The 72,089-nt window shown below is 45.0% G+C and overlaps 1 protein-coding gene across 2 annotated transcripts; it reads left to right on the plus strand.

Annotated features, from left to right (window-relative positions):
- Window positions 1-20,627: 20,627 nt before the first annotated feature.
- On the plus strand, window positions 20,628-55,720 carry PLPPR4 (phospholipid phosphatase related 4). 2 transcript variants are annotated; one of them, XM_060277517.1, is made up of 8 exons: window positions 20,628-20,649; window positions 20,707-20,786; window positions 39,498-39,683; window positions 43,970-44,099; window positions 47,254-47,449; window positions 50,589-50,646; window positions 51,265-51,438; window positions 54,383-55,720. In XM_060277517.1, the coding sequence occupies exons 2-8, from the start codon at window positions 20,709-20,711 to the stop codon at window positions 55,718-55,720; spliced, it is 2,160 nt and encodes a 719-aa protein (XP_060133500.1). In that variant the 5' UTR covers window positions 20,628-20,649; window positions 20,707-20,708. The 2 variants fall into 2 exon arrangements, with proteins under 2 accessions (XP_060133500.1, XP_060133499.1); XM_060277516.1 differs by lacking the exons at window positions 20,628-20,649; window positions 51,265-51,438 and having other exon boundaries at window positions 20,709-20,786.
- The last annotated feature ends 16,369 nt before the right edge of the window (window positions 55,721-72,089 follow it).

The raw sequence follows: 72,089 nt of genomic DNA on the forward strand, positions 1-72,089 counted from the left end.
AGCTTTATGGCCAAATGGAAGCCCCCCAAAAAGAGAAAAACAGAAAAAGAAAAAAGGCCACTATAAAAATAAAAAGGCTTTAGAAGAAAACAGGAGCACACAAAATGAATTGCAATGCATTGGTTCGTTACAGATAGTGAATGTCATTGTGGGAGCCTTTAAGTGTTCTGGGATTTGTGTCTTTTAAAAAATTAATTTTAAAAAAATCACTCCCCGCAAATTGTAATTTTAAATTAGGGAGCAAATTGGATGAAGCAAGTGTTAGGAGATGATGCAAGTCAACACAGCAGTGTGGGAGCTCTGGAGTTCAAATGTATGTTTATTCAATAATCAGAGATTAACAATTACTGGCATAATTATATCTGCATAAAGCATTGCCTGCTTCCTTCTGTAATGTCTTGGATTCTGTTAGAGATGAGCTCAGCCCAGTCTGTGAACCAGGACTGCTTTTAAATATTTCCTGTGTCTACTCTTTCCAGAGTACAGAAGGCAAGGAGTGCAGGTCCTGTTGAGCCTGCAAAGACTTTTCACCACCCACGCTGCCAGCAGGTGCCCAAAGCTTTGGTGAGGACTCTCAGGGGCTTTTAATGTGCCCTCACAGACTGGGCTTCCTCTCTTCCATTCCACGTTGAGAAGCAGATGCCTGAAATAACTAACATCATGACCAATTAATGGATAGATACAACAGTGTATCGGGCTGATGGGACATCTGAATGGACCCCAGGTTGCTCCTCCTCCATGTCATTTGTGCCACAGCCTATTTTTGTCCTCTTCTCTATCAGTACTTGGCTGGCGGAGACTTCCATCCTGCAGAGCCTTCTGCCAATGCTCCAAGGTGGGCATCCCATTTCGCCCTTATACCTCCTTTCTCCTCCAGTCAACCAGCGCCTTCACCACTTTCAAGGGCTGCTCAGTGGGTGGGTTTATTTATTACCTTCATTTATATCTCACATTTCCTCCAAAGAGAACCAGGCAGCATACAAGGGAAGTAGCCTAGGCTGATAAACGGTGACTGGCCAAAGATCACCCAACAAGCTTCATAACTGCATAGAGATTTGAAGGCCCCTGGTTCCAGTCTTAACACTATAACCACTCTAACTACTACCCCACACTGCCTCAGGGAAAAGATTGCATCCTAAATCAAATAATCTTTAAGGAGCAATAAGATTTGTTTGTTTGTTTGTTTGTTTGTTTGTTGCAGTGCCACCCCCTCCCACTCCTCCCTTTTCCTGTGCTCTATTTTTCCGTTACAGCTTCCCCCACCCCACCCCACCCCCAAAAACACATTTGCTGACAGATTGCATTGTATTTTCTGTTCTCTCACCCTGTTCTCCAAATGTAGCTAAATTGCTCCTAATCATCCTTGAGAGATAATCCTGTCCTTCAAGCTGCCAGTTTGTTGTGGCTGGAGTTTTAGTAGCATTGTGAGGGCCAAATGACAGGAAATACATGATTGAATCTCCTGACATTCCCACCCCTGATAATGCAGCCACCAAGAGAGGGTGGCTGCCAATTTCTTCAGAAGCAATAAGAGTATAAGAACATATGGTGATCCCTGCTGGATCAGGCCCAAGACTCATCTTATTCTCACCAGATGGCTATGGGATGCCCCCACTTACACTTTGCAGTGGAATAATGCTAGAGGTAGAACTTAACTCTCTTGGCTAGTTGTCAAGGCTATCCATAGTTGTCAAGGCTACTCCATAACCTAAGTGTACAGGTATAACCCTTTCTCTTTTTTTAACCTTCCCCACTTGTAGGGATGGGGAAGAGTTATCCTATGCATCATCCTGCTCATGCAAATTGCCCTATTTTAAGACATACCCATAAAATAAGCCATAGCAGGATTTTTAAGCATTCAAGGAATATAAGCCATACCCCGAAAATAAGACATAGTGATAGGTGCAGCAGCAATGCCGGCCGTGGCAGGAGGAGGAGGAGGAGGAGGAGGAAAAAATAAGACATCCCCTGAAAATAAGCCATAGTGTGTGTTTTTTAGGGGAAAAAATATATAAGACGGTGTCTTATTTTTTGAGAAACGGTACAATAGGACCATGCAATTTGCATGAGCAGGTCAATTTGCAAGTGACGGAAAGTGTGTGTGTATGAGTGTGTGTGTGTGTGTGTGAGAGAGAGAGAGAGAGAGAGAGAGAGAGAGAGAGAGAGAGAGAGAGAGAGAGAGAGGGGGGGGGAGGGAGGGAGGGAGGGAGGGAGGGAGGGAGGGAGGGAGGGAGTACAATTCAGTTTAATATGGCACCAAAGGCTGCTATTTCCCCCCGGAACCAAAAATGTACATGCAGCACAACTAAATATAGTATGTTTAAGTCTTAAATATTGCAGATGAGTAAGGTAAAGGTTTAGGACCCCTGGACGGTTAAGTCCAGTCAAAGGTGACTATGGGGCTCATCTCGCTTTCAGGCCAAGGGAGCCAGCGTTTGTCCAAAGACAGCTTTCCAGGTCATGTGGCCAGCATGACTAAAGCGCTTCTGGTGCAACGGAACACTGTGGTAGATGAGTACCACAGAATTTGTTAGATATCACTTAGGAACTTCGGATTGTTTTTCTGCATTTTTCAAGTTTGCAAAGAGGTGGGGTGATATCCAACAGTGGAGAGCCATTGGGATATGTATATAGACTTCAGCAACTTACATCCATTGCTTTCAGTGAGTCTGTTCAGAGTATGTCTTAGTTGGACATCACCCACTGATTTCTCAAAACGTGCCAGGAAAATAACTACTTGAACAGGGAAATGAAGAGAATAACTACTCTTCTTTTCCCTGGGAAAAGTTTTTGGCCACTCCATTAACTCGACTTCTTCTCTCTAATGAGGTGGTCCTCTCTTGGACCATCCTGGGTTCCCAAGGAGATGTGGTCATCTCCTGCTGCATGACAAACTCCATCGGCAAAGCTACTGATTCTTAGGAGAATAGCTTAGGACCTCCTCCCCCCCCCCCCAAAAAAACCCCGACACATTTTGTATGGAAGTCTCTCAAGCAGAATGTATATGGTGTTTCTGAGCCTGGTCTCCATCCAGTCAGTACTTGGCTTAGAAGTGCACTTGGAACTGATGGGCTTGTTTAACAATGGTTCTGATCATCTAAAGTGCTGTCTTATATTGGAGGTTATTCGTGCTGGTGTTGATTTCTTTCCTTTTTAACCATTCCTCTGATGCCCAAGGCACAGATGGCTGCAGAGAACAGTCTGCCAGGAGGAATGCATTTGGGCAATGGTTATCAAAATATGAGGCAATGGTGATGGTGCTGGGGAGGTCTATCAGAGCTGCAGGCAGTTGCTAAGGGCAGTGCAAGCATCTCTCTCACTGTTCCCCATTGCAAGCATCTCTCTCACTTTTCCCCATTGTATGCTTGGGTGGTAACAGGCATGGTGTTCTGATCACAGAGTTGCTGCTGAAACCGGAAATCCAGGGTCAAGTTCACCCATCTTTCCAAGTCAGGCAGACTACATGGACTACAATTCCCATCATCCCTGAATATCTGGAGGTTCCTCAACCTGATGCAAGGCTGAGTTAAGGAGGTGTGTGGTGTGACATATCAGAGATCAGGGCTGCACCTTATATCTAAGGCAACGTTTGCTGCAAGCATACCCTAAAACAGGTACCCCCAAATTGCGGCCCTCCGGATGTTTTGGCATACAACTCCCATGATCCCTAGCTAACAGGGCCAGTGGTCAGGGATGATGGGAATTGTAGTCCAAAACATCTGGAGGGCCAAAGTTTGGGGATGCCTGCTGTAAAACAACAGAAGAAATGGCCTTTCAGGGCACAAGACCCTCCCATGGTGGCTCACATCAATATCATCATATTCGTCTTACATCAATAAGTCCACTATCCAAAACAAAGAACATTAAACATTAAAACAGCAGCTGTTAAAACAATACAGCGCACAACTTACAATAAGCAAGCAGATAGGTTAAATGAATAGATAATAGACAGGTTTGCTTGAAAGCCAGCAAAGTAGAAGTCGTGCCTTCTTCCTTAGAGACAACCACCAGGAAGATACGATCTATAGGAATCTATGCAACTCTGCAGGAAAACTGTTCCTATTACTTAGTGTACCCAACTAAGTAAGTGTATCTACGGTAGGATTGTATCTCCATGCTAGCACAGGTAAGGGGCCAGAATCAAGCCTGGGGGCGAAACCAGTTTAGGATCCATCAGGTTCATGGTCAGCACAGCTCTAACTCTCCGTGGCCACTATGCTTTCTGCTGTAGGGGGGGAGCACACTCTGCAGTACAGAATGTCTGCTGGATCCTAACACCACCACCCTGGGTGCATATATCGAAGATTAGGGCTGCACCTTATATCTAAGGCAACTTTTGCTGCATGCATACTGTAAAGCAACAGCAGGAGTGTCTGTAAAATCCTTCTCCTCTTGTTGCTTCTCATAGCAAGAGGGGGAAGCCAAGAGTATTCTTGGTATTCCTAGCCCCAAGGAGGGGTTAGCAGAGAAAGGAGGAGGAGGAGGAGGAGGAGGAGGAGGAGTTTGGATTTGATAATCCACTTTATCACTACCCGAAGGAGTCTCAAAGGGGCTAACATTCTCCTTTCCCTTCCTCCCCCACAACAAACACTCTGTGAGGTGAGTGAGGCTGAGAGACTTCAGAGAAGTGTGACTAGCCCAAGGTCACCCAGCAGCTGCTTGTGGAGGAGCGGCAACACGAACCTGGTTCACCAGATTACGAGTCTACCACTCTTAACCACTAGGATAAGGTGGTTAATGATCCACCTTTGGTTTTTGCTTCCCCAACCATGGGATTGCACCCTATTGGAATCAATTTTTAAAAGAGCTTTTCTGAATTCAGCAAAAAAAAAAAAATGGCACCATCAAGAATATCTGGGGAGACCCGACTTTATTTTCAGTTCTCAAAAAGGGGTAAAACACCTAGTCCATGGAACTGTGCGTCCAACAATTCATTTGTAATTCCTACTCCTTGCAGAAACAGCACAAGTGGTACGACTTAAAGCACATTCTCCCTCTAAGAATCCCAAGAAATGTCCCTCACAGAGCTGAAATTCCCAGCGACTCTTAACAAACTACAGACCCAGGATTATATTCAAGGGTGGTGGGAGATATGCTTGAAATGTGCTTTAAACTTAGGGTATCTATGCAGCCCTAGCTCCGAAAGCAGAACCATCTGACCTTGCCCTATTTGTATCTGATCTTGCCCTATTTGTATCCTTACACTATTAGTATTCCTACGCTGATCTCGTATAGTTCTCATTGATTCCATCAACAGGTCACCGCTCAGCCACCCGCACCCACAAAGAGTCAAGGAAGCTCAGCAGGAGGAAAGAGTTTGCTCTGCCTTCCCTTGAGAGTTTGAATGAAATAACTTGGAAGCAGCAGGAGGAAAAGAGACAGAAATCAAAGGATAGGAGCCTCTTGCACACTCCTACCTTGGACAGCTCCTGAAGCCGCACTTGCCCTCTATTGCAAAGTGCAAAGCAGTGTTAAGATAGTCAGGGACATCCATGACATGGTGAATATTTAAAGGGTAAGATGAGAGCAGCAAGAGTCTCAGGTGGTGATGTGGAGCAGGGGTGTTGGGGGTGGGATGGCAACATGACATTATTCCTCCTTGTTTCCAAACTGGGTCACCTGGTTTCTCCTTACCATTTCCAATTAGCAAATGGTTTTAAACAAGAGCATCTGTCAGCAGCAGGCAGTCAACACACAGGGAGGGAGGTGGCAGGGAGAGGTGAAGCCGAGACGGAACAGAGATGGGACAATAGGAGACAAAAGTCCATGTGGAAGGAGGGCAAAGGGAATACCGAGAAAAGGGTGGAAGTCAATGAACTACTGGTGCAGAAGAGGCTGGGAGGGGGGAATGTGGCCCAAAGAAGAGAGTAAGAAGATTCCTCCCCTTGTTCCTGGTGTAGATCTTCACTCACCCCTTCTACCCTGTGGTGGTGTTGAGGGGAACATTTTGTTGTTAGCCTCAGGTACCAAAACATATTGGGCTGTACCTGTGCAGAAGCAAAGCACCCGTACCTCATCATTGGCAAATGTAACCCATAGTGACTCGATATCTTGGAGGAATATGGAGTCTACTGATTAAGAGAGAAAGATGACATCATCTTGGCTTTTGTGTTCGCCTTCCCAGATCTCCATACGCAAATCCGAAATGGTCCTTCAGTTGTTCAGTCAAGGGTTTGACATGTGAGACTTCCCAAGATAGAAATGCTGCGATGATTCACTGTAGAATAAAAACTGCTGCTGAATAGAAAACTTGTTAGCCCGGGATGAGTATTTCATTGGAGATGGAAGGTTTTAGCGGGGTGTTCTGAGAATAAGGAGGAAGAAAGATTGGGACCCATCTTGGGCGGGCTGGCCTTAAGGCTAGCTGGGAGAGATGCCTTGGATTCCATGACTCCTTCTTTCCATATGAACCTATCCGGTTCCTGAGATCATCTTCTGAGGCCCTTCTTCATGTGGCTCCTTCTCAAGAGGTCCGGAGAACGGGCCTTCTCTGCAGTGGACCCCCATCTGAGGAATGCTGTCCCCAGGGAAGTTCGCCTGATGTCTTCACTATACACCTTTAGGCACCAGGCAAAAACATTCCTTTTTAACCACGCCTTTGGTTGATCTGATTGACATCCTATACCCTTTTAAAATGTGGCTCTTTGGGGGGGGAGTGTCATTGGGTTATTGTTTTTATTTTATATATTGTGATCTTTTCTGTGAACCACCCTGAGACCTCCAGGTGTAGGGCGGTATATAAATTCAATCAAAATAAAATAAAATAGTAAAGTAAAGTAAAATAAAATGACTGCACTGCTGTGGAGGACAAGCCCCTCTTGAAGTGACCGTGCTGTTAGATCAAGACTGAAAATGTAAATAGGTGAATAAACCTATTTTTAGGGAAGTTTTTAATGTTTGATGCTGTACTGTTTTTAATATTTGGTTGGAAGCCTCCCAGAGTGGCTGGGGAAACCCAGTCAGATGGGCGGGGTATAAATAAATTATTATTATTATTATTATTATTATTATTATTATTATTATTTTAAAAACCATATATTTCTTAAAGCTACAGCAGACCCTGGGTGCGTGCCTGGAACCCCATGGACTCTTGCTACTGCTCGGCAGATAGTTGGGAGGCACCCAACCTTTGTAAAAGTATCAAATAATGCATGTATTGGGGTTTCCAGCAAAGGATAGGCATGTGAAAATGTGATTCCACACACGCATAGCCACCAGGGGAATGGGAGTGATGGTGTAAAGCAGCCTTCCCCAGCCTGGTGCCCTCCTGTTGTTCTGGACTATAGCTTTCATCCCTCCCCCAAGCTGGCATGGTCAATGGTCAGGGATGATGCGAGTTGTAGTCCAAATTATCTTGAAGGCACCAGGTTAGGGAAGGCCGAGGTGAGCCATACTTGTGGAATGCGCAGTTGGTGTTTAAGCAATTCAAAACTAGTAGGAAGCCCAAGCATTGATAACTGTGTATAGACAAAGCTCCATTCTCACCTGTGGGAATATGAAAAGTTTGTTTCTTACAACACATAGAAGGCTGAAATATTGCAGTCCAAGGCACCCTGATTAACTAGGATGAAATGTTCATTCAAAAGTGGAATGGTGTCATTTTTCTGTAAGTTTATGCTATCCAGGGCAAAGTCTTCCCCATCCAGAGTGGCCTTCATTCTTTTTTTTCTGTTTATGTCTGACAGTGTGTGGCTATTACTTATTACACCATGAAGTCCACCTTTCCTCCTATGCTTTAGGTTGTACTTTAGAACAACTCTATGCTCATTTTACAGCAATCTGATGCTACTGGGGCCATGCAGTAAATCCCAGGAGGTTGTTGACACTTTCCATTTGGAATCCATCGCTTTTCAGCGTTAGCTCAAGGGGTGGGGGGGAGTGTAAGCAAAACTCTGAAGCTCCGACGACAGCAAATCAGAGTCGAGAGCGAGAGCTTAATTTGGTGTTTATGAATCAGGGAGTGTTCACCACTGGTCAGTAGGATGATATCTTTGGATCTTCACACTAAAACTTATTTAAAATTCTAATCAAGGGGGGGGCTGTAGTGCTGAATTTTTCATGAGTGCCCAAAATTTGACTCCTCTGTATTTTGCATTCATAAAGTGTTGCGATATTTTGCAAGCTCAGCCACATCAGCATTCCTGGCATTCCTCTGCTGTATCAGCGTGAATATCAATTGCCACCTCCTGTTTTTCACTGTTCACCATTTTCACAAAACGTGGACTTCCATCTTTTCACTTTTCGGAGTTAGGTTCTAATTTAAAACTTACAGAAATTATAAGTGACTGATCAGGCTTTCGTTTTGTTTAAAAAACAACAACCCAAAGCGAATTGTGGATGCACAGACTTGTTCCTGAATAGATGATCAGTAAGAAGAAAAGGAATGGGTTTAAATCTGTTTTTAGTCTATTGTTATTTTAATTTTTGGAAACTCTTACATTATTGTCATCACCTTTTCTTACTGATAATTTTATTGATTTATATTTTTTTGTAAACTGCTTAGAGAGTTTTTTCCCCAATCAGTGGGGTATAAATTTTATAAAATGAATAAATAGGTATAAATCCTCAAATTTAGGGGAATTTGAAACTGGATGATGGCAAGGAGAAGAGATTGTCTTGCACTTTCTCGTTTCCTTTTAAAAGGACTACAGGGGTGCCCCAAATCATTTTGTATTATGATTTAGGACAAGCATCTTAAAATGATGATACATGCAGAGGAGTGCTTGCCTACTCAAAAGTAAGTCTCAAGTCCAATAGGACCTACTTCCATGTAAGTGTAAATCAAATTGCCAATATTCTGCTTTTAGGGAGAGAGCTTCCATGCTGGCATACAATTCCCAGCCTGGCTTGAGCCCAGACACTTGACCTTATAATTTATAAATTAAGGAAGAGATTGCTAGTATGAATCACACATTAGGAAACATTAGGAAAGCTAATGTTAACAGACATGGGATGGTATAATCTAAAGCTGCAGTTCTGAAAGCTCAGATAGTTGCAAGGGAATTGGGAGCTCTTGTCTGGTCCTCAGTTGCCCATTCTTTATGTGTCATGTAGAAGATAAATGATGAGAACCCTGTAACTTCAGTATGGCCAGTGGCAAGGGATGAAGGCAGATGTAGACCAACAACGACTGGAACATCACAACTTCGCCACATTCGAAGCTGAATGATGACTTTACTATGATATTCATATAGGATCTGTTCCACGACTGCATCATCTCTGGAAAAGGGCCTATGATTATGTCATGACTAAGGTCTTTGAGGGCAGAAACTGGAAAGTGCTGGAAGATTCTGGAAGCCTCTAGCAGGTTCACTTCTGATGCAAATATTGACTACCTCATTAACTCAAGTTACAGGTAGGTAGCCGTGTTGGTCTGGATCGAAGTAAAATAAAAAAATTCCTTCAGTAGCACCTTAAAGACCAACTAAGTTTTTATTTTGGTATGAGCTTTCGTGTGTATAGCTGTTGATATACATGATAAGCGATCTTCAGCCATCTCAACCCTTGCTTTTTCATGCAAAACCATTTGCAGTCGTTTGCGGTCATCAACAGCTATCAGTCAGTCAATCACCCATTTCCACCACCCTTCTGAGTGATCCCCCCTCCCCATCCCCACCCCTCCCCACCCCTTCTCTACATAAGTGCCTGGAAACTTCCATTTCACTGTATCTGAAGAAGTGTGCATGCACACGAAAGCTCATACCAAAATAAAAACTTAGTTGGTCTTTAAGGTGCTACTGAAGGAATTTTTTCATTAACTCAAGGTCACACTGAGCCAGGAGAGATAAATTCCTGTGCTCAGCAAGCTTCTCTCTCTCTCTCTCTCTCTCTCTCTCTCTCTCTCTCTCTCTCTCTCTCTCTCTCTCTCTCTCTCTCTCTCTCTCTTACTTTGCCTGTACGTTGCATGTAACTAAGTTTTTGCCTCAGTAAAGCTTTTACTTTTAGTGTGGTTCTTTTGACTGTGTGTGGTGTTTTTCTTTATTTACTGCAAGACACTGTCAGTCAGATTCTTCTATCACAGCTGTTCTCTGGGTGTTTCTCTTGTGGGCCTAGCCATTGGCTGTTGAACTCCGATGTCTACCTGCTTTTTGGTTGAACTGTAGCTGAAGGGTCTTGAGTCGCCATCTTTCTCAATCATCGTGGCCAGCGGATGAGAGAGATTTTCAGCATGGGGAAGGCGGAGCGCTTGCATTGCCCCACTAACCCCACATTCCTCAAATTGGCGGACGCTTGGTTTCACTAGGTCAGAGAGTTTCTCTTTTGGAGCAAACACCACATGCAATGGTTGCTTTAAGACATTGACCTAAATACTGCAGGGTCCACAAGAAGAAGACATGAGAGGACACCACTTTGTATATGAAATGAGAAATTGATGAATAGAGTTGAGACAATTCCTTTGAGCTGTTGCAACTTGAAGGCACTTTTCAACTTTCTTGTACTCTCCGGAGACGTCTCTTGTATATGTGTGTGCGTACACACACTAAACCTGCCCTACTGTGAAACTCCTTCTGTTTTGTACAATTCTATCTTGAGGTCCACAGTGTGGATCAAAACAGAATGCTTCTCCGATAGAAAGAAAACTTTAGGAAGTGGGGGGAAGTGAAGCTGCTAAAAGCTAATGTAAACGTTAATAATTAACAACTGTCTTCCCTCAATTCTATTCAAAAATTCCATTTTCACATATCGTTCACAGTTGTTTTCCCTTGCTCCCCCACCCTTGCTAATATTTCCCAGATTCGCGTCTTATTTTTTTGAACAAGCTGTTTGTGGGAGCAACCAAAATACTTCCACACACACAATTTGAAATCAAAACAGTATCAAGTTTGAACTGAAAAGTTTTTCAAAAGCTTTTTTAAAAAAATATCCCTAAGTCTATATATTATGGATGTAAGCTGTTCCTGCATGAATATACACTTTGGTGTGAATCTGCAATAGAAGTGATTGTCCTGTGTCCAGCTCTGGGATCCAATTCACTTTGCAAGAGTAATATGTGCATTCTGGAGACGAGCTAAAACTGCCAAGTTCAGCCCAAAGGCTGTTCTTACACAGCAGACTTTGACTCCCATAATGCACCTGTCTCCTGGGAGGATTATCATATTAATGTGATAAACTCAGCAGCTGTCAATTTTCCTAAGAACATACTTTGTGGAAAAAGTGGAACTATTTGTTTATTTTACTTAAAAATATGTCTGCATTCAGAAGGATATATTTTATTCAGAAGAAAATTCCAAAGTGGTGTGCAAGATCGATACAAAGCAATTCAGTAAAGCTACGATGAAACAGAACACAGTAGGCAAATACAGCAGGCAGAGAAGTTGCTCTCACTGAGCAGCAGCTACCAGAAAATTCCTCGATGAATCCATACCGTATTTTTCCGTCTATAAGATGCCCCCATGTATAAGACGCCCACTATTTTTGATTTAAGATGGCCCAGAGTATAAGATGCCCCCCCCTAATTTTTGACATTATTTTTTAGGGGAAAAAACCTGGTCTTATACACGGAAAAATACAGTACTTTTTTTAGCAGATGGGAAAAGCTTGAAGTAGGTGCCACTATGGAAAAGGCCCTGCTACAGGTTTCCACAAGCTGGAATCTTGCAAGTTGTGGCACATGCAGGCAGGCCTCCTTCCAAGATCTTAGTGAATAGGCAGGTTCATATAGAGAAGGAGTTGCGTCGGGTGACTAGGTTTCCCCTCCCCCCTTTTTTTTCCTGCTTTATACACTGACGGAAGAACCTTAAACCTGGCTAAGTAGCAAATTGACAACCAGCACATTTCCGATTGTTTCTACTTCCTTCATTTCAAAGACCATTTTGGCCATCCTTTCTGCCTTCGTTATTTCTGTTGCTTCATAAGCCACAGGGAATTTTATTGGCAAGACGGCAGGATCTTTCTAGCTGCATGGGTAGGCTGAAAGTTAATCTAAATGTTGCCAATGCCCAAGTGGCTATGCTATGTTTTCTATAAACAGCACCCATTGCCCTCAATACCCTGACATCATCTCCGCAGCAGTCTTTGCTTACTCGGCCCATCTGAGATTTCAATTACTCCAACTAAGCAGGAGTGGACCAAGTATAATGAGACAACCTTCTTCTCTTGGGTGCTGGTTTCCCCCCCCCCCAATGTAAACCAATGTTCTAAGTACGTAAATTAATAAAAACTGTCTCTGGTGCATGAAACCCTTAAGGAGAATATACAAGTGAAACCCGGAAAATTACAATATCGTCGAAAAGTGCATTTATTTCAGTAATGCAACTTTTTGTTTTTTATTTTTATTTTAATTTTTACAAATGCTTTCTTTTGGAAATTGCACAGTAATAAAACAAATAGTTACAATAATACAAAAATAAACATCGCTATTACATTTCATTAATTACACTCCATTTATCATTGACCCGCCTAACGACAAATAGTTACAATTACAACAAATAAAGGCTTGACATATCTTGCTTTGCATGTCATGCATCTATCTCATTTCACCTTTTAAGTTACGTTACTGAAATGAATGCACTTTTTGACGATATTCTAATTTTCCGAGCTTCACCTGTAGTGTTATAAGGATTCCAAGAAGGAGGAAAATGGGACAAAGAGCAGGGATGTGGATTGTGTGAACCTCCAACCTCTGTAGGCCTGAAAAGGGGCAGATTGAGGCATACTAGGGAGAGAGCTTGGATCTGAAGGAGCCAACAGTTTTCCAGTTCTCGAACCAGGAACGTCTCACCCATAGCTTCCATGCACCAAAATATCACCAGAGCTCGACAGGGCAGCTTGTGCACCTTTAGTTTTCTCCCTTCTTGTTCCTGGAATTTAGGACCGCAGCCTATGGAAATGAATGTGAAACACCATTTATGTAGACTGTAAAAATGCTAAGGAATATTATCATATGAAAATGACACTGTTCTTTCTTTGCAGGCTGCTTCTGTCCCCACCCGTCCTATCGATCCCTCACCTTAATGGGGCAACAGCAAGGATCACTCATCTTTTTTACACGCAGGAGCATTGCCGTCCAGCCGCTGGGGGAGGAGGTGGTGGTGGTGTGAGTGTGAGTGTGAGTGTGTGTGTGTGTGAGAGAGAGAGAGAGAGAGAGAGACAGAGAAACAGAGAAACAGAGAAACAGAAAGTGTGCCCATGAGGGAAGCGCGTCCTCCTGCAAGTTCTTTCCAGCCTGAGGACTCCCCGCGCTCCCAGTGGCAGCTTCGGGAACTAAAGGGCTCTTTCTGAGCTCTGTTCAGCTCGGCTCTTCCCTGGAGTCCCAGACGACACCAAGTCAGCCCGGACTCCCAACCAGGCGCCCTCCGGGGCAGCGGGGGGGGGGGCAGGCTGGCTGGCGAGTGCCCCTCCATTTTGGTGCCCTAGGCAGCTGCCTAGCTCGCCTAAATGGATGCGCCGGCCATGTCTGTGCATTGCCCCCCAAAAAGAGAGGGTAGTATCTCCTGACAGCTACAAATGCAAATATATACATAACAGATAAGCACACAGAGATGCACTGCATTTATGGCAACATTTTCATTAACTTCAATGGCAGCTTAAAGGAGGCTTCCGGTTTCACCCTATAATATTATTCTCCCCAAAATAACACAGCTCACCATGGAAACAATTGCTCATGGTGAAGTCAGCTTCCTTCAGGATCCTGCCAGGAACAATACAGGATGCCTTTGTGGGTGCACAACTCAATGCGTGAGTCATTTTCTCAACTGAAATAATGCTTAGGCTGCTACCTAGAGATCTTACGATGGGCAAGCCAAGCTAGCAGACACCTCATGCCAGTTCTGGACAACACACTAAAAGTCAAAGATTGGCAGGTTCAATGCAAAGGTACCTGCCAAGATGCAACTAGGGCTGCCAAGTTTTACCGTAATCTACAGATTCATACCGATTCAATATATTTCATTCATCATTTTCCCTTCCATCCATTCATCAGTTTCTTTCATGCACCATCGTCCTGCTTTTCATGGTTCTCCAAGCATCATGAATATACAGAGAAAATCCGTCAATTACATTTAGGCTGAAATCCTATACCCACCTGCTTATGGGTAAACACCACTTTACAGAATTTAGCTCTGGATAGACATGTGTAGGACTGTGTTGTTAAGGTGAAACTAAAATCAACCATAAACTATCAAGGAAGAAATGTTACTTTTGGTAAAGCCTCCCAAGTCATTAAAATACTAACACACACACCCCGCCAAAAAGTTTTTACCTCTTTCTAAAAAGATAGAAATGAGATGGGCAGGTGAAAACTCATCGGCAGTGAGTTTTTCAGCAGAGATGCAACAACTTTTGCACCAATTTTAGCCCGACAGGGAATTCTAAGAATGCAGAAGTTATGAAGGAAGCAAAAGTTATTTTGATAAAACTGGGAAAAGTTATGAAGAGGGTCAATTGTCACCAGCTTTTTGCCTAATGCAATTCAGAGGTTCTTATTTTGATAGGTTAATGATATGTGGGGAGAGAAATTTGGTGTCTTTTCTGAGGTTTTTGTTCGTTCATTTTGTTGGCAAAATGTTTGGTCAGCATGATCAGAGGTAAAGTGGGGAATCTACACAATTATAGCCCAATCCCATGCATTAAAAATAAGCGCTATTGAATTCAATAAGCCTTACTCTTATATGCACCCTTAGGCCGCAATCCAATTTTTCCCCCTCCTCCTGCAGGGCTGTGAAGCAGTGGGGCCACAACCACACAGGCAGCCCTGATGCTCATAGCAGCCACTGTGGAAGGTGGGGAGGCAGGCTGGTGTAGCAGGTGGCTCCCGATCAGTCTAAATACATTGGAGCTTGGGCTGGCTGAGCCCCACTTCCGTCTCACTCTTGGAACACCACGTTTCAGGGCTTTCCATTGGCCCTGGAGTCTGGCTTCCTGACTATTCACACATTCAGAAACCAGAAGGTGACTCCTTGAGACGGAGAGCTGGTGGAAGGGACATATTTGCCTAATCCAACCCCCCCCCCAGCGCCACATAAGGGGAGGGTATTGGATTGTTCTGCCCATATGATGTAAGCTTTTGTGGGATCCACCTCATCAGATGCATCTCTCTCTCTCTCTCTCTCTCTCTCTCTCTCTCTCTCACACACACACACACACACACACACACACACATATGGTGTGTGTTGTGGGGATGGAATGAAGGCAAGGGGGGTTTAAATGCATAAAGAACAATGTCAAAAGCACAATAATTCAGTGACAATATATGGGACCATTAAGATACATGTATATATGCTTGTAAGCAGAACATGGGACCCAGGTGGCGCTGTGGGCTAAACCACTGAGCCTAGGGCTTGCTGATCAGAAGGTCGGCGGTTCTAATCCCTGTGACGGGGTGAGCTCCCATTGCTTGGTCCCAGCTCCTGCCAACCTAGCAGTTCGAAAGCACATCAAAAGGCAAGTAGATAAATAGGAACCGCTACAGCGGGAAGGTAAATGGCGTTTCCATGTGCTGCTCTGGTTTGCCAGAAGCGGCTTTGTCATGCTGGCCACATGACCTGGAAGCTATACGCCGGCTCCCTCGGCCAATAATGCAAGATGAGCGCGCAACCCCAGACTCGGTCACAACTGGACCTAATGGTCAGGGGTCCCTTTACCTTTACCTTTAAGCAGAACATAATGTCCAGTTATTTATTTGGACATATAGAGATTACTGAAAAATCTAATGATATGCAAACAAAATTCATCATGTTATCCCTGCTGTCATCTTTGGAAGTGTATTTGCAGCTGTTAGCAGAAATTATCTGTGGTTCTGCGTGCTCTCATTCTCTCCTTTCGACTGAATTTTGCAAAAATCTTTCCTTATATGGCCTGCCTTCCCACTCACTTTTTTCCTTTGCTACAGCTGCATCTATGGGCTGCTTCTTGCATGGCATTGCTACTTGGGTGCCAGTAGGGGGAGGGGACCTCAGCCCTCTAAGGCAAATGTGGCCCTCAAGGCCTCTGCAGATGGCCCTCAAAACTCTGCCTGGGTCACATCCCCTCCCTGGCCCTGCTTTGCATCCTCCTCTAGTGAGTTTACCTGGCTGGAATGTGTCCTTGGATGGTGACCACACACCGTTTGCCTAGATGGAGGATGGAGGGTGACTTTTTTCTGACCACACCCACTTTTGCTACAGCCACTGATGATATGAAGCCCCTGGAAGGTTGCAATAGATCCCTCTTGGGCCTGAAAAAGGTTTCCCACCTCTGCCTGAGTAGGGTAAATATTCATGCTGGTTTCATCAGATATGAAGGGCACATGTGTAAACAATACAGGAAACATAAAGGTTTAAACCAGGAGTTGTTGTTTTTTAATTGGAGTGTAAATGTTTTACATTTTTTTTTCAATTATAGTTTTAAAGAGAGAGGGAGGGAAGCCTGGCTTAAAGGAAATCTGAGTTTAATACAAACTTGTTCAATCCCACACACAATTTCAAACACTGAGTTGAAGGTTGCTTCATGAGAAAATATATCATGCCTCTGTGTAAAATATCTGATATTTGAGCCTAAGCATTTAAAATTTCACAGTGAATTTTGCAATATGCTAATAGTTGTAGACTTCCTACAGGACCAAGAGATCATTACAGATGTAGGAATCCCAGAAATGCTTCTTCTTTTTCTCACCGTGGTCATCCACCGAGTCACTGTGGTTGTTCTTTGAGGTTCTTCAGTTACCTGAGTCCTAGAATGTTTTCAGTTCTCAAATTATGAATGTTTATGACTCTACAAATCAAACACCATGCACATTCACTTTCTATCTCCTTGTTGGAAACTTGATAATCTTCAAGGAAATGATCTTGCTTAGTATCCTTACACGTGTACCAAGTGCCAAATAAAAATCTGCCTCTTATCTTTAAGCAGGTATCATTATCAAGAGGAAAGGGCACATAAGGATGGCATAGCTAAAAGTTTTGGATTATGCTTCTAAATTGCATATTTTAGGTTCTGTTTAGATGCAAACAAATATGATAATTATTACAGCAACCATTTAGTATGAATGCTGATTCAAGAAATATGTGAATTTCAAAATAGGAAACTTGATATAACTTAGTGATTTAAATATCCACACACCCCCCATGGGCTTTTTAGATGGTTTGGTTCTTAAGACTGAACATTGGTGGTTATCTTTCCTTCTCCTCGCCCTTCTCCTACACCTCCTCTTCTCAGTTTAATCTTGAATTACAGTATATTCAGAAAAAAAGCCTTTACATCCCCCTACCTTCCCCGATACCTCTTTGCCCCATCCCTACTGAAATCTAAACTGCCACCTTGATTTTCAACCAGTACAATAACCAGTCATCAATACATGCCATTCTTATTTTACACATCTGCTTTCTTTAGGATTGCCATAGCATTTAAATGCTGCTTCTGAGCATGCACAGAATCCCATTTCTTCAGTAACCTTAGAAGATTTCACTCATCTGGGATTAGAGTGTTGCATGTCTCCTGAGCTCAGCCTCTCCCTTCTAACCATTATTCTAGAAATAGTAAAACATAGTCATAGAATGGTGGAGTTATCCAACTCGTAAAGTCCAACCCCTTACAATGCAGGAACAGAAGCCACAGAAGCCAAGCAAGTTTCACCACCAAGTGCTCACTCAAAAGGAAGCCCTGGTTCATACATTCATGGCCCCCCTTTGATGCGTTGGCTTCTGATATGTTATCACGCCCAAATTGAGGTGTTGACTTCTAACATATGAAGCCCTGAATGACAATGGACCCAGATACATTTTTAAAAAATGGCTTTCTCTGTAAAAACCTTCAGGAGATGCCCTTGTGGGTTTATACCCATATGTGACCTGGGAAAGAGCCTTTTCTGTAGTGTTGCCCCAGCTATGGCGCTCCCTCCTGAAATCTGATAGATGTCATCACTGGCTATGTTCTGACTTGTATTTCTTTATTGAATTTATATACCGCCCTATGCCTGGAAGTCTCAAGGCGGTTCACAGAATAATTAAACATATTTCTGTTCTCCAGTCTTTTATTGGGAGTCAGTCTTGTCTTGTAAGAGATGAAGACTGTTGCTCTAGCATGGCCAGGGATGGCTGCAATGCTGAGTCATACGTTGTCTGCTATGAAACTGCTGTTTCACTGATTGCGATTACTTTAAATATTGATTTAGAAGTGAGGTGTGTGGGATTAGGGGAGGGATTATACCTCTGGTGGCAGACAGGTCATGCTCCTTCTGGGGTAGTTTGTCCACCTTTGGTCCCCACCCCGCACTCAGCTCTCACCTGCGGCTCCTAAAAGCTGTCAGGCACACCCTAAGAATGGCTTTAACTGGTCGGCTACACCAGGTGAGGGTAGCCGATGGGTCTCAAGTCCTCTTCGAGTTAGGGACTTCCCCTGCACGCAAAGACAGGCTCCGACAGATTGAGCAGATGAGACCAACAGTTGGTCCAACAGTTAAGAAAGCAGTTGTAGAGGGAAGTGAGGAGCAGATAGGGCTTGTCAACCTGGTAAGGTAGCCCATCTAGGAGAAGGAAAACTCTGATCCTAAACCTCAGCTGCCTTGTGGGACATCTTTGTGAGAAGAGAAGGCTAAGGAGTAAACCCTTGCACAAATCCGGAGTCCCTAAGATGGTTGGATGGCACCTTGCATGCCTCCTTCTGTCAACTCTTGCAGCCAAGCTGGTGCCAAATGTATTGCTGAGATTTTCTTTGGACCACATCATCAAAGCTGAGAGGGGGTCTTGTTGTCTGGGCATCCCAGGACCACCATACACACTGCCCAGGCTTGTGTCCCAATCCTAAGGACATTACCAGGATTTCAAAGGTGGAATTGACGTCCGGGGGGAATTTCCGAAAGGTGACCTGGATCTTAGGCAAGTCAATCAATAAATCGCCCTTTTTGGCATTTTTGTAAAATAAGCTCAACAATATCGGGGTCTTTCTAAAATCAGCTTAACAACTTTCGGGGGGTCCCTTTTGAAATATTACTTTTCAAAATATGGCAACCCTACAATCCTGATAGTTTCCCCCTACCCCTGAGCACGGAACTTACTCTTTAAGAGGATTATACAAATTCAGGGAGGATAAGGCTAGCAGTGGCCAGCAGCCTCAATGGTTATGTTCTCCCTCTACTACAGGAGGCAATATTTTTTTCCCCTGAATAACAGTTGTTGGGGAATCACAAATAGGGAAAGCACTGCTACTGCCCTTGGCTCCTGCTTGCAAGCTTCCCACAGCCATCTGGTCTGTCACTGTGAGAACTAGGAGTGCTGGAGCACAAGCTTACACAACCAAGAACTAGGTTACACTTTGAGCCTCATATTTTGATAGAATTGTAGAGTTGGAAGGGACCACGAGGATCATCTAGTCCAATCCCCCGCAATGCCTTTTGCCCAACGTGGGGCTCACACCCACAACCCTGATCTTAAGAGTCCCAGGCTCTACCGACTGTTAGGAGGGGCCTCAATGCACAAAAAGCAAAACTAATTCTCACATTATACAGCAAATATATAAAAAATACAGATATACAGACATCATTTATCTGATACAGCAAAAAGATTCTTAAGGGCTACTCCATTATTCTTGGCCCCACTTCTAAATCTGTGCAGAAACAGCTATATGATGATGATGATGATGATGATGATGATTACTATTACATGGCTGTAGCCAAGGGGGAGGGGAAGCTGCCCCCTAAACAATAAATATCAATACAAATCTGAGGTTCTGCCCCAACAAAATCCTGCCCCCTTTAACAAAAATCCTGGCTACGCCCATGTATTTACGCAATCCAAATTCCCTTAGGCCAGGTGTCCAGTCCAGCAGCACCTTAGCCAGGTGAGCTCCCGTCTGGCCTCTGCAACTGGACACCCTCGTGTAATCCTGGACCCGACCGCGACCCCGACCCCCGCGTCCTCGCGGATGGTGCGTTCCGTGTCTCCCGGACGCGTGTGGGCGCCTGTGCGCGCGCCGGAGCGGCCACGTGTTCTGTTCGAGGCGTCCCATAGGAGGCGCCCGCCCGCCCACTCCGCGAACGTGTGAAGGGGGCCTTCCTTCGCTCGCTCGCTCGCTCGCGCGTGCGTCCCCCCACCCACCCCGGGCGACCTACATTCCCGCGCGCAGCTGCCTTCAACCCCGACGCCACGCCACCCTGCCGTCGCCGAGGAGGATGATGATGCGTCGGGGCTCGGCGGCGAAGAGGTTAAGGCGGCCGCCTCCCTGTGCCCGCGCCCCTCCCTCCTCCTGCTCCTCTTCCCGCTCCACCAGCATGTAGGCAAGCGGGGCCCCTTCCCCTTTTCGCATGGAGCAGCTTCCTTGACGTCAGACCTATGAATATTGCACGAAGAAGCCGGCTGGCGAGAGCGACGGCTGGCGGCAGCGCTCGATGTAGGCAAGGCGGGCCCTTCGCCGGAGGGGAGTGCGCCGGGCACGAGGAGGCGCTGATCGCCGCCGCCGCTTTGGAGAAGGAGGCCGCCCGGCGCCTGCTGGCCGACAGGGGCGCCGCGGGAGCCGGAGGACTAGCGGCAGGCCGGCCGGCCAGCGCCGGTGGTGGTTGCGGTGGCGGTGGCGGCGACGGCCAAGCGGGCTTCTTGCTGCTGCTGCCGCCCCAAGAGGAGGAGGTTTTGGGCTGCGCGCTGCTCCCGCACCGGGAGGTGGCCCCGGGGGGATGTGACATCAGCGCCGCCGCCAGGCAGTGGGGCAGGAGAGGGGGACGGCTGCCCGGCAGCGCCGCCGCGGTCGCGCACTCGCTGCCCCCCGCTCCGGCTGCGCGTCTCCTGCCCGCGCCGTCCAGCATGTCTGCGAAGGAGAGGCCGAAAAGCAAAGTGGTCAAGGAGAGCGTCACGCTGTTGCCTTGTTTTTATTTCGTCGAGGTGAGTGGGGCAGACGATGGGGGGGGCTCCATCCTCTCTTTTTTTGGTGGTGGGGGTGATGGTGATGGGGAGAGATGATGTAAGGGGGCAGATCTGTCGCCTGCCCCACCTGGCACGCGCACCATCTCAGTGCCAGCTTCCCAAAAGCAAAGAACAGTTGTGCATTAGTGGTGTGTGTGTGTGTTTGAGGTGGATTGTCTGTCAACATTTCGCACGTATGCTTTACATGGGAGGGTGGGTCCTGCCCAAAAACTGGGTCTCATCTTTAATCAAGGGGTGGTGGTGGGAGGGGAGAGAGGCAATGTATTTCCCTTCCCTTTGGATCACCTTAAAGAGCCGTTTCCTGAAAAGCAAAAAAAAAAAAAGATCAGGATGATGCATCAGGAAGCATCGATCTGTAGGAGTGTAAACCTGGCTTGAAATTGGGGGAGGGGGTGAAACGCATAACAAACAGAGACTTCTTCCACTGTTTGTTTGGGGGAATCATTCCTTTAAAGATTGAAGGAGGGGTGCAAATGAAGGGGAGATCACATCACGTGCGCAGGATCATTCCAATAGGAGAGCAAGGTTGGGGGGAGGAAGGGGGTTGTTCTACACGTACATGTAGTGGGCATGCATTATTTGAGAAAATTAAAATGAGGGCACATTAAGGTTGGGAACAAATGTTTCTAGATGGCTAAACAATTGGTGTTGCATTCTTGTTGGCATGCACTTACATGGTGAATGTTTGGGTACATGGGAGGTGCTTGGATGATTCCGGTTTCCATACGTAGTCCGAGGTGTGCTGTGTGTGTTCATAAAAGCAAAGTGGTTGTGTGAATGCATTTGCCTGCCCCGCTTCCCACACTGATAGCTTCAGAACTGTTATGGCTGTTCTGTGTTGTTCCTTGTTAGTGTTCCACAAGCACTCATAGTGGTTCTTTTCTGACAGTGTGAACTTGTGAACTGTTTCTTTTACAGCTGGGGTGCAAAAAGGGATTTCGTATTTGTATGTTTCGTTGACAGCTCAGGAAGTGAGCAAGCATATCCTTGGAAGACCTGAGGATATGCTGAGGAAAGAAGTGTTGGACTGAGTCAGTCTGTGTTTGCTTTAGAAATGATTGACAAGACAACTTAGAAAAAGTTGTAGAAGTCAGCCACCTCCCACCATCACCTGGAGAAAAGAAGCTCAGCCCATCCCATCTAGACTCCCAGTGATGGGCTCTGTGTTGACATAATAGGAAGACTCTGGTCCAAGATAACCAATAGCCGCTTCACAAAGCCTAGCTGTTGTGTCTCATTTGCAATAATCAGATGGCATATAGCAAGGATAGGAAACCCGTGGGCTCGCCGAGTATATTGTTGGACTCCAAATCCCATCAGCCCCAGCCAATATGGCAAATGGTCAGGAATGATGGGATTTGTAGTCTAACAAATCTGAAGGTCCACAAATTTTACACCTTTGTCATATAGAGCGGTTACGTTTTAGGTATTTGGAATACAAGGACTGTAGAAATGATTACACTAAAGGTGTAAGGTTGCAGATACACTGAAAACTGATGCGGGTAAATGAGTGTTTTTAAAACGTTCCTTGGGTGCATTGTTTTATTGATCACTCAGAAAAGCATTTATTATTTTGTTATGGGAAATGCCCTATATATTCAGGGAAGAGTCTTCAAAGATTCCTCAAGTTCTGAAAGGGGAAGGAGGGAATGTGTGAGTTATCCCATGTAAGAAAAGTTTAAAGTCTTTCCCTAAATGTCCTCCACCTCCTTATTCTCCATAAATAAGAAATAAAAATGGAGTCATTAGCATCTCTGCCAGAGTGCTCAGATGATATAAAGAAAGAAAGCAGAAGCTTGGGGTCTTTCCTCCCTCCTGGGCATGTAGCAGAGTAGGAGGAGATAGGATAATGGATGGAATGTTCTTTGTAGGCCCTTTCTGACTCTTGCAAAGTTTGGCCTATATTGGGAGAGAGCAGCTATGACATCACAGTCACCATACTTTGAAGAGTATGGTCCTCCTGACACCATAGGGTAGAGTAAGGGCTGAAGCTCACTGGTAAAACATCTGCTTTGCATGCAAAGGTTTCAGGTTCAATTCACAGCATCTTCAAGAAGGGCTGGGTATGTCCCCAATCTGAAACGGTCAAGAGCATCTACCAGTCATTATAGACAATGCTGAGCTAGATGAACCAATAGTCCTACTTGGTATGAGTCTGCTTCCTATATTTATTTGAAAATGCTCCATCATTGATAGGTGCTCAAAGAATGAGATGCATAATTTTTGAATTACTAGATCACTGCTTCCAGTTGGGCCTTCTTTCACTCAGCCACCTAAGCATCATCCATGGTCTTGGTTCAATCCAAAATGACAAAGTCAAGGGAGTCGAAGAATGGTTGGCTGCTTTGCCAAAGGAAAGTACTCAGAGTTTTCATATTAGTTTTGCTTAGATAAGTGTAGCTGTTTGCTGATTTCACACCCTCCAAAACAGGCTGCAGAGAGCTGAGCAACATTGATTAGAAGACTCTAATGAACGTGTGGGGAATGGAACATTATTTATTTCATTGGAGCCACTTTGAGCCTGGCCTTTTCAAAATCAATCCTAAAGCAGGTTACAACAGGGAAAATTCATATTACATGCTCAACAAAATCTTAAAACACATCAAAAGTCATTACAGCAAATCAGAATCAACTCTACTGACCAATTTAGCCAAATGCTTGTGTGAATAAATGTCTCTTTAAAGCAGGTGTGGTGGACCTTTGACCTTCCAGGTGTTGCTTGAACTAAAACTTCCATCATCATTGGCCATTGGTCCTGCTTGTTGCGGCTGATGGGAGTTGTAGTTCAGCAACGTCTGGAAGGTCAAAGGTCTCCCACCGCAGCTTTCGAAGGTGCCCACAGGCTGTCAGCATTGGTACCAACTGAGTCTGTGAATGGAGGGCATTCCATAATCAAGGTGGCATGATTGAGAGCATCCTCTCACAGGTTTCTACATACCATTCATTGGCACATGTCACATTGTTAAGGGGGTGTCTCTGCAATGTCTTAAAGTCTGGGTTGGTGTGTAGGGGAGTAACCAATCCAATGAGTATGTGGGTCCCAAACCATTGAGGGCTTTAAATGTCAACCCAAGCACTTTTGAACTTGGCTCAGCAGCCGACTGGTAGCAAATGACGTCATTGCACTTCAAGCCCCCACACATGGCAGCAGGGGAATGGGAAGTACGATGATGTCACGTTAATGCATTTTGTTTCTCTGTACAGGGGAGGGGGGAGGATATGTGGGCTGGCTCTCTTCCTCTTAAATCACAGAGTATGTGGAGGCCGCCATCGCTCCAGTAGAACCCACACCGAATCAGTCTAAAATGGCTTTTGAAAGTCATCACTTCATTTTGTCGCCCAGGGAATAGCTCTCAGAATTGTATACAGGGAAACCAACCATTAAGACTTCACTGCACTGAACAATGAAAGAAATAAAACACACTGCTGGCTGTTATTTCTCCAAAGCCAGCAGGAGAGGGCAAGGCAGCCAGAGGGCGTGGAGAGTGGGAGGGAAAGAAGAAAATGTAAACTTGCCTGGTTTTAGGTAGCCACAGAACATGAGGGCAACAGTGAAGAGCATATAATAGAAATATACTTGCATGCAGAGGAGAGAACACTTTCTCAGGTGGGGCATTTGAGAAGGGGAATAGTTACAGGTAGATAGCCATGTTGGTCTGATGTAGTCGAAACAAAAAAATATCCTTCCAGTAGCACCTTAGAGACCAACTAAGTTTGTCATCGGTATGAGCTTTCGTGGAATGTTACTCATTTTGGAATGTGCTGTGTTTAATGAGGATTCTCATGTTTGGATTTCCATGGTCTGGATGGTTCCAGACACATATCGCCCTCAAAACTGCGCTGAGGTAATTATTAAAAACAGTCTATGAAGTGTAGAGTCTATCGGGGTTCTCACTCATGTGGATGATCTTTGAGTGCATAGGGCTCCCTCACAATAGCACCAAATGTGAGGTCAACAGAGGGCATAGCCCAGGGTGACTATATATCCTACTTTACAGAGGATAGTTCTGTGTTTGATGGTGTCCTCTATTTGAGGGTCGTCCAGTCCAGGGTTGCATTTACAGCATACTGTACATTTAAAGCACTATGATACCGCTTTAAACAATCACCCAAAGAATTATTGGGCCTCCGTAAATATGGCCTAAGACTGGTTTTAAAATAACCATAGAAAGAGAGAGTGAAAGCTTTGAAGATGCCCATCAACAAGTTTTCATTACTTGATCTGCAAACTAAGCAGGCAGACAAATCACCTCTGGTGTCTTCACTACCACAAGTTAGATGTGTTGCATTCTGTTTCAGTTATAGTAAATAATACTGCATGATAATCTCATGAAAACTGATGTCCTCTTTTTGGATCAGGCATACTCTTGAGCCTAAGTCTGTTGCTACCACCCATCTGCACATTCTGTTTCTGAACATCCTGGTGGATGGGGTTTCCTGAGGACCTACAGACAGAAAGAATTTAGCAAGCCTGAGTTATATGTGGAGCCCTTTTTTTTAATAAAAAAAAGCAACTTTCAAGACTCATACATGAATATTAAATCAAACACAACACATTTAAACATCAGGCAAGGCTTTGTGGATTTGTCAGGGCAAACAAAGAACTGTTAGATGGAGGTAAGATTAATTTAGCAAAGCATAGCATCGTTTCAAGTGTGGGAAAAGGAGAGTGACATTTTCTGCTTATCTGCTGGGAATCTTTTTGTACAAAGAAGGCATACATACAGTGATATGAGCCCATGAAGTGGCTCCCAGCTCGAAGAGAGCAAGGCCAAAGTTCCGTATGGTAAGCAGGGAAATTAGACCTGTTTTCCTAAAGGTCATTGATTATTCCTAGAAAGCAAAAGCAAGCCATTCGCCCAGCCTGCCAGAGGTTGTTAACAGCCAGCGTCACAGCCAGGCATGCACTAGAGGTGTTCACATGTGACATTCAATGATTGTATTATCTGTGACCCTGTGTACACCATACCTGACCTGTGCAAAGCAACAGGTGTATACTCTTTCACGCAAACACAACGTAGAACTGGTGCTGTTCTGGGTGCCAAATAATACCACGTTTGTAAGAAATCCATCTTTTAGTGTGGCAGCACCTATACATTGGAACTTCCTTCCTGTTGACAACCTCAGTGTTTAAATACTTAAATGGAGCTAGGCTTGTGTCCCAAAATCAGATTCAGAGAATCCTTAACCTCCAACAGAAGAGCCGGGCCTTCTGGCCCCAGGGTCAGAAAATTAGGTGCTCTGGCAGATATGTGAGTTGCTCGGTGAAAAATCCAAATAGGACCTGAACTTATTCTGAGGTTCTTATTCAGAGCAGAGCTGGGGAAACCCAAAGATCTACCTGGACCAATACTTTGAGATACTTATCCTCTGCTAATGTCATTTGTAGATCCTACAAGGTATACAACACTTAAGTTGAATCCTGACTCCATTTAAGGCTTAAACACTGAGATTGTCCTGGGAAAAGGTAAATAGAATATTAGGAGACTTGCCAGTGTAATTATCCAGTGTCACCACCCACATGGTCTTGACAACAAGGCCCAGAATAAATTCAAAGGGAAGGCAAAGATAAGGGGAGAGAACTGTTCGATTTAAAATCATGGACAAAGGATAGCATAAATTGTCTGGAAGATGCAACTCTTTGCCTCTGTGCAGCTCTTACAGTTGAGATGGTTTCAGAATTAATACATGTTCGTGACATGAATTTAACTATGGATGAATTCAGCCCACCAGCTTTCACTCACACTATAATATTCTGAAGCTGCTACATTTGGAAGACTGTTGGAAGCTCACTTTTATAAGTCTGTCAAAAATGCAACCAACCCAAGGACTGCCTCATTTTATTTTATTTTAAAGCCCAAGAACATGTGACTGGCTGAAAATGTGGTGCTGGAATCAGTTTGCCAGTACTGGGGAAACTGGTGCCTAGATATACGAACATACCTTCTATTGCTTTAGTATACCCATGAGTACCCATGGCTTTTTTCATGGTATTCCCACGAACCTTGGGGAAGAAATATACACACACACACAACCACTTGCCAGGTTGCTTGGGAGAAATGCCTCTGACCTTCTGCCAGCAGTTTCATAGCTCTAGTGTATCCTTGTTCCCAGAGGCAGCTAGCATATTGGCAGCCACTAGAGACAGGGCCTCAAATATGTGGAACATGTACATTTGCCCCCAATTCACTTTCAAACAAGATTTGAAAACCCATTTATTTCAAGCAGCCTTGAGCCGAGGTGTTGCGCTGACCATTTCAAACCATTTACATTGCGGCTGATTTTAAAGAAATGTTTTTTTCTGAATTGCTTGTGTTGATTTTATATGAGTGTTGTCCTGGTGCATTGTGATGTCCAGCACTGAGAAGAGATGATGGCCCATATACCTGAGGATGGATGGATGGCCCAGCACTCTTAAATTGGGTAGAAACAAAAGCAAGTTCAGAACCATGTACAAGGACTATAGCGTTGGTGTAGGATCATAGCTGGAAGTATAGCAGCTGAAGTAGACAGAGAAAATTGCCCTGGATCTACTCACAGATCTTTGTTATCTGGGCTAGGTGGTCAAGATCAAAGATTTGAAATGCATCTGGTCAGTGAAAGGCTCAGTGCAATTTTCTGCAGCCATTGACTTCTAGGGAACAGGATTTCAAATTGCTAAGAGTTCTTTTCAGATCCCCCTGGTAGACCGGGGGTGTATCTCTCTTCTCAGGGCAATGAGAAGTTTTCATTTGCAGACCCTTAATCAATGGCCCTGACAAGTATAAATGGCTCGTGTGAGACATAAATTGCTGCTGGATTCTCTCTGATGTTAGTCATTTTATTATATTGATTTTTGTTCTATTTATATTGTTTGTGTTACGAGGTTTGTAATGATGTATTTTTATGAATTGCCATATACCAGGGGTGGCCAACTCCTAAGAGACTGTGATCTACTCACAGAGTTAAAAACTGGCAGTGATCTAACCCCTTCTTTTTAGGAAGGAGGAAGGCCCATTTTGGGGGGTTGGGGTCAGAGTTGTTGAGTTTTTTTCAGGAAGGAGGTAAAATGTTGAGCTTTCTTTAGGGGAGCCACAGTTGTTCAGCTTCTTGGGGGGGGGAGCCAATGACCTACCAGTGATCTACCACAGATGTCCAGTGATCTACCAGTAGATCACAATCTACCTGTTGGACATACCTGCCATATACCAACCACCCTGGGAACCTTCAGGTTTAAGAGTGGGATATTAAGTAATGAATAAACAAATGTTGTGCTTAGTATGAAATAAGAGCATAAGAATAGCCTGCTGGATCAGGCCACTGGCCTATCTAGTCCAGCATCCTGTTCTCATAGTGGCCAGCCAAATGTGTGTGGGAAATGAGTGCGCAGAAGATGAGCACAAGGGCACTCCCTTTATTTTAAATGCTGCCGTTTTAATTGTTTAGTTTTATTGAAATGAGATGCTTTAGCTTTTATGTCTTGTTTGCAAAGTTGCCTTGGGAGGGTTTAGCCCTGCATACAAACATACTGGTGACCTATATTACAGAGAGCTGGCCTTTATTTGACATGTCCAAGTCTAATCTAAGGACAGATCATCCTAAAAAGGGCTAGCAGAGACCTTAAATTTGTCCATCAGCATTTAGCAACTGATGTCACCTAGTCACAATCTTCCCCCATTATGGTAGTTTGTACTGTGTTTTGTTTTGTTTTTCAAATTGTGGTAATCATTTCTAATTTTTGGATTAATACTACATCAAGCTCTCTCCCACTTGATCCATCCCTATTTTGAGATCATTTGCTCTTTCTGCCTCCACAGCTGCACTTCTTCCTATGGTGCTGAACCAGCACTATAGTCCTTGTCCATGGTGCTGAAATTGCTTTTGATTGCAGCCTAGGTTCATCTAGACTTCTTCTTGTCCTGCCTCTTTCCACTGGGACAACCCAATAATATTTACAGCTGAATTGGAGCAAACTTCTGTCAGGTTTTCTGTGGGTTGATGTTTGCTCCAATTCGACACTAAAAAGCGGATTTTCCCAGTGAAAGCAATGGGGGGAGCGGAAAACCACTCAGACCCATGCTTTCTAGGCAATGGGACAAGTGGAAGCTGCCTGTTTCAGAGCACTGGGTCTGTTATAATTAGCCATTAAATTTGTATACCCAGAAGTTAACAGAAGTTAGGCTATTCTCCAAATTAGGGGCACAGCGGGGCCACCAGCCAAAACTGATGGAAGGCAACACTGCACCACCGAGGCCACCTGAGCCTCAAGAAACAACAAAGGATCCAGGAGTACCCCCAAGCTACATAACCACCACTTCAGAGGGAGGGTAACCCCCTCAAGAGCAGGCAAATTCCCATATATCCAGTCTAGGGAACCACCCACTAACAATGCCTCGATCTTATCTGGATTGAGTTTCAATTTCTTGGCTCCCATCGAATCTGTCACCAAGGCAAGACAACGGTCTAACACATCCACTGCCACACACACAGATGTAAAGTGAACTGAAGGAGGGACCTGATTTTCTATATCCATTTCAATGGGGGTTTAGGCTCAGTTTTGGCACAGAAACTGCTTGGGTCACCCTATATGAGAGAGAGACATGGGAAACATAACCTTGTTAATTCTCCTCAACCTCTTAGTGGCTTTTGATACTATTGACCATGGTATCCTTCTGGAGAGGCTGTCTGAGTTGGGGTTGGTGGCACTGCTTTGTGGTGGCTCCAGTCCTACTTGGATGGTCTCTACCAGAGGGTGATGCTTGGGGGGGTTCATTTCAGCCCCATGGAGCCTTCAATGTGAAGTTCTTCAGAGTTCAATTTTATCCCCTATGCTATTTAACATCTACATGAAACCGCTGAGCAGCATTCGAAACTCCCATTGTTCTAGGTGCATTTTGCGATGGGGAATTTCATTAATGCGAGCAGTTTCTGAGCTCTGGGCGCAGTACTGAGCCTAAGATTTCAGTTTACAAATGCCACTGCTGGAAGAAAAGGAGGACCTTTTCCTGCCTCCCCACTTCCAGCCACTCTCTGAAGACTGGAGAAGTGACCCTCATAAGAATATTAGGGGGGGGCAGGCAGGGGAAGTATGGCTTTGTTTTTTGCAGTCTTCAGATGAGGACTAAGCCATGTGAAAAATGAACATAAGATTTTAGCTGCAGTTCATTCATTTTCTGCTTTGTATTCTTGTTATAAAAAAGCTAAACACTCCATTGTGGTGCCCACAACCTCGGTTTAATGTGCCACTCAGCTCCTAGCTTTCATATCTCAGTTTCTAACACTGCCGCTGAGTGGGGTCATCCGTAGTTTTGAGCACATTGACACACAGTTCTGCTTCTCCTGCACACCAATGTGGACCAATGAAATGTGCTCTCTGAAGGACATGAAGTAACTTTGTTGTGTACATTTTGCAGAAGGAAGACGATAGCTTTGTGTGTGTAGCAATGGATTACAGTGGGCCTGCCACTTAAGTGAGCGTTCAGGTCCATGTATCCACATGCAAAGGCAAAATTGCATTAAGTCAGGAACCCCCAGAGCTGCACACCCCCTTCATAACCATCCCTACCTGTCTGGAGCTGGCCTTGCTCTCTGCTTTGCTTAGAGTTGGGAAGGAGGAATGATGTAACCGAGCAGAGTGGACATCATCAGGATCCACAGTGAGAAACAGTTGGGCTAGATGGGTTTAAGGCGATCTCCCATGTTGTGATCATAAAGTGGAAAAACATGTCACTCGTCAAAGAACAAGCTCAGACAAAATGTGGTTGTCAGTACAATAGTATTTAAAACGAACTGCCCTGTCCAACCGTGTATTGTTTAAGAAGCTGCACTAGCACGTTCTGCAATATATTCCTGGAGAATAAAAGCTGCATTGTCTGGAAAAAGTAGTAGCAGGATTTGGGAAACCCTCGAGCTCATGAAAATAGATTAACATCTCACTTCACGAATTCCAAGGCTGAGTCATGGCAGAGGAAATATATGTGTCTGGACTTATGCCCAACTCAGGCCATGCCCTGCCGCATCACTCTCTGTCTTGCAAATTGAGCATCCAAGCCAGCTTCATTAAATTTCCCGGGAAGCTTCCAATGAAATCAATGGGGAGTGAAGTACACCTAGCCTTGTGCAGGATTGTGCCCATTGATTTTATACCCTTGGCTCGGAAACTCTCAGTAGAGGGTCATGCAGTGCCTCTTGCCACTCTGATACAGTCTTAGGACACCCCCACACTATCGATCTATATTGGTCAGTTTAATGGACATAACAATAATTTTGGGGGTCCTGGGTTACTCACGAGGCAAAGGATTCTGTACCAGACCTCCGGGACCTTTCAGGAAACTATGGTTCGAAGGGTTCCTTGAGAAAAGGGAAATGCTATTCAACCATAAAGACATAAGAAGATGCCTACTGGATCAGACCAAAGGCTAATCTAGCAGAACATCTTGATTCCCACAGTGGGATGTCTCTTGGGAAGACCACAAGCAGGGCATAATGGCAACTGTCCTCTCCTGCTGTAGTTCCATAGGAATTGGGATTCAGAGTCATTCTATCCCTGATAGGATAGCTCAGTTGGTTAGAGCATTGTGCTGATAATGCCAAGGTTGCAGGTTCGATCCCCATATGGGACAGCTGCATATTCCTGCATTGCAGGGAGTTTGGACTAGATGATCCTCAGGCTCCCTTCTGACTCAACCATTCTATGATTATTTGATCTTTGAACCTGGACTAGTACTAGCCCATGATAGCCTTACATACCTTGCCTTTGTCAGACCCCCATTGAAAGCCATCTGACCGAGAGGCTCTCTTCATTAGTCTCTGGTATAGTTATGCCCCTGAGAGTACCATTGCTTCCCTCTGAAATATTTGGCTCAACAATGCATGCACACCCCATTAATGAATGCGGACTGTGCATGCACATATATGCAAAGCAAAGTTGTGGGGACTGTGGTTTGGTGTGCGTGTGTGCATCAAAAAGAAACAGAACGTGATTCCTTTGTTTTAAAATGCCAGCGTGGATACTTAAGGGAACAAACCCTCTTTCGATCATTCATTATCTTGCAAATAGCAAGTTGTTCCTTTGTTATTGCATTATATCATATTAGAAAGGGGGGGGAGATTATGCAAAAGTCTGGTTTTTTTATCCTCCAGATGGAGTGGGATTTAGTCCTCACATGTTGCAGGGAAAGTTACAAGGACACAGATTATTTGATGAGATACAAAGGAGGAGGTGGAAAGCAAGGAGATAAATTATATAATTAACTCTTGCAGTGCCAATATCACATGTGAGCAGCTTTGCATTCCTCTACGCTTAGCACCATAGGACACAGAGGAATTCCAGAAGCAAATCTGGAGGTTGTGGTTGCTACCATACCTGCATCAACTCTACTTGTGGTTTTTAAATTGAAGTGTTTCAAAGCTTCTAAAGCAGTGGACATTTAAATGCCTATCTAAGCAACATCTTCCTGTTTTAAAAGCTGTATGCTGCGGTCCCCCCAAATGCTTGACCAGTGAGTAAGATTGATGGACAGACATGCTGTTTCAGGTGTCTCTGAGCATGCAGAGAGTGCCTTGTTCCCCAAACTGACTTTTCCATAGCATGCTATCCATAATATAAAGCACATAGCTTAAACTTCAGTGTGTGCAATTGGTGTGATGGTGGAATTGTTTCTTATTTTTTATTCATTCCTACCTCCACTTTCCTCTCCTTCTCTTTCTCCTGTGTCAGATGGTAAACTCTAGGGGGCTGGAGTCTGCTCTCTTGTACTGTGTAAAGCACCGTGTCACTATATAAGTAATAAATAAGGATTGTAGCATAGAAGCTCAAAGATGAGTTCTTATCCATCTATGGAATGTACTTGCTCAGAGACACTTTGCATCTGGAGTAGCTGGTGGAAGAGGCAGGGCCATTGCAGTTACACAAAGACAGGGAACAGCTGACAAGGGAAGGAAGCATCTCTGTGTAACTGCAGCTTACGGACCTGTCACTGACTGAATTGGACAGGAGCTGCCTGTCAACTGTTCCGTGCTGATTTTGATTCATTCCATTTCGTTTAGAGAAGATGTGTGTTCAGGAGTGTCACTTAGTGCAGGAAAGGAAAGTTCAAAAACATTCCCTTTATCAGAACAGCATCTGATGGCTGCTGTACAAGATCTGGGCCTAAATTGGCTACATGTTTGGCAGTTACACCCTCTTCTTCTAAGTATGTCTGATGTGAGAGAAGCAGCCACCAGGAATTTTAGTTCGTTGAGGCTTCGGTTAGATCCAGAACACACATAGCACTTACACTCTTTGCTGTTAGACCTTCAGTTTTCTCCCCTCCCTCCCTGGGCAGGTTCCCACCCCTCTGTTGTGTAGAACAATCCAGCAGCGTCGGATCAGATTAGCAGACTCTCCAAGTGTACCTATTTTCCAGGATTTATACAAGCCGCCCCAGTTTCTGATTTGAACTTGGAATGTCCTGCTTTCCCTTAGGACAGGCATAGGCAACCTTGGCTCTCCAGATGTTTTGGAACTACAACTCCCATGATCCCTAGCTAACAGAGCCAGTGGTCAGGGATCATGGGAGTTGTAGTTCCAAAACATCTGGAGAGCCAAGGTTGCCTATGCCTGCCTTAGGAGGTCCCTATTATCATTGGAGAAATGTTGGAGGGTATAGAGTTCTGTGACCTCTGAGTCAAGGAGATAAGCAACTATGCAAACTTTAGAAGACCTCTGAGGGCAACCCTGTACAGGGAAGTTGTTTCATGCATTCCTGCACCATGTGGCAACCCAGCAGAATGATAGCTCTGTTTTGAGCATGCTCAGAGCTCTTTCTCTGAAGGCCAGATTTCCTTGTAGCTTTCAGCATGTTCTAATAACCAGAGAAGCAATAGGTAGTGTTTCCTATATTGGGGAGCTTTTGTTTGTTTCTTTTGCATTTCTTTTATGGCCTTCTGAGAGAGAGAAATAAAGAAACCGGGAGAGAGCACAATTAAGCAATGCAATATAAACGCATGCAGAGACAGAAAAAATAAAGCAACAATACAATGGGGAGGAGAACCTGAAAGCAACTGAGAATACAATATAGCATTCAACTATCTCATATTTAAAAGGGGAGTACTGGTTAGACATTATTTTTACTGTATTTTGTATGTATTTATATCGATAAATTTTTATATTTAAAAAAAGCAGCATGTTTCTGAAATAAATATATTTTACTTAATCATTTTGCATGTATTTTTGTCAATCAAATTGGGAGGAGAAATGGTGGGTGGCTTGTGTATGTGTTGCAAAAAAACTCTGTATTAACTATTAAGAACTGCAGCAGCACCTGGGTAAGACAGGGCAGGCTGAACAGAACCATGAACAATTCCAGAGTATTTTTCAGGGCATTTCCACAAAAGGTGTGCATATTCACTTCCAACAAGTCCTTCCCCTCATGTAACTACAGTACAGGATATTAATTCTTGCTTACTTTTTTTTGTCAGAGAATTTCTACAAGTTTGGGCTCTGTGCCTGTTTGGATATCCCTGGTCCTGAATGGGGTAACTGTGCCCCTGAAGGACCAGGTGCACAGCCTGGGAGTCATTTTGGACTCACAGCTGTCTATGGAGGCGCAGGTCAATTCTGTGTCCAGGGCAGCTGTTTATCAGCTCAATCTGGTACGCAAGCTGAGACCCTACTGTCTCGCCAGAGTGGTGCATACTCTAGTTATCTCTCGCTTGGACTACTGCAATGCGCTCTATGTGGGGCTACCTTTGAAGGTGACCCAGGAACTACAACTAACGCAGAATGCGGCAGCGAGACTGGTGACTGGGAGCAGCCGCCGAGACCACATCCTGAAAGACCTACATTGGCTCCCAGTACGTTTCCGAGCACAATTCAAAGTGTTGGTGCTGACCTTTAAAGCCCTAAACAGCCTCGGTCCAGTATACCTGAAGGAGCATCTCCGCCCCCATCGTTCTGAGGTCCAGCGCGAGGGCTTTCTGGCGGTTCCCTCGCTACGAGAAGCCAAGTTACAGGGAACCAGGCAGAGGGCCTTCTCAGTAGTGGCACCCACCCTATGGAATGCCCTCCCAACAGAGGTCAAAGAGAACAACAATTACCAGACCTTTAGAAGGCATCTCAAGGCAGCCCTGTTTAGGGAAGCTTTTAATTATTATTATTATATCCTAAAGCTCGCCTCTACTTCTCCTGCAAGGGACCCGGGTGGCGCTGTGGTCTAAACCACAGAGCCTAGGGCTTGTCGATCAGAAGGTCGGCGGTTCAAATCCCCGCGACAGAGTAAGCTCCCGTTGCTCGGTCCCTGCTCCTGCCAACCTAGCAGTTCGAAAGCATATCAAAGTGCAAGTAGATAAATACTTACCGGCGGGAAGGTAAACAGCGTTTCCGTGCGCTGCTCTGGTTTGTGAGAAGCGGCTTTGTCATGCTGGCCACATGACCCAGAAGCTGTACGCCAGCTCCCTTGGTCAATAAAGCGAGATGAGTGCCGCAACCCCAGAGATGTCCGCAACTGGACCTAATGGTCAGGGGTCCCTTTACCTTTACCTTACTTCTCCTGCAGTGTGGCTGCTAGGAGATCAAGTAAGCACATTTTTGTGTTGCCCCCAAACACTAATCTAAATTGTGATTTGTTGAAGTAAGGCAGAATCATAAATCACAGTTGGAAGCTGGCTAGTTTAAAACAAACCATAGTTACGCTTAACCACAGTTTGTTGGATTTGAACAATGCAACAAGCTGCAATCAATGAAAAAGCAGAAGCAAATGTTTCTGAATTTCCTGGGCCGGAAGAGGATGGGGAGTGAGATTCAGGACCTTCATGTGAGGCTAGCCTTGTTCCTGTCGTGATGCAAGTAGAAAGTGTGTGCTCTTGATCACATCTGCTTCTGGCCAAACCACATAAATTGCCAGGTTCGCTCCACATCCATGGAGCCTTGAACACTTGTTTCCAACAGCGGACAGACAGATTGGCCAATGAAAGTCAGAAGCACGCAGTAGCAACCCCCCCCCCTGGTGGCCCCAGGTATCGAATAATCAGGTGTGTACTGCTTTAAAACATGGAGCCATCAATCCTCCTTTCAGAACTCACTGCTGTTCATTGACCTGTCCTTGGATTTCTTTAAACCATTTAGAAAGCTACATCTATGTGAGTGGTCATCTTAAATTCCGCAGACAAAAGTATGCATTTTGTGACGTAAATCCTTTTTTCAGTCCTCAATCCATTGCCAATCAATTTCATTGTGTTGGGAGAGTGATTAAATACCTAGCAGAAGCATCTGAAGAGATAGTAGAATAATTCCTCATGTTGAATACTTTTGATTTGGTGGTTATCTTTTCACTCTGCTTTCCTAAGGATTAACATGGCGATGTTTGTCCTTTTTATTATCATGGCACTTGTGCGATACTAAAAAGAACTCAGGCAATTTTGAGGTTAAACAAGCTTATTAATTATACTGATCATCTTCGCCTCCTATTCTCCTGAAATCAAGGGCTACTGTTTCCTGCACAATGCATTTCCAGAAAATCAGGATCCCAAACTTACAGTTTTGTCACTGAATACTTAGAAGCATCTCCCATAAACCCACTGTACAGAAGCTTCACTTGTTTTTTCCCCACCGTAAATTTCAAAGAGGAGCAAGGTTTAATTGCTGAAGCCAGCTCTCCATCAACCAGCTAAAGTGTTCCGATATTAGGCCCCTTCTCTCTTTTGTATCTGTTTGCCTTTAAGATTCCAATTTGAGTCCAGAAGTTAAAGCAATGCCATCTAATTACATCGGACATGCTCAAGGTGTTTGATGTTAATACTTGTAATTGCAATGCTCCTGCTGTTCAAAGCAACACACTCAGTAAATATTCATAAGTTCAAATACCTACCTGCAACTTCTCCTTTGAAAACATACATGGTTTTCCCTTGGCTTTTTTCTTTTTTAAAAAAAGTCTATTACATACAAGTGGTGGCAAAACTCTTTTGGCCTGAGGTCTGAATTCGCACTCGGGTCAAGCCTCTGAGGTCACATGGCAGCAGTGAGTGTGGCACATAGGCATTATGCACCTTTAAGCGCCAGGCAAAAACATTCCTTTCTAACCAGGCCCTTGGCTGATTGTCATCCAATGCCCTTTTAAAATGTGTTGGGGAGGAGAGGGATAATTGGGTTGTCCTTGTTTTTGTTCTTATTATGTATCTTGTGTTTGTATTGGGATTTTATGTTGCGAACCTCCCTGAGGCGTGCGGGTATAGGACAGTATACAGATTTAATAAATAATCAAAATAAGAATAGGCATGCAGCCCCCACCTTCTACAACTGATCTGTGCTGAAGAGCTGGAGGGGGGGGTTATCACCTGGGCTGTGGAAGGTACCCCCAATTCTGTTTGGGGTCCAGTTTGATGATCCAGATCAGGCCACAGTCCAACCTGGACCAATCAGGACCCAACTCAGGACCCAGACCAAATGGAGAGGGACATATATAGCCCCTATTTAAAAATCAAGGTTTTAAACCCCAATTAAATGTGTCCTGGGCATCATTGGGAGACTATACAGGCAGAGACTCTCACCTGCATCATCTCCTCTCTCCCCCTTCTGACCACATTGAATCAGTGCTTTGAACTCTAATTTAAGATGTGGTTGGTGGCGAGGAGAGAAAGGAAGAAAGAGATGGTGCAGGCAACATCTCTGCCTGTATTGTCGTCTCTTCACTACTTGACCACCACTGCCCTCCCTCCACCTTTTGACAGCCCCAGATCACAGCAGGTGGACCTGAACTGCCTCAGTGTGATCTAGTGCTGCTTCAACCCACTCTGGACAAATTTCAGAGTGACCCATATTGGCCCAATTTGGTTTGGGATCTGAGATTTGTATGGACCAGGATGTAGAGACTTAAGTTATCAGCCTCTTCCCAGGCGTCAAATGACCAGCCTGATGAGCAGAGAGGGAACAAATTGCATCTCTACCAGGGCACTGAGCTGAGAGGTGAAGGTTAAACCTCTCTGGCCATCTCAGTGCTGTGTTTACTGGAGAGCTTGGAGGGTTGATGTGACCCGCAGTCTAGGGGTTAGCTGCTCCAGAGGAAGGTGTGAAAAAAGCAATCAGGGTGCTACATCGCAGATTTGTGCAAGAGAAAGTCTGCTAACCCAGCGTGAACTTTCCCACTTCCTCTCCCCCCCGCCGCCCCCCCCCCCAAGATACTGCAGCTCCCTGAAAAGCCTCTCGTCAGGAAAAGGCACATGATGTGGCCCTGGGGGCTGCAGTAGCACATTCAAACACATTTAAGAGATGTAAACCGATTTATGATCAGGTTTCTGTGCTTTTTTAAAAAAATGTTGTTGTTTAGTCGTTTAGTCATGTCCGACTCTTCGTGACCCCATGGACCATAGCACACCACGTGCTACCTTTAAAAAAAAATTAAAGGTGCTTAAATTATCGTTTGTGCTAATGGCAAACTCAGTCTCTGAGTGGCAGTGCTTTTATGTTTCAGAAGTACACAAATATTGTGGAAGCAAACCCTGAGAGAGTTGTTTGCCCCTTGGATGCTTTTGCTGCTAAATATTGGAGATTCATTCTCCGTGTTTGCATTCATGGGATTGTTGTCTATCACATGATGGTATATGTTTTCATTCCACAGGGTGGGACGTGACAGAGACAGGATGTTTGTGTTACTGTGTTTCCTGAAGTGGGACTATTGTCCTTTGTTCATTCTCTTTGCTGTCTGATGCTAGAGAGAGAGGGAGCCATGTTGCAGTGATCTGTGTGTGTTTATATGTAAATAAACGTAGATTAGCCAAATGCTGAGCTACTGAGTTCTGTTACGCAACTGCGCAAACTCTGTGCATCCGTAAGTGTGCTGATGTTTCTTGGCATCAGTCGCTGTGATGTTCGGGCTGAAGAATGCTTATGAAGCTCCTGAACGATCGACCAGGAGGGAGAGAACATGCCAGTCGGGCATGTCCCTCTACCAGGGTCCTACTTGCGAGTAAGAGATCCTAACCAGTTTGCCCCTTGGATGTTTTTGCTCCTAAATATCATGTTTCTGCTTACGCTGACCTTGGGGTTTCACCAAGTGTGCTGCTAAGTCCACTCACCTTCAACAGTGGGCGGTGTTGTGGCCAGGCATCTGGTATCCTTAGTGATCCGGCCAGAGGGTGGAGGGATGCCGCCCGCGTCATGCTGGTGCCTGACTGTCACCCCCCCCCAGCTGGCCAAGCGGTGCAGCTGGGGGCGTGGCCACGGGCGATTTAAATTGTGATGCAGCCGAGGGGGGGGGGGTAGTAAGGGTATTCTGGGATCCGGGGGTGTGGATCCTGCAGATGAGCAGGAGTCAGGTTATAGCCTGGTTTCACTCAATGCCTAAGCCAACCCGCTCACATCTGTAACCAATAAAGTTGTGGCCTAATTTATCCCATAAACCTAAAATATCCAGGTCTGTGTGTTTATTATTGAAGGGAACTGTGGGGCCCAGGGCCTTGGCACGCAACTCTCTCTGATTAGCCCCGTTTCAGCTACAAAGTCATCACAACTCTGTGTCTTCAGTTTGCTTGTGTTGCTATATACATAGCTGTCAAGTTATCCCTTTTTTTTTAAGGGAAATTCCCTTATGCTGAATAGGCTTCCTCGCGAGAAAAGGGAAAACTTGGCAGCTATGGCTATATAGGCTTGCAGATGAGACTCAAAAAAAATGTATGCATTGTTTTTAACAAGTCGTCGTCCTCCTTCCTTCCCAGTTGCCCATACTGGCATCTTCTGTGGTTAGCCTCTATTTCCTTGAGCTGACGGATGTCTTCAAACCAGTTCACTCTGGATTCAGTTGCTATGACAGGAGTCTCAGTATGCCGTACATCGAACCTTCACAAGAGGCTGTTCCTTTCCTGATGTTGCTCAGCTTGGCTTTTGCGGCACCCGCCATTACGGTGAGTTGCAGAACATCCCACTTACCCCTCCTCTTCACACCCTTTCAAACTACTGCCGGCGCATCGGCAGAAGAGCAGAGTTCACGTTTTCATAAGGGAATGTTTGAATAAATCAGCAAATGTTTGAATCGCACAGTTACATCTGCATACAAGAGTGATGTAGTGGTGGGTGGGGAGAGGGGTTATTGTATTGGTTTTGGTTTTACTTTGTGTTTTTGCACAGTATTTTTATGCTGTGCATTGCCCTGAGATCTATGGATGAATGGTGGTATAATAGATGATAGATAGATAGATAGATAGATAGATAGATAGATAGATAGATAGATAGACAGAATTAATATTATTATTATTATTATTATTATTATTATTATTATTATTATTATTATTTTATTTATACCCCGCCCATCCGGCTGGGCTTACCCAGCCACTCTGGGCAGCTTCCAACCAAATATTAAAAACAATACAGCATCATAGATAGATAAATGATTGATAGATGATAGATAGATAGATAAATATAGAGAAGTGTTCCCCTCTTTCTTCAGGAAGAGTGCAACCCCATCCAGATTAGGTGATCCACCTAATTAGAGGAGCAGCATGGTGCAGTAGTTATAGTGTCAGACTAGGACCTGGGAGACCAAGGTTCGAATCCCCACTGGGTGATCTTGAGCAAGTCACTCACACTCAGCTTCCCCTACCTCACAGAGTTGTTGTGGGAATTAAATGAAGAGGACCATGCAAGCCACCTTGAGGCCCATGAAGAAAAAGGGAGGATATAAATCAATCAATAACAGCTGAATAATTCAGAAACAGGGCCGTCTTAAGGGTATAAAACGCTGTGGTGCAAAAATCTATCCGGTGCCCCCCCCCAATATTAAATTGGATTGGGCAGCGTGTGCAAAGGATTTGTCTATTTCTAGCAATCCCCTGTGCTCAGAAATAAAACGGTGCACAAGCTTCAGTTCCATTCATGAATTCGTCTTCTCCTAGTGCCTCAAGGAGAAAAGCGAATCTCCTGCGGGGGGGGGGAGTGCAGGAGCCCTTATCTGTCTCTCCTTCAAGCATCCACACTCTCTGCTGCTGCCCACTTTCACGTCGCCCAGGAGCTTCACGTCCCGTCGGACTTCATGCCTGCTCCGCGCCCGGAGCCGCTGAGGGAAACTTGGCCGGGCCGGCAGGACAGGGGCGGCACGGAAGAGGAAGGGCAGCGCGGAATAAGAAGGGCGCTTGGCAGGGGCTTCACTGGCCACCCCATCCTGTCGGGATCTGGGCGCTCCTCTTCAGGCAGCCTCGCGGAGTGTCAGTGCGCCCTGTGCTTTGGCCCAGATGCGGCTTCAGGCTCTTCTCCTGCCGCTTCGCCCATCCAAAGCTCCGGCGGCGGAGTCGAGGGGCTCCAGGCGGCGCTGGGCTCGCTCGGCTTCAGGCGCCCTTGAGAGCCCTGGTGCCACACGCCAGTAACCCCAAAGGGAAAGACGCCTCTGCTGGCGGGCACAGCGTGGTGCCCCCGGCGGCCCGGCGGCCTGGTGCATTGCGCCACCCAGCCTTGCCTTAGGGCCGGCCCTGTTCAGAAACTACTCACCCAGGGCTTATCCACACTTGCTTTTTGCCTCACTCTTTCCAGGCAGAGACCTTCACTTTAATGTTCTGTGTCTGAGTGTGGTCTGTTTGTTGCCCCAAGCTTTCCCTGTGAAAACCCACTCTTTAAACCGGAATTGGAGGAAAAACACCAATGTGGGCTTCTCACAGATTGCCATTTGCTCTGATGGAGCTTTAAAGAGCAATGTTAAACAAAACGCAAATTTAAGAATCCCCATCAGTTGCTCTTTGTCGAAGCGACACCTTCATAATGACTGTGCAGAGACAGATCATGTTTTCGGAGGCTGTTTTTGACAGTAGCTCTCAGTTTATAGAACCCCCATGGTCCTTTTTGCCATCTACATTCTCGAGGAATTATACCACCTCCGCTGCCCTTATTTTCCTGTAGGCGAAATAAGAAAAGCCCATTAAGATACACAGTGCAGCAGGGAGAAGGTTATTGGGCTAGCAAGAACGTCAGACCACTGAACTCTCCGCTCAGCACACAGCAGGATGTCTGCTGCATCAGCAGTCATGGGTTTCCACAGCTTTTAATTGAAGCTTCAACATGAAATAAATAAATAACATCTCGTCAGCATTGCTTCATACTTAAAATACGTGGAGGTCACCCTGATTATTGGTAATTAGAATCCATTTCTTTATGGTAATTAGAATCCATTTCTTTATGGTTATACCTCCAACAACAACAACAAAAGAGTGAGCATTAAATGTATATTCATGCATATAAATAATAATAATAATAATAATAATAATAATAATAATAATAATAATAATAATAATTTTATTATTTGTACCCCGCCCATCTGGCGGGGTTTCCCCAGCCACTCTGGGCGGCTTCCAACAGAATATTAAAATACAATAGTCTATTAAACGTTAAAAGCTTCCCTAAACAGGGCTGCCTTCAGATGTCTTCTAAAAGTCTGGTATTCCTTGACGACAGGCAAGTAAACGTGTGGAAAGGTTTTGCATTTTGAATGCCACCATGTGTCTGCTAAATCTCTGATAGCTCAATTTACACCTTGGATGAATTTGCTTTCATCAAGGGTTGGACAGGCAAATGTGTGCCAACGCTCAGGTTGTGGGTTTGTGGGTGGTTGTGTTGTTGTTTTTTTAAACAGTCCACGAAGAACTGAAGGAACTATTACGTTCCATTAGGTGCAAGAGAGATTAAAACGAACATAGGTTTCTGTGCATTGATCTTGTGGGCATTTCAGGCTTTGGGTAGGATAAAATCTAAGCGAAAGAGCACTACTGAGTTCTTCCCTCAGCGCATGAACAGCTCGCTGCAATTTTTGCTTAACAGGGACAACTGCGGAGTGTTGTTGATTTTTATACTCACAAGCCATTCAGTCAGCTTAAAGCAGGCATGGCCAAACTCGGCCCTCCAGCTGTTTTGGGACTACAACTCCCATCATCCCTAGCTAACAGGACCAGTGCTCAGGGATGATGGGAGTTGTAGTCCCAAAACAGCTGGCGAGCCAAGTTTGGCCATGCCTGGCTTAAAGGATGTTAAATCTAGAATGGCCCCCAAACTATTGCCAGTGTTTATGTGAGTGCTGTTGCATATATAGACAAAATGGTGCCCCACACACAGCCCCAGTGTTGGGGATAGGGCCAGTGCAGGGTTATTTAGTCCTGGCCTGGCCTGCCTTCAACCTTTTCATTCTACCGATCCTCCCATCCTTTATTCAGTACAGGCATTGCTGGTCACCATTTAGGGCCAGCTTGGGGGGGGGAGTCAACAGTTGATTGGCTTTGGTGGTTTTATTCTTCACTATTCTGTACTGATTTGCTGGCAGGTGTAATGAACAAAGAATGACGGTAAATAGGTTAAACATTGGCAGGCAGGTCTCCAGAGGTTATCAGGCAGTTAAGGTTGTAGTTCTGAGACTCGCCTTCAGGGCTGTGGGACTCACTGGGGACCTTTGGGGCCAACGTGTAACATCGACCTATAATTCTGAGGGCCTCTTTATTCACCTGAAAGGTGGGGCTTAAGGGACAGGTTAGATGAAATGGTACCCCTCACCTTTGGCAGGGTTGGCTCACCCATAGTTGGTTATGAGTAGGGAGCTGGTTGCTTTAAAATAAGTGGCCCAATTCACCCATAGTGTGTTTTTGTCTCCTTCCTTTCATGTTTGGTCACAGAGCGGGGCAAGTTATTTCAGCTCAGTCCTGACGGCAGTGTCAAAACAAGGCATTTCAAAATGTGAAGCATTGGGTTTGGAAATGGCCGGTCTTGAATTCTCCACCCAGCGATGAGTTTAATTTAGTGTCCTTGGGCATTGTATCTTAGTATCTGACTACCTGGGAGGGTTGTTGTGGAAAAAAAAATACTGAACAAGGGGCTCTTTTGAGGAGGACGGCGTGGGTGCAGATGTTCTAATTGTGTTTATTAATACAGTCATATAATCAATCCAAGAAGCGCCAAAGCATGCCACTGTTAGAGAGGTGGAACAGATCCAAGGTCAACCACTGTCCCCATCCCAACAGATCAAAATATCTCCCTTGCAAAACAATGAGTTTTCAAGATAGTGAAAATGCAGTACATCTAACCTTGCCATGTTCTTGAAACAATGTTAACAGGCACAAATGAAGTTTGGTCTCTTATGACTATATATAAGTACTTCTAAACAAATCATGCTCTGGTTACACAACTGCTAGCATTGCCTTGAACCTTTCCTTTGTCATAACAGATCATGGTGGGCGAAGGAATTCTCTACTGCTGCCTTTCAAAACGTCGGAATGGCATAGGAGCCGAGGCCAATATCAATGCGGGAGGCTGCAACTTCAACTCTTTCCTTAGGAGAGCCGTCCGATTTGTTGGTGGGTTTTGGCTCATGCCTTTGTTGAAGAATTTCTGGTTTTGATTTTTAAGAATCTTGCTGCTTTTAGTCTCTTTGAAAAAATAAATTGAAGGGCATGTCAGATTTCAGATCTACAAGAATGAGGGCTGGGTCAAACATCTTCATAAGTGATATACAGAGATTAAAAGAGACCACCATAGAATCATAGAGCTGGAAGAGACCACAAGGGCCATCCAGTTCAACCCCCTGTCAAGCAGGAAACACCATCAAAGCATTCCTGGCAGATGGCTGTCAAGCCTCTGATTAAAGACCTCCAAAGAAGGAGACTCCAACCACACTCCTTGGCAGCAAATTCCACTGTCAAACAGCTCTTACTGTCAGGAAGTTCTTCCTAATGTTTAGGTGGAATCTTCTTTCTTGTAGCTTGAATCCATTGCTCCGTGTCCGCTTCTCTGGAGCAGCAAAAAACAACTTTTCTCCCTCCTCTATATGACATCCTCACAATCTAATAGGCATGACACAAAAGGGAGAAAGGGACGAGAAGGGAAGAGGAAAGTAAGATATTATTTCTGAAGTTATATAATCTCATCAGTATCATCCAATCTGGACAGGTGGGAATCCCTGCCTTTGCTTATGTTCAAAAATGTAAATATTTCTGCAGTATAAAATAGTACAACCTAGGAAGGATATCTGAATTGGCCCTGACATCTGGAAATGTTAGGCTAAAAAATAAATAAGGAGGTTTTTTGATGGGCAGTAAATACAAAACATCATAAGGAAAAGTCAACATTTTACTTGATTGTAAAAAAAAGAAGAAGACTTATTATAGATCCCCTTTTACAAGATTAAATGAGAAATAAAAACACAACTGCCATGGCTCTGTTTGAAATAAAGAATGAAAGTCTACAGCTAAAATCATTTGGGGGGGGGTACACACACATTGAGCAATTTCTTAGCTTCACACCACCAAGGCTCAGTATCCATTTCCCACAGTGCACAATGTGTTCCTTTTCATTATAATATTGAACTATTGCACAGTCAATTTACTAAGCACCTACCCACTTTTCTCAGCACAGCTCATCCCACTGCTACTTAAGTCAGTGTGGTGTAGCAGCACGAGTATAGAACTAGACATGTAGAGCTCCAGGTTCAAATCCCCACTCAGCCAAGATGCTCATTTGATGCCCATCATCATCTCTCAACTTTACCCTCCTCACAGGGTTGTTGTGGAGAAAGGTGGGGGGAAGACCGTGTATCCTGCTGTAAGATGGTTGAAGAGATGTAAATATACTTCATTTTTTTAAAAAAAAAAAAACCACCAACTAATTATGATACAACATCAGTCATGCTATCCTGGGTATATTACTTTTATTACCAATAAAAAGTATAATGCATTCAAAAACAACAAATAGAAAGTAAAAATAATACTTAGTGGAAGCAGGTCCCATTAAAATCATTGCGGCTAGCAACTAAATTACCTGTTTAGAATTAGTTGTGCTACAAAGCCAGAACTTTGGGGAGAAGTCCAGACTGAGCAGAAGAACCCCCCAAACACAGCAGGTCTTGTTTATCACATTTTGAAGTAAGTGAAATATTATACATGCCAGCCTGCTTTGCGTACTCCACTAAACCATGGTTCATTGAACTGTGGCTTAGCTTTTGTATGTGAACCCCACTCAGCAGCTGCACTGTGGTTTGTTTGCTTCCTGCCAACAAACCACAGTCTGAATCCATGCTTTTTGTTGACTTAAGAACCTTGCTTTGCTTTCATCATAATAAAACAATGAACAGGGTGGTGATACAATGACTACTGCAATCGACACAAGATAATACCACCAAGGCAACGATCTGTAAACAAACAATAAACGTCCATAAGAATAGCAAAAGTAGTTTCTTTCCCAAATAGATTTTATCTTGAACAATTGCAAATGCAGTAATAAAGAGCCCACTTGTGATATACCAGTGGTGCAGTGCTCAGGCGTCATTCAGGCGTTTTGTCGCTAAAGAGTTTAGTCATCAACCTCCTTCAGGTTTAACAAACTGAAAGACACCGTCTTCTTTCTATGCTCCTCCCAATGGAAACATGCAGATGGGGACAGATATATCTCTGCTTTAAGTCGTTTACATACTGTCTTGTATATTATTTACTACAAAGCTTGATGACTAAGCTCTTTAGCAACGAAACGTCTGATTACTGGAACGATGTCTGAGCACTGAACCACTGGTATATCACAAATGGACTCTTTATTACTGTGTTCGCAATTGCTCAAAATAAAATTTATTTTGGAAAGAGAAGAAATGAGCACTGAGCCACTGATAAAGAACTCTTTCTTTACTGTGTCTGCTGTTGTTTAAGATAATACCTATTTGGGAAGGAAACTACTTTTGCCATTTTTATGGACATTTATTGTTTGTTTCCAGATAGTTGTCTTGGTTATATTATCTTGTTTTCATTCTAGCTTGGTGTTACGTGTGAATCCAGCACCTTTCCTTACTCATGGTTTGTATGACACTCACCTGACTACAAAGGTGTTATACAAGAGCCACAGGAAAACAAACCAGACTTCGGAGAAACAAGCCACGGCTTGTTAGATCATCTGTGGCGCAACTTGTGGCTAGCCCATGGTTTGTTAAACAAACCATGCCTTAAACAGACCATGGTGTGAAACAGGCCACTCTCTAAAGAAGGGAGGCTCCCTTAAAACCATTAAATCATGATTACAGAATTACCTAACTGCACCAATGACCTTATCCATTTTTCATTGTTAATTGGGCATTGTTCTATTGATTCCAAGGGAGGCAAAGCACTCTCTTATCCAGATTATGATCCCAAGGCTAGAAGGATGTTTTATTACACAAGCAAACTCCAACTGGGAAGCAAGCTTTAATGATGAAGCGCCATTCAACTACGAGAACTTTACAATTGTAGAGTGTGCATGTGAAGATACAGCTGAGCTGTTACATCCTAAATCTAAAGAGAGATTTAGCTTTAAGCCATGACGCGTTGCTCTCGATGAAAACACATATTGATTAAAATACGATAACCAAATAAAATTGTTCGGTGGGGGCAGATTTGGGCCACAGGCCACCAGTTTGCCATCCCTTGACCTAGGATGAAGTGCTGTGTATCTATCTGGCCAACGATGTTAAAGCTTCTCCTGCTTCACTTCTAGGTGTCCACGTCTTTGGCCTTTGTGCCACAGCTCTCATCACTGACATCATACAGCTGTCAACTGGGTACCAAACGCCATATTTCCTGACTGTATGCAAGCCTAACTATACATCACTCAACGTATCCTGCTCAGAAAATTCTTACATCGTGGAGGATATTTGCTCAGGAACCGATCCCATCATCATCAACGATGGAAGGTTAGACACAAAAAGATGGGGGAGGGGGGAAAATAATGGTCTTTCATTGTTTATTATGTCTTGTTTGGGGGGGGCGGGTGTAGCTCAGTGGTAAAACATCTGTCTTGCATGTAGAAGGTCCCAAATTCAATCCTCAGCATCTCCAGGGAGGGCTGCGAGAGATCCATGCCTGAAACTCTGGCGAGCCAATGTAGGTAAACAGTCCTGAGTTAAATGGATTAATGGTCTGGCTCAGTTTAAGGCAACTTACTATGTCCCAGTCAAAAATTTGCTGCCAATTATTTCCATCCATAACTGTGGACCAAAATCTGCTGATAATATCTGCAAGCTTTTCTAAGACCTGGGCACGCATACGTGCATTTTATTCTCATGATTTAGATATATCATACCCAACTCCATTTTGCACTAATATTGCCAATAAGCAGCATCTAAGGGGGGGAGGAGCAAGATGAAGGGGTGGAGCTTTGCAGATAAGAGCAGACTCCATTTTCATTGGCTGTCATGAAGCCATATGGCACAAATGGCAAGGTGGCTGGGGGGGAGGAGCCAGATCTGCTCCTCCAACCAAAGCTAAAGAAACAAGATATGGCTCTATTGTTGTTTCCTTCACGATCCCTGATTCACATCCAGAGCTGCCAGTGGTTGCACACATGCAGTAGTTATTTGAGAGTGCCGTGCATCTGGGATTTTCAAAGGAGATGTGGGCACCTCTCTGCATTGTTTATTAAAAACTTGCACTGGCTTCAAGGGGAACGATGGCCACATAAAAACCATAATAACCTGTAAAGACACATACAGAGGAGAGGACTGACATTTGGGCCAGGGATTATTCAGAGAAGACGGACACAGAAAGGCTAGCATCAAATATGTGGCTCGACTTTTTAGTCTGAAAATCTTCAAAACCTCTCAGCTCCCCAGAGCCTCCCCAATAATGCGGGAAACGAGTGCAGGGGAGAGTGTTCTTATGTCCAGGTGCTGCTTGTGGGTTTCTGATTGGCCACTGTGAGAACAGGGTGCTGGACTAGATAGGCCGTTGCCTTGCCTTACTTTCTCATGTGCTTAACAGTGACTCCCCATCCCTTTGGCATGCTAAGGGGCCACATACAAAGCTGGCCCAGGCATTAGGCAGGGTGAGGCTGCTGCCTCAGGCAGCGGAAGCCCACACAGTGACACCCTTAAACACATCTCTCCTGCCCTGCCACTTCCAGCACCAATTTTGGGACAGATTGTATCCATTTTGGCATGACCTTGCCTGAAATTGATGTCAGCAGTGGCAGCAGCAGGTATGGTGGTGGCGGCAGCAGCAGCAGGGCAAGGCAGCACTCCTTGTTTAGCCTATAGTGCCGCCCCTGGACCATAGCTGCCAAGTCTCCCATTTTCCCCGGGAAAACCCCTTTTTTACTTACCTTTTCCCGGTGGTCCCCCGTATCACTTTGTCTCCCGTTTTTCTCAGTTATTTTCTCCTGCCGGCAGCCATTTTTTTTTCTTTCCGATTTGCCCTTCTATGGGCACTAAAAATGGCCGCCGCCAGCTTCAAAAGTCGCACCTACGCATGTCCGGAAGTGAATAGACATGACTTCCGGTGTTGGCGGCGGCCATTTTTGGTGCCCATAGATGGGCAGAGCGACACCGGAAGTTGCGTTGGCGCACTTCCTGACATGCGTACAAGCGACTTTCGAAGCCGGCGGCGGCCATTTTTGTGCCCATAGAAGGGCAAAGCGACACCGGAAGTTACATTGACGCAACTTCCGGTGTCAAATGGCTGCTGGTCCCGGATTCTGCAGTCCGGAACTTGGAAGGTAAGCCCTGGACACGTCACAAACCATGTGCTGACATCTATTTATATTCCCCAAGCAAGAAGTCAGTACAAATTCTGCCCCTTTTCCACATGCCAATCATACTAGTACAATTTTTTCTTTACAGAGTTGTTGTACATTTTTTTTGGCAGAAGTTCTTAAAACCTGCCCATGGCAGGGGATATTTATAACAATTGCCCCTTTTTGCAATCTTTTAAGAGGACGCAGGTGTTAAAATGTGGCTTCAAGAAACAAAAGTTCAAAAACAAAAAAGTGATGTTAAGCATCATTCCCAGCCACTTGCTCCCTAAAATTTGCCTGCCTCGCTTTGCAGTTGTTTTATCACCCAAAACAGTCCCCAGATCCCTTCTGTGTTTCTGAACATTTAGTGCAAAATGCACATAAAAATGTATGCATTTGTGAAAAGAACATACGTACAAACATGTGCTATTTGATGAAAAATTGTTTTGCAAAATGGGACTATTGGGGAAAATGACATATAAACGTGTGTGTGTGTGTGTGTGTGCAAATACATGTGCAAATGTGGAGAATTGAACTTAAGATTGGAAAAGTGAAATAGCGAAAGAAGCTGAAATTGGCAGATCCGCCTATATCTATGTTCAAATGATAAGCATCAATATCATTTAATCATGTGATTCCGATCACATGATAAACATCAAGCGAAGGCTTGCATGTGTGAAAGGGCCATTACAGCTCCAACAGACAAGACATTCATTTTCATTCACATCCTGCTTCTCAATGGCAACAATTCAGCTGCAGATCATCCTGTACGGAGCAATGAAGGAAAGAGAAATCAAGCGATACACATGTATGAGCCTGGCCTTAAGTGGGGAGAGAGATCTCTCCACTGTTGAAATTAATGGATTTCACCCAACATTAGTCATCCTCAGAGTAGATCCATTTGAAGTAATAGGATGCCTAACTTAAGTCCATTAATTCAAGAAGTCTATTCTGAGCAGAATTTATTTGGATTCAACCCAATGGCTATAATTACTCAACCTTTTTTCCCTAGATTGTTGTGCATTACAGATTCTTCCGTGTAATTGTAGAATCTGTCCATTGCAATACATAAATCAAAACCCGTATTATTTGAGACCAGAAGTTTACTGTTTACTCTCTTAATGGTGCCTAAATTCCACATTCCCTCCAGGACACCGAACGGGATTTTTTTTTTAAGCCCAATAACGTGATTATATTACAGCTTGTAGGTTTAAATATGATTACAATACTGGGCCACCCAGTGCTTTGGTTCTTTTTTAAATCAGCCCTTGCGGAATGTATTTTTAAGTGAGAAATTTAATTTGGGTGTCCTTCCTTTGCAGAAAGTCATTCCCTTCGCAACATGCCACCCTGGCAGCATTTGCAGCTGTGTATGTTTCGGTGAGTAATTAAGCCTTTTTGCAATAATGTGTACAAAAGGGTAACGTCAGAATGTCATTTCATGTCTTGTTTAAAGCAGGAAGGTTGAGACTACAGGTGCCAAGCGCTCCCCCCCAAAAAAAGCAGAAAAAAGCTTTTTCTCTGCTTCCCCCTCCCCCCATTTATTTATTTAGGGAGGCCTGAAACAGAAAAAAATCGGAAATCAGGGCTGAAATTAGAGGGTAATTTTTTATGAAATTGGTTTTTTTTTAATTTCAGAATAAGTCAAGTACTTCTTAAAATGCCACCAATTCACATTAATGCAGATCAGATACCTCCAACCTCCACATCAAATGAATGAAACCGAAAAGTGTTGAGAAGTATGTGATTAATTTCCTGTTTCCTGCTTGGCAGGGGGTTGGACTGGATGGCCCTTGTGGTCTCTTCCAACTCTATGATTCTACAAACTTTCCACGTTCTGAACCCCATGGAGTTCAAAGCGAAAGCTCAGGATGAAAAGCTATGGACCTTTCAGGCCTAAGGAGAGGCACATTACTAGCTCAATAAGGAAACAAGAAAGCAAACCATCCCATCTGGAAGATTTAACTAAATTGCTTTTTCTTTGTATTTTTTTTAAAGATGTACTTCAATTCCACGTTAACCGACTCCTCTAAACTTCTGAAACCGCTTCTAGTATTCGCATTTATCATCTGTGGGATTATATGTGGACTGACTCGCATCACCCAGTACAAAAACCACCCAGTTGATGTTTACTGTGGCTTTTTAATTGGAGGCGGAATTGCCCTGTACTTGGTAAGTAGACTGGATGTGTGCAGAGATGCCTGCGTTTGGGGAGCTAAATGCCCTACAAATAAGAAATACTGTGTTTCACTTTTATTTGTAATGGATTCTGTTCTGCACGGTACTGTAGAAGGGAGGTTTTCAACCTTTTTGAGCCCATGGCTCCCTTGGCCAACTTTCTTTTTTTGCGGCTCCCCTGTGAGGCAATGCGCTCTGAGCCTTAGAAGCCCAGTTCATAGCTGCCAAGTACCCCGTTTTTTCTTACCGTTTCCCGATGGTCTCCTGAATGGATTTATATCCTGTAAATCCCCCGGAAAGCAGCTCCTGCCGGCGGCCATGTTTCGGCCATGTGTCCGGAAGTGCGTAGAAGCGACTTCTGGCGCTGCGGACATTTTGGAAATGGGCAGAGCGGCACCAGAAGTTGCTTCTACGCATGTCTGGAAGTTGTATAGAAGCACCTTCCGGTGCCGTGCTGCTGCTGGTCCCATATTTTTCAATCCAGAACTTGGCAGCTCTGGCCCAGTTATGTCACCCTCGACTGCAAAGCTGGCAGCCCATTACCCTTTTCGAACAGCCTCCCTTGTGGAGTGTTCCCTCAACCTCCTCAGGCAGCCACCCTGGTCTGAGCCACACACACCCGCCTCCAAGAGAAGTCCTCCTCCCATCCAGGGGCGTAGCCAGGATCAAAATTAGGGGGAGCAAGGGGCAAGGGGTGGGGCCAAGGCACGGGGGAGGGGCCACAGTGGGGCAAGGAAATCCATGGTCGTTCAGGGGCAAGGGGCTCCAGGATCAGCCCGAAATTAGGCTGCTCCGACCCCCTCCGCAATCGGTAGGGGCGAGGGGGCGCCAGGATCAGCCCGAAATCGGGCTGTTCCGATCCCCTCCTCCCCTTCCGCGATCACTCGGGCGGGTGGAGGGAAAGCTGGCTTTCCCTCCACCCGCTCCACAGCCAGCAAGGGAGAAGGGAGACGTCCCTTCTAGCCGTCTGGCTGTGGGGCGGGTGGAGGGAAAGCCCCAGAGCCACGCAAAGCATTTGGCTGGCTTTCCCTCCACCCGCCCCGCAGCCAGCCGGCTAGAAGGGACGTCTCCCTTCTCCCTGGCTGGCTGTGGGGCGGGCGGAGGGAAAGCCAGCCAAACGCTTTGCGTGGCTCTGGGGCTTTCTCTCCACCCGCCCCACAGCCAGCCACGGAGAAGGGAGACGGCACCGGGCGGCAGCGGGCAGTGGGGCAGGCTGGCCAGCGGCCCTGCTTCTAGGGGGGGCAACTGCCCCCTCCTGCCCCCCCTTGCCTATGCCCATGCTCCCATCACCCTACAGGGGCTTGGGAAGAGGATGCCCCCAGCATTAGCAGCCCAACAGAGACTGACCGAAGGTGAATGTGAGGCCAGCACCTTACCTTGGGAGGCAGCAGAGGCAGCAGCAAGTGCCACTGGGCCTGCATGGTGGTAAGGCTCACCTTCAGCACTGGACAGTCAGCTCCCAGGCAGGCATTGCACACAGCAAGTACAAGAAAAGCCACCATGGTGCCTGCCTACCTGCCTGCCTGCCCAGCCTCCTACTTGTCAATTCCCAACAGCAAGGGCTGGCGGACTGAGCAGCTGAGCTCCCTCACCCACTTGCTTGCTCCTGGCAGATACGTTGGGTGAAACTTGGCGCCTCTGGTCTCTGGCATGTAAACACATTCAGACATTTTCCCATCTCTTATGAGTCCTAGACCGCACACTTGTGTTGACTCAAGCTGATGGAAGTGGTAGTCCCACCATCTTGAAGGCACCAAGTTGGGGGAAGTCAGCCTAAAACCACCACCCAACACACATAGAGACAAGTTCCTGAACACTTCTACCATTAAAATAGATAAGAGCAGCTGTAGCAGCCTTATATCATTTATAAAGCCCATTTGGAGTACACGCATGATGAACTTGGCATTCTTCAAACTTGAGACTTGTTTTTGTTCTTGGAGAGTGCAATGCATTTTCTTTTTAATGGACCACTGAATGTGTAAATAGAGTGAAGCTCCAGCTCCTGCTGAGGTTCTGCACAGATTGATTTGAAACTGATGAATTTGTCTCTCGCCAAGATATTGCATTGCATGGCTATTAAGCAACAGAAAGGGCATAACCTTTGAGCAGAAAACTAATCAGGTGGAGGCCAGGATCAGTAAATCAGGCTGGTGTGACTGTAAAATTGAGTGTGAGGGACAGGAGTTACCCCCAAGCTGAATATGAATAGGAAATGGCAGTATTTACATTAAGAAAAATAATCTTTTGAGAATTCTTTGAAATTTATGTTCAGCAACATTGATAACTTGCCTCGGATTAATTTTTGTTCTAACTCATTTACTGGTGAATTATGATGAGAAATCATCACCTTACCACAAACTTAAAACAGTAATTGATAGCATTTCTAGTAGGTTATTGCTTTTATTTCCATTCCTTTTCATTTTCATTTTTCATTTTAAGTCACATTGTTTAGATTAGAACATGATGCACACAAAATCAAAATGGTTTTTGATTTGGAGGTAAGCTATGTTGAAGCATCAACGGATGCTTCCCACAGTGGTCGAGATTCAGAGGGCTGTTTGGCTTAACCCAAGCACCCAGCAAGGGCTTTGAAAGGCCGATGTTTCTTGCCCAGGAGCATCTGGCAAGCAACTTTTGAAATTTAAATTGTGGGATGTTTCAAAACAATTGGTGAAGCCTGTTGTTTGGAGCACGGTGGGGAACAGAATCTCACTGGGCATGCTCAGAATCTTAAAATATCTCAAGGCGACATTTCCAGAAATGTCCTGCAATTTGTTGGCTTGTCTGTGTTGGTCTCTCAAGACATATTAGAACCAAGGCTTCATAAAGTGGATTCTCATGCTAGCTTCTGCACACACAATCACTGAATGTCAATAACGTCCAAATATTTATTTTTCATAATGGGATCCTGTGTTTTGTTTTCTTCTCCCAACACCAGGGCCTGTATGCTGTGGGGAACTTCCTGCCGAGCGAAGACAATATGTTCAACCAGAACCCACACAGAGAACCGTTGAGGTCTTTAACTGACCTGAGCCAAGATCCCAGCAGAATTTTACCAGGGAAAAACGTAAGCGGCAACGACGTCATCCCCCCTCACCATGCCGAGAGTATGTTGAACAGGAACCACAGGGAAACTGGCTCCCTGACCAACCTCAAAAGGGCAAATGCCGACGTGGAAATTATAACGCCACGAAGTCCGATGGGGAAGGAGAACATGGTGACTTTCAGCAACACGCTGCCGAGAGCCAACACGCCTGCAATGGAAGAGTCGGCTCGCCGGAATGCAACCATCCATGCATCTATGGATTCTGCCCGCTCCAAACAGCTTCTGTCCCAGTGGAAGAACAAGAATGAAAGCCGGAAGCTGTCCCTGCAGGTGATAGAGACAGATTCTGGGCAGTCACCACCTCGAGCAATTGAAATGAGGTGTAGCTCTGAGCCGTCCAGAGTTGGCGTCAATGGCGATCACCATGGGCCTCCCAGTCAGTACCTGAAAATTCAGCCCGGCAGCATGCCAGGCTGCAATAGCGTTGGCCTTTCTGGTGGGCCCAGAGTTTCTATTCAGTCACGGCCGGGTTCTTCGCAGCTTGTCCATATCCCCGAAGAGACGCAGGAGAATGTGAACACGTCTCCCAAAACGAGCTCCGCCCGAGCTAAGTGGCTGAAAGCCGCCGAGAAGACTGTCGGGTGCAGAAGCAACAGCCAGCCGAGGATCATGCAGGTCATCGCCATGTCAAAGCAGCAAGGCGTCCTTCAGGGCAGCCCCAAGAGCTCCGACGGCAGCACCGTCACCTGCACGGGCTCCATCCGATACAAAACCTTGACGGATCACGAGCCGAGCAGCATCGTGCGGGTCGAAGCCCACCCCGAAAACAACAGGCCCATCATTCAGATGCCGTCGGAAGGGGAAGGAAGTGGCTCCTGGAAATGGAAAGCTCCCGAGAAAGGAAGCCTTCGTCCGACGTACGAGCTCAATGATCTCAACAGAGACTCGGAGAGCTGTGAATCTTTGAAAGACAGTTACGGGTCCGGGGACAGGAAAAGAAGTAACATCGACAACAGCGAGCACCACCATCACGGGATGACGACCATCAGGGTCACGCCAGTGGAAGGCAGCGAGATTGGCTCAGAGACCCTGTCCGTTTCCTCCAGCCGTGATTCTACGCTTCGAAGGAAAGGTAATATCATTTTGATTCCTGAAAGAGGAAGCAGCCCCGAGAACACCAGGAACATCTTCTACAAGGGCACATCCCCCACAAGAGCTTACAAAGAATGAGGCTCGGTGTTTCCGCCCAGCCATGCCTCTGACAATCCGACACCGTTTGGTACTAGCTTTGTGCTCTCTCTGTTATTTGAGCTGATGCCGAAATATTCTTGATGTGCCAAAATATCGACCATCAGCCTGGCCATTTTTGGATGTTGCTGATGTGTAGTGATTGTGCATGAATTTGTGGGTTTCATGTTGCCAGTGGAGGGGGAAGGGGAAGCACAATGCAAGAACCTATTGAGCGGGGTGTTTCCTAACAGGTTTTTCTTTCCCCCCAGACTCAAAATGTTTTTCCAATGGGAACAATGTCAACAAAAACAGCAATCTTAAATACAGACACCTTATTTCCTGAATGTGCCAACTTTTTGATTTATATATGTCTAAGGACGAGGGGCAAAAGGTGTACTCTATCAGTGTCGTACTTCACCTTTGCGGGTTTTGCACCAAAATTTAATACAAGTCGGTGCTGATTCTAACTTTACTTTTACTTTTACTTTTTTTAGTAAACTTACATACCTGTTCATTGCTACAGACACATGACGTTTTGATGTGTAATTCCTTTCCAAGTGATATTGCTGAAAATATGATGCTGGCTGCATTCATTTAGAGTAGACAAATATCGACAGCTTCGTTATAGTGAGTATTTCACATTAAAAAGATTGCAAAGGTTTTGTGTAGTTCTTTGAAATGTTTACTGGAACAAAAAAAAAACACACACACATGTGAATGATACTCCGTGAAAATGGAAACATTTTCTCTTCTGGCTAATTTTTCTGTTTCTTTCCAAAAATTTGTTTAGTTTCAGGTGCTACAAAGAGGTCACTTCTCATTGAGCTAATCTGGGACTAGTTGAAACAGCATGGGCTTTTTTAAAAAACAACAACCAGGGATCTCTTAGAGCACTGATTAACACTTCATTTTTAACAGTTTCTCGATTTCTCTCATTGCTTATCTTTCCTATTTTTTATTCATTATTGACTATCTAGTGCTTCACTCTGATAATTGCTACTATGTTGTGAAGTTGGGGGGGAATTATAATTCAGGCTTCCAAATCAATCAGCTGGATTGGCCATAGGTATCAGGGCCTCCTAGACAAGATTTGGGCCTGTTTGTACCCTCCTCCAGAACCTGAGCCACATTCTCTGCCTTCGGAGATGACATGAACTTAATTAAGAATGCAAAGCGATCCTAATGCGCTTACCTTAACCTCCTTTTAGCTTGTAAAACGGTCAAGGGGTTGACCTGAAACAGCATCAGTTAAATTACTGGGTGTTTAAGTTGCGAGGTCCTATCCCAGGTGGGTTTTTGCCATCATAAAGACTCAAAGTAAGGCGGCATTAAGCAAGTACAGTATTTTATACTGTATCCCTGCCGCCACTGTGGCAGTTTAGCCTTCCTCTGAGTTATTTAAGATCCCATAAGGCAAACCTGATGAGGGTAGTGTCAGAGAACAAGACATCTGGTAATCTCTCTGGGCCTAATACCATAGACCAGGCATAGGCAAACTCAGCCCTCCAGATGTTTTGGGACTACAACTCCCATCATCCCTGACCACTGGTCCTGTTAGCTAGGGATGATGGGAGTTGTAGTCCCAAAGCATCTGGGGGGGGCGAGTTTGCCTATGCCTGCCATAGACAAAAGTCCCAATCCAAGACGTTGTTCCATCACTTGTTTGGCTTGGCACATAATGCCCATTAAGCTACTCCTACAATGTTCATTTGGGTTGTCATTATTTTGAGATTTGGAATGGCCCGCAACAGCCAAATTAATACACAAGTGCTGTATTGTACCACAGATTAGATTCATCGGATATTCTCATTAAACATACTTTTCAGTTAGGGATTTGAAAAGCCTTTCCTTGCTGTGAACTCATCCTGGGGAGATGAGGTGCTGCCGAGATAATTTTCTAAGGAGAAAATTGACCGGTTTGGAATTGGAATGACAATCGCCGCCTGCTTGGCCGATGATCAGGGATTATGGCAGTTGTAAACTGAAGTGTTGCCCTAAGTCATGCAGAATGTAGCTAATGGAGATATCTAGGGATAGACAAACCACACTATTTTTTTATCTGAGACATTTTCACATTTTTTCACTCAGTCCCTTCCATGTTTCTGCATTAGTTTGCTATTTCTTTTATAAAAATCTGACATGAAAATTCACATTTAAATGTGACTTTTAAAACCTATTTCTCTCAAATTATGATTTTTTAAAAGAAAAGATACAAATGTTACAGCGTATTTTAAAACACATTTTTTAAACATACAGTATTTTGATACTTTCTGTTTTGCCAAGAACTGCATGAGAATATTCAAGAAGTGCAAAATCTGTAGTTTAACAAAATTCCAATCTCCACATTAATCTGGAGAGACGGATAAGATCAATTCATATCAGAAACTCCCAAAGATCAAATTCTGTGAATGCCTCTTGCAGTAGTCAGTTAGAAACGTTGAAAGTCGCAGGAGCATCTGCCATTTGAAAAACCTGCAGACCTATCCAGAATCCAATGACCTCGAAATACTTGGAGTTGTACCCAGCTAAGTCCTACTCAGAGCAGATTGATTGAAAATATTGGACCTAAATTAGTTGTGTCCATTATTTTCAGTGAGTCTATTCCAAGCAAAACTAGCACTGGATACAACCTTTGGATGCTAATGATTTTCCTCCTCCTTACCTTTTTGTTTGTTTGTTCGTTTAAAATACTTATAGGGCGCCTTTCTGGGCAAAACTCGCTCAGTGCTATAAAATAACAGACAAACAGACAGTAGGTATAAAGACACAAAGTTCATCTAATTATGCAATCACATACATGTGTTCGTGGAAGTACAAACCTCACTGGGTTCAGTGGGACTTACTCCCAGGTATCCTATACAATAATGTCCATGTTGTCCCTGCGTCCAGATGTCCCGTGTGTCCCTGGGGTACTGCGCATGTCCCCCAGAGACACAGGGATTGGACGGAGGGACAACCAGGGACACAGGGATTGGACCCGTGCTCTCGGGACACAGGGAACAGCCAACTGCCGCTCCGCCAACCGCCGCTCCGAAGCCCAGTCTCATGCTGGAGGTGCGCGGTGAGGCGGCGGGGGAGAGAAGCGCTCCCCCCCCGGCAGCCTTGCCGCACACCTCCGGCATGGGACGGCGCTTCCTCGGGGAACCCGAGGAAGCCGAAGCGGCAGCGGGCGCGGAGGGAGGCCCGCTTTGGCTTGGCAGCGGCGGGAAGAAGAGGAGGAATTCCTCCCCTTTTTCCCGCCGCCGCCAAGCCAGTCCCGGAGCCGAATTGCGGCGCGGCGGGGTTTTTCGCCGTTTGCCTCCCCCTCGAGGGAAGGCAAACGGCGAAAAGCCCCCGCTGCGGACTGGCTTGGCGGTGGCGGGAAGACCCGCCACCGCCAAGCCAGTCCCGGAGCCGAATTGCGGCGCGGCGGGGTTTTTCGCCGTTTGCCTCCCCCTCGAGGGAAGGCAAACGGCGAAAAGCCCCCGCTGCGGACTGGCTTGGCGGTGGCGGAAACATCCCGCCACCGCCAAGCCAGTCCCGGAGCCGAATTGCGGCGCGGCGGGGGTTTTCGCTGTTTGCCTCCCCCAGGGGAAGGCAAACGGCGAAAACCCCCCGCTGCGGACTGGCTTGGCGGTGGCGGGAAGACCCGCCACCGCCAAGCCAGTCCCGGAGCCGATTTGCGGCGCGGCGGGGTTTTTCGCCGTTTGCCTCCCCCAGGGGAAGGCAAACGGCGAAAAACCCCCACTGCGGACTGGCTTGGCGGTGGCGGGAAGACCCGCCACCGCCAAGCCAGTCCCGGAGCCGAATTGCGGCGCGGCGAGGTTTTTCGCCGTTTGCCTCCCCCAGGGGAAGGCAAACGGCGAAAAGCCCCCGCTGCGGACTGGCTTGGCGGTGGCGGGTCTTCCCGCCACCGCCAAGCCAGTCCCGGAGCCGAATTGCGGCGCGGCGGGGTTTTTCGCCGTTTGCCTCCCCCTCAGGGGAAGGCAAACGGCGAAAAGCCCCCGCTGCGAACTGGCTTGGTGGTGGCGGGAAGACCCGCCACCGCCAAGCCAGTCCCGGCAGGCCGCTTCCTCTAGCGCCCGTTTTTAAACGGGCTAAAATCCACTAGTCTGTGTATAAGATTGCAGCCGTTTCCCTTGCCAAGGAGCCCAGTGGCATTTCCCCCTCACCCCAGCTGTGATGTAAATTAGACTGAGATATTGATTTGCCCAAGATCACCCGGTTTCACAGCTGAGCTACACATTCACACCTTGCCCCCATCTAAATAAAGCTAGTCTCTGGGGTCCTAAAACAGAGGTCATTCCCAGTTTTCCTACCTGAGAGCCTTTCACACTTGCCCGGACAGTGACAGAACTGAGGTTTCATACCTGCAAAACACGCTCTCCTGCGCTATCTTCAGATAACGGCTCAAAAACCCCATGTCGGTCCCGTGCAACAATATTTAGCAGGCAGTGACTCGGGCGGAAACGAAAGCCCCATGTGCAGTGACTTCAGAGAGCAGGTTGGGTTTAGCATTTCTCATCTGGATTAGATTCAAAGGCACCGTTGATCTTCATACCATTTTTTGGAGCTAATGGGTGCGCCATGTTGAGACCCGGGTATCCAGTTGTATCTCCAGATCCCATTTCAACCGACCCTGTGTCGGTTGCCATCCATGCAAATCCCCAATCCAGCTCAGGAACCAAGCATGCCGCCCTGATCGCTGGATGCAGGCATCCGGCCGGCAGATTTTCATATCCAGCACTTTCTTGCACCCAAAGATCCCAACGTTTTGTGTAGAAAATCTGCATACAGATCTACCTAGCTGGGTTGGGGGTGATGGTTTTCCATATACAGTATTTATAAGCATTTTTTTAAAAAACTGTAAAACAAGCCAAGCAGATCTGCTTGGTATTGACCTTCCCCCCCCCCCCCCCACACACACACATTTTTTTATAAAAAAATATTGCAAACACTTGGCTTAATGAGGGATTGTAGTTTAGTTTAGATACACCACATAGATACCTATGAAGGGGAAGGACACAATCATGGCTGACCTAGAAATATAGTGAGAGAACATAGAGTTGTTAATAACTTGGTAATCTAAGAAGGGAAAATGACAATTTAAGCAACTGCAATAATACAAGGACTAGAAAATAGCCCTTCTGGAAGAGCAGTAGGTGGTGTGGAGTGAGCTTTAGTGGGAGCGATGGTTTAGCAGGCATCCCCAAACTTGGGCCCTCCAGATGTTTTGGACTACAATTCCCATCATCCCTGACCACTGGCCCTGTTAGCTAGGGATCATGGGAGTTGTAGGCCAAAACATCTGGAGGGCCGCAGTTTGGGGATGCCTGGTTTATAGTTTTCTTTCTTTTACTTAGTTTACCATAGATAAAGGCATCACAAGTTGCTTTTAAGTCTCTGAAATTCACTGCACCCTTTCAAGTGCAGTGTGCTATTTTTCCTACCTAAACTTTTCCTACTTAATAGCAGACAATTTTAAAAGCACTTGCAGAATCATTGTAATTGCATTCTTTACTTAAAATATTGAAAATACTCTTTTTTTACTCGGAAGTGCCAAAGGCTACTCTTTTTAATACTGGCTTCTCAGAAACATAATTACAATAAAGAACAAAATAATAATAATAAGATATACATTGGAACTCTGACTCCGGCATGTATATCATTTATGGAGCCTTTTATAAAATTAACCTTTGTTTACATTCCACTGATACCTTAATTTCAAACAAATCGGATAAATTGACAGGTGGCATCTTCTAGTTTTTTCTTACTCGCTAAAACGGGCACCAATTTCTTTGTTGGGCTGTGCTTTACTAAGAAAAACAAATAAATTGGGTAAAATACAATATATGTTTTTAAATGAGAATTCTATATAAAGTATTGTGTTCTAATAAAATGTTATGCACTGTTTTAAAATGAAAACAAAAAAAACCTATTTGTAAATTGCTATAAATGTATTTTGTTAAATAATTACAGAATCAATGCTACTGTGTGAGTTTATTGTGCTAATATCATTAAAATAAATATGAAATTCCTCATTGAAGCAGAGGTATCTGGTCTGTGTCCCGCAAGAGTTACAGTTGTCAATTTGTCCTCTGGTTGGTTCCCTGTAATAGAATATGCATGTACAGTTCTGAAGATTAAAGGTGTGACTCTATAGTCTCTGGGAGGGCATCTCAAGGACTATAGAATGCTATGGACCATGTTGTCTTGGGATGGAGGAGGTGATCCACAGTGGAGGTCTTCCCTTGGCCAACCCTGGATAACTCCGCCTGCAGGCCTGGGAGGGAGGCCTCTGAGCTTCATTCCTTAGTCATCCCCCCAGAACAGGAAAATTAATTGCATAAAGAAGTATTTTTGCAGGCATTGATCAACAAAGTGTATGCTACTCCCATTTGTTCAGGATTCAAGGCCAGCTGTAGACCAAGGTCCCAATGGTGAGAAGCCAGATTGTGCTGTAATGATTAAACAACAAAACGATACAGAGCTATTCATGCACAGTTCATGAGCTGAGAACATTTCAAAGCATTAACAAAGATTCACATGATGAAGAAGGTCGGGGGGGGCAGCCCTGTTCATGTGTTGCAGCAAAAGCAACCAAGATCTCGTAGGTCTTTCAAGACTCACAAATTTATCATGGCACAAGCTTTGAAGGGACACAGTCTGCTGCATCAGTTTCCTGAGTTAAATCAGGTACGCGGGCATGTGGTAATTAATTTTTTAAAGCAATATGGAGAAATGAAGCCGTGGCATCAAAAATATGAAGAAATAAAGTGATACAGAGGGCGGAAAGGGGGAAGTGTGGGGGGGGAGAACAAAAATGTGTGTAAGAAAAAATATACAAAAATGCAATGTATAATTGAAATTCTTTCAATCAAATATTAATATTAAAGAGAAGTTTCCTAAGCCCCAACATTTTTCTGGGTACAAAAACCAAATATAAACGGGAGAATTGCAGACTCTCTATAACGAGTGGTGCTTAAAGGTCTTCAACATAACCCTTCTGTGTACTTGGATATTTGTGAATAATTGCCATCAATTTAAAGCATTCCTGGGTTCGAAGGCCATGTGTCGGATCATGTATCTAGAAGGACCCTTTCCTAATGCTCCTTTGCTACGTGTTGTGCTTGGCAACACAAAATCTAAAATAGGCACAGAAAACGGTACCAGGGGTTGTATCCAAAGTGGCACTGAGTAACACATCCCATCAGTGCAAAGATTTGCACTTGAGTAACAGGACTCTCCCCTCTCCCTGTTTGCCCCCTGAATTTGTTTCTAGGGGCTGTCACAACCTTGCAGAGATTTGGCAAAGGTGTGGGGCACATAGAGGGGAACCTAGGCTGGAGTTGTGCAAATGAGCAGGTTGCCTTGACTTCACATTCTATGAAAGTGATATTACAAAGTTCTTAGTGGTGTTGCACTGCTGCCATTGAGATCTATACTCACCGAAATGCCTAAACATACTCATTTAGAATATATCTCCTAAATCACACTGGACAAATAAGTAGCTTTCCATGGGAAAATCTTCCTTACAACATCCCTGATGTATGCAGGAGGTGTTGTGCAGTTTTGTTGTGCTTTTAAAAAAGGAGGTTCCTATTGCTAGCTGTCCCCCCTCTCATGACCTGGGGAAATGGATCTCAAGTCACTGCAACAGCTGGGTGGCCATGGGGCATTCATTTCATACAACAAGGGGGAAAGAAGCTCCATTTTTTAAAAATAAATAAATCTCAGTAATTAGTAAAAACTTTAACAAGTTTAGGACAACATTAAAACCAGTACCTCTTCAACAGTTCTGTAATAATTGCTTGCGAATCTTTTTTGTAGTTTGGAATACAAACAGTGCAACTGATTCAGTTAAATGAGATTGTATATCCATGATCAGGCAGGCTGTGGACCGCACCATCTGTAAAATTAAAAAATGACTGACCTCTCACAGGACTTCCCAAAATGTAAAGTGAACACTTTGTATTAAGTAAAAACAAAGAGCCCTTAACAATGCAGAAGAACGCAGAAGATTAAAGGATATAATGACAGAATTTGATATTCTCAAAGTTTTAGCATTAGTTTCTTCATTTATCTGGGAGAAAGCGTCACCAAATTCAGCAGGACTGAGTTCACAGCAGGCACGGATAGAGTTGCACTGTTATAGGTTGCATCTGTGGTAAACAGTTAAAGCGCTATTATATCACGTCTTGGCTTCCCTCAAAGAATCCTAGGAACTATAATTTGTTAAGCGTGCTGAGAGCTGTTAGGAGGCCGCTATTCCCCTCACAGAACTATAATTTCCAGACTGGTTTAACAATCAATTCCTCTTCCCAGAGAACTCTGGGAACTGGAGCTCTGTGAGGGGATTGAGGTCTCCCTAACCACTCTCAGCGCCCTTAGCAAACTATAGGTTCCCAGGATTTGGTGTAGCCATGACAGTTAAAGTGGTATAATAGTGCTTTAAATGCATGGTGTGTCATTGTGTAGCCCAATTCTTTTACTAGAATCCCCGTGTTATAAGGCCAAAGCACATACTCAGGATTACTAAACAGGTCAGGCGAAACTAATGTCTGTTAAATTATTTTAAGTAGTCACTCTTGCTTAAAAGCTCAAGTGCCCTAGTAGATTTGTTTTAAGACCATCCTAGTCTAAGCATTCTTTGTCACTATTCCAGCAATCAGCGAGCTCTGGGTGGTCCACATGAAATTACCGTACTTTCAGACCACCTTTAAGAAATTCATTGATAAAAATGTGCAATGAGGGTTCAGATAAGAAAATGCTTATTGAGTTCCTTTTATACCGAATGTGGCCAAGCGGGATTGCAAGATCTGGGCTCTTTCCGTTGGCCCTGATTAGCAGCGCTGGAGAGGAGAAAATTGTGAGCCAGCAAAAAGGATACAATTACAATACTGTTGCAGATTTTCAGACTGGCTGCCAAAGGGATCAGGCACCTGTTGCTACAGTGATGAGGCAAGAGGCCTGTTGCCATAGAAACATACCAGCATCACAGGAGCCTGGCGTGCCCACGGCAAGCATTGCCATCTTTGTATATCAACATGGCTCAGCTTCTTTTGATAGCTTTATTGACAGCACATCGGCATTCAGAATTGCAAAGTGGCGATTATGGTATGGCTTGCTTGGAATGGTGAATTAGCCCCCACAGTTTCATGGACCGAAACAAAAACCAAATTCTGAAGCTCAATTCTCAAGAGAGAGAGAGAGAGAGCGCAAAATTTGCAGACCTCCTCCTAGTTCCACAGTATGATTTTTCTCGTTCCACCCCCCACCCATCCCACTTCGACCACCAATGCAGAAAGGGATGTGGGGGCCGTGATGGGATTTCTACAGCCATCGCTGTGGGAGCAGAGAAGATGAATAGAGAAGTAACAGGGTGCCGGGCCTGAACAGAAGTGATCCTTTCTAGATTATGCTGATTTGATTTCGGCACGATATTTTCTGTTTCCATAGCAACTGATCCAGTTATCTGCTTATAAATAGCCGTTTATACTGCAGCATTATGGAAATTCAAATTTTAATCATCTTTCTGCATTAACAAGGAAAAGGAAGACCGGTATCAAAAGAGACATATTCTCTATGGGGATTTGGCAGCATTGGCAATTAAGCCTTGCAGAGGTCCTTGTTGACACAGGGGTAAAGAACTTGCATGCAAAAATGGGTATGAGAAACACTTACAGTTTTGATCACAGAAGAAATATACATGGGTCTTTAATAAAGAATTTATCAGCCCTGTTTGTGCTATGTTCAAGAACAAATCAAGCAGGGCAGAAGTTGCCTTTTCTTCCTACTCTCTTGCATAGGGCCACTTCACATGTTATAACTGGGGTGGGGTGGGGTGTTGATCTGTTATTGCTAATGGAGCACTGCTCTGCCAGCCTCCATCTGCCCACATCCAGCCCCCACCTGCTTGCTTTCTTGCTTATGCCAAGTCCAGGGGTTGGCACCACTTGCCAGCTTTCTCCTTTTCTAACTGAGTGTTGGCCTTGCAGAATTGCCAGGGAGAGGGACAAACTTAGAATGAGTTGACCCCATCTGTCACTAGCTTTGGCGCCACCTGCTGTTGGCCTCCTTGCCTTCCAACCCCACTAGCCCCAATGGGCACCAGCCACCGCTGGGTGTAGCAAATACAGCGAGGCAACTCAAAAGTTGCACATTGCAACCATGCACCAAACAGTTCCATGTGTACTGACTCGCCACGCAGATTGTGCCCACCCATGAGATTGTCTCCATGCTACAGCCAAAAATATCTGTAGGCAGCAGTCCTTGCAGAGGCAGACCGCTGAAAGCTCAGTGGCATCTCCAGGTAGGGCTGGGAATATGCCCTGCTGAAATCCCAAAGAGACAGTGCCAGTGACTGTAGACAATACTGGGTTAGTGTCAGAAGGAGAAGCCAGGAGCAGGTCAGCAATAAATCACACGGCGTCAGTGAAGTTGACTCTATATTCAAGGAAACAAGGTCAACTCGGGAGGCCAGGCCTAGTGAGCACAGCATGTCTTGCCACTGTGAGGCAGCTGTGGGGTTCCCTACATCTCCTCCTCCCCTGGGTCCTTTCCAAGCATTCTGAGTCTTGATCACTGTGCCTGCCTTTGCTCCTCCCTCTTCATACATCTTCTGGTTCTGGGAGAGGGGAGTTGGTCGTAGCAGGAGAGGGAGGCCTCCCTGGCCTCTTCAGCAGCCTGCCTCATCTCCGCCTCTTGGTCCTCCTTCTCTCCAGCCTCTGCTTTTTGTCTCTGATTCTGGACTGCTCTCTGCCACAGACTCATACTGCTCACTAAACCCTGTTACTTCTTCAGCTTCCGACAATTACCCCTCCCAGTCTGCTCCCTCTTCTCCCTCTGACCACTCATCGTCATCTCACCACCACTCCCCGAAATCTGAGTCTTCTTCCCATGGGCATTGCCTTGGGGGTTCCCCAGCTAGGTGCCTCCCACCACTCCTACACAGCCAGTTCACGACAGCTAGAAATCTCTATGCTCTGACTTGCTGTAAGTCAGCTGCCCATCTTCTACACAGTGAGAGCCCATCCCCCATGAAATGCATCAATTGAAGCAGTAGTTAACCCTGATTTAAAGGTGACACATGCTGGCCAAAACACATATCCCCTAAGTGTTTCACTCAGCTGTTTTCTTTTGCCACGTGTACTGTTCCATCGGTATTGTTGACCCCATCTGGAAAACCAAAATTGAATTGCTCAAGCCATATTGAGAAAGCTTGAAAACAAATTTGGCGACCTATCTGCCATTAGCAGGACCACGTGTGGAGGAGCAGAGTGTTTATATTTTAAATATTTATATTTGATATTTAAATATTTAAATTGGCATGCTCTTTTTCATTCTGTATGGTAATGAGTACTAATGTGAAAGTTTTGATGCTCCGGCTAAAATGACTATTTTCTTCAAGCATCCACAATACAGGCTTAATTCGTTTAAGAGTCATTCCCTCACAACCCTGGGAACTGTGGCTCGTTTTTAAAACACACACACACACACACACACACACACACACACACACACCATTTTAAAGTTAACAAGTTAAAAATGTAGGCAACAAAAAGAGCACATATAACAATACAACATACTTGCTAATTAAGGGGAAGATGAAACATTGATTACAGCCCTTGATATAACGTAAGTAGTAGGTTTCTGGGACAACTAGAGGAAGATTGCTTCCAGATGACCTGTTTATTGAGCACGTATCCTGATTTGTTTGAACAAAGTTTAAGGGGAGGTTAGGCAATATTAGTAGTTTATTGAGCATTCCATTGTTCATGGGAAAGTTAGGCAATGTTGCTATCTGCATTATATATTTGAAGCAGCATCATGCACTTTGAACAGTCAATTCTTGCCCCAAAGAATCCTGGGAACTACATTTTGTTAAGAGGGTTGTGAGTCGTTGTTTTAAAAAAATATTTTTTATTAAATATTTCCTTTAAGAGAGAGAGAGAGAGAGAGAGAGAGAGAGAGATGTGAAGAGCCCCCTATGAGCTATGATTATCAGAGCAACTTATCAACCAGTCCCTCTTCCCAAGGAACTCTGGGAATTGCAGCTCTATAAAAGGAATAGGGGTCTTCGCATAACTCTCTGCACCCATAACAAACTACAGTTCATACATAGGATTCTTTGATGGAAGCCACGGCTGTTTAAAGTGGCATGATACTGCTTTAAATGTGCAGTGCAAGTGGGTAGGGACATAGCTAGCTGTTCTGGTACCCGGAGCAGCAGGGGCAGGGCGATCTGCCTATGGGGGCATGGCAATCCGTGCACGGGGGTGCTGCGGTGAGCTGCCTACGGAGTCCACCCGGTGGACACAAGCCCCCACGCTGCCATTTCGGGCAGCGTGGGGCCCTGAGCCACTGCGTCACTCCCAGGAGAGATGTGTGGCTCGGGCACGCTGCGGGCCAGGCCCCGCAGTAAATGTCACACACCCACACACACAGTGTGCCATTTTGTCACTCCCTCAGGGATGACACCTGGGGCAGACCACACACCGTGCACCCCACTTCCTATGCCCCTGCAAGTGGGACACAAGTATTATCCCACACTTTCCAGTGTACTTACTTGTCACTATCCTTATTGCAAAAAAAAGTCCAGTTTGCGGCTGAGTGGGGAAGGAGTTTTCTTTCCTGCAAGAGGTCAAACCAGCTTTAAATGCCAGCATGTGAATGAATCCTACCAAAAATAGTGATGATCTAGAGAAGGACCCTAAAACAGCCCAAGGAGATGCTACTAGCTACTGATAGACTTTGGATGTGTAAGTAACAAAGCCAACTTACTGTCAGGAGTAGAAAATATTATGATTCTGTGTTTGATCATAATGTAGTTGCAAGCTGGAAGGGCTCCTACACATGAGATAAATGGAAATTTTGATGCCGTGTGTGTGTGTCTGTGTTCCTTCCTTGTCACACCTGCTGAGGAAGCACATATATTCATGGTCTCCCAAGTTTTTCCAATTCACTACTATTTCTGCAAGAAACTCTAGGAACCTCTAACAGAGAATTCTCACCACAACTACCATTCCCAAGATTCTTTGAAGGAAGGCTGAAGCTCCAATACTTTGGCCACCTCATGAGAAGAGAAGACTCCCTGGAAAAGACCCTGATGTTGGGAAAGATTGAGGGCACAAGGAGATGGGGACGACAGAGGACGAGATGGTTAGACAGTGTTCTTGAAGTTTGAACATGAGTTTGACCAAACTGCGGGAGGCAGTGCCTGGCGTGCTATGGTCCATGGGGTCATGAAGAGTCGGACACGACTAAACGACTAAACAACAACATGATAGTTAAACTGATATAAAACTAATACTGCATTTGCATATTTCAAACAAACAGAACCATCCTTGGCAGATGTTTCCTTGTTGCATACTTAAAATATCACCAGAGACACACACACAAAAACCCCCAACCTTTACAAAAGAGCTCCCCCCCCAACTACCCCTCTGCTGGGAGCTTTTATGTAATATCTGCCCTAAATTAGTAAGCCAAAAAGTACCCAGGGAATTTAGAAAAGCAGTTTTATGGCTTCAAGGTAAACTCCTTCATATATCTTGGCAATCTCTTTGCAATCGCAGCATAATGTTAGTTGTAACCGCAAGGTATTAAGAGTTTTAAATAGAAAGTCAGTAAGATAGTGTTATGAAGTCAATCAAGTAGGTCAACAGGAGTCCAGTTTCATAAATGAAGGCAGCAAATTAGGCCTGCAGGGAGCCTGTTTTAATAAGCGAAGGCACCAGGTAGCTGCACATAACAAAGGAAGGGTTTAGCTTAGCATTTGTAAGAAATAAGCATGCAGCTGAATGAACTGTGATGCTCATCAGCTACATCTTTCCCCTGAAATCTCCTTAAACACACACACATTCAAACATCATGGGATTTTCTTTACAATTACACCAAGAAAGGCAATGCTCATTTGCTTTGCACCGGGAAAATATTTTTTCCCTACATATGTTTCCAATTTAGAAGACAAATGTAAAGTAAAAGTTGGAGAGATCTATAAAGAACCACGGGAGGAAGGTTGTTGTTGTTTGTAAATAATTTTTTTGCTCGCTTTTTATTGTAACTCAAAGTGACTTCAACATAGAAACAGACAAACACATACATTAAAACGGGCATAAAAGAAAAACATAAAAATTTGTCTTTTAGATTAAAACGTCCCACCCACTCAAACAGGTGACAGATAATGGCTACTTACCCAGTCCAGGGGTGGACAGCTGTTGCAGCCTGTTGCAGCAGACTCCATCCCTTAAGGAGCGACATGGGGCTAGGTGGCCAGCAGTTGGGAAATTCCTGGGGCCAGCCACTTGGATTGGGGGGCTTTCCCACCTCCTGATATTTTGAATTCTGGCCAATCCAGCCAGGCTGGGTGGGTGGAGCTTGGGAGCAGACCAGAGTGGAACAGGCTTCACTCTGGCCTGCCCCCAGCCTATATATGCCAACAGCACCATTAACCCTAGGCTTGAACTTGTAATGTGTCGGCCCTCCAACAGGGGAGCTGAGAGGGATATACACCCAATGCCTAAGCCAAAATCTGGAATCAATAAAGTTGTGGCCTATTTTTAAATCCCAGAATGTTGTCCTGTCCAGTTTGTTCACCTTCAAAGGTTAGGCCTTGCTCCCTGTGAAGGGGTCACTGTGAAGGGGTCCGCACTTAAGAGCCTAAGGTGGAAATGTAAGGTAGTAAAAGGATTTTGGGAAATGATATATAATGAGTTGGAAAAAAATGTTTAAAGTAACCTTTGCTAAAAAAAAAAAACCTGAAGCCTTCCTTTTAGGAATTATAGGTGCCAAAATCCCAAGGGAGCAGAAAAGACTATTTATGTATGTGACCACGGCTGTGCAGATGTTACCGGCCTAGAGATGGAAAGAAGATAAAGTCCCTACCAGAGAAGAATGGCAGATGAAGTTGATGGACTATGCCAAAATGGCTAAAATGACGGAAGAATCAGAAATCAGGAAGACCAAAATTTTAATAAGGAATGGGGAAAACTTATAATTTATCTTAAAGACCATTGTAAACAGCTAAAATTGTTAGTAGGGTTGGAATATCACTTGTCGTTTAATTTTGGACACAATGGAGATCTAAAAGATTTGGATCATCATAAAAGATGCAGGAGGAAACGATTAATAAAAGGACCCACAAAGGGAAGGAGGGAAGTCCAAGAGATTCCTCGGAATCTTGTTTTTATGTTCTATGTTCGATATAAGACTGTAAAATCTTAATCTGAAAAACCAAATAAATATTTTTTAAAAGAGAGAGAGAGAGAGAGAGAGAGAGCTAAAGGTCTGGCCAAATAGAAATGTTTTTGCCTGGCACCTAAAGCTATGTAATGATGGCACCAGGCAAGCTTCTGCAGGGAGAGCACTCCACAAGCAGAAAGATACAGCGGTGGCTGGCACACTTTGGGAGACAAATAGTAGGTGAACCCAGAGCCAAGAACAGGAAGAGCCAACTCATCCTAGTTTTGCCCCCCTCCTTCTCCCTCCTGACTTCTACAAGGGGCAACACTGAGACTAAGGAGGAGGAAGCTGACAGCAGAAACCACCTTCTGGGTTGGTTGAAAGTGAGAAGATAGGCAGCAGGGGGCTGGCTGAACTTGGTGGGACATTGCTCATGCACCAGATGTACCAGCCTTCAAAGAGATGTCTTTGAAAACCAGTCAATGTACTTTATAGGAACATTGGAAGTGGCCTAATACAGAGTCAGATCATCGGTCTATGTAGCATGGTATTGTCTACATTGAGTGGCAGCAGCTCTCCAGGGTTATAGGCAGTGGGTGCAGATACTCCACCAATGAGTTACACTATGACACTTCACCGTATGGAAGATGCTATGTTTATCCACTGCCACTCTACTTCTTATCCAAAGGTCCTTGTAAGAAGCATCTAGAACAGGCATCCCCAAACTGCGGCCGTCCAGATGTTTTGGCCTACAACTCCCATGATCCCTAGCTAACTGGACCAGTAGTCAGGGGTGATGGGAATTGTAGTCCAAAACATCTGGAGGGCTGAAGTTTGGGGATGCCTGATCTAGAAGGTGAACAATCCATTGAGCAATTCTCTTGCACAAACTCAGCCGAGGTGAATGGATGCTGGGCGATATCACAGCAGTGCTCTGGCACACCTCCCATTCCTTTAAATGGTCATAGGTGGATTGTGTGGTAGCAGATAGATGCCTTCTACAATACCCAGCACATCCTTAACACTGCAGTGCTTTTGCACAGCTCCCGTACATTTCAGTGAGCGTTGCACCAGGGAACATCCCATTGCTGTTGTGACATCACACCTTCCTGAAATGTGTTTCTACAATGGGTTCCAAAATGCTGCTTGGACAGAGTCGCTAAAATGTCCTCGAGAAAAGCTTGCCTGAATATCCAAGCAGCCTTTC

The sequence above is a fragment of the Zootoca vivipara genome, chromosome 7, assembly GCF_963506605.1.
Source record: "Zootoca vivipara chromosome 7, rZooViv1.1, whole genome shotgun sequence".
In the NCBI taxonomy this organism is placed as follows: Eukaryota; Metazoa; Chordata; class Lepidosauria; order Squamata; family Lacertidae; genus Zootoca; species Zootoca vivipara.

Excerpts from the sequence above, each read along its gene's own strand:
- PLPPR4 (XM_060277517.1), top strand. The coding sequence starts at position 20,709 with ATGTCTGCGAAGGAGAGGCCGAAAAGCAAAGTGGTCAAGGAGAGCGTC. Across the intron at positions 20,787-39,497 it reads CTTGTTTTTATTTCGTCGAG|TTGCCCATACTGGCATCTTC; the intron begins GTGAGTGGGGCA and ends CTTCCTTCCCAG. Across the intron at positions 39,684-43,969 it reads TTGCGGCACCCGCCATTACG|ATCATGGTGGGCGAAGGAAT; the intron begins GTGAGTTGCAGA and ends TTGTCATAACAG.